Source organism: Hypanus sabinus, chromosome 21 (genome assembly GCF_030144855.1).
Source record: "Hypanus sabinus isolate sHypSab1 chromosome 21, sHypSab1.hap1, whole genome shotgun sequence".
Classification (NCBI taxonomy): Eukaryota; Metazoa; Chordata; class Chondrichthyes; order Myliobatiformes; family Dasyatidae; genus Hypanus; species Hypanus sabinus.
In genome coordinates, this window is record NC_082726.1 from 34,407,193 (window position 1) to 34,479,281 (window position 72,089).

Below are 72,089 nucleotides of genomic sequence, written 5' to 3' on the forward strand. Positions count from 1 at the left end.
AATTTGGCATACCCTCAGTTGTATTTAATTAAAAAAATAAAGAGATTTGCTCTTTAATAAAACTTACAAATGCTGAATCATGGAGCAGTGCAGCATTAAATCTCCACTGAAATGCATTGTATGTATTATCATGGAGCTTCAGTGTAAGTCTCATGAGCGCATGATCCAACAGCACAATAGCGTCCTACGCACAATCAGCAACAAAAGACACCAATCGCGAATCTAACAGAAAATAATCAATTCTTGAATATTTATGATGTACATGTGAAAAAAAAGACAAGTCCTTATCTTTAGGATAAAGAAATCTCCAAATATCCACCAAACTGTATTCCAGTATAAAGGAATTAATACAGGATGCAGCCTTCTTAGGAGGCACAGACTGGTTGATGACCTATCAATCAAGGGATTGAGACAGCAGTTAAAGTTACCATCCATAATCAACTTGTATTCATTTAAATTTGGCAGTGCAGAAAATAACCTCTTAAAAATTCAGGGCTAGCTACATTAAGTGCAGACACACACACACACACACACACACACACACACACACCAAAGCCAAATTTTGACCACAGAACAAGCCAGTAATAATTAAGTATCTTCCAATTGAATAAGAGACAGTGTTAAAATGTATGAAAGAGACATTGAAATTAATAAAAATAGACACCCCTCTATTTTTAGTTACTAATTAAGAGTGGAAATGGGAGCCCTTCCAAAATTAAAATAATGGTTTTCATCTTCCCTATGGATGTGGGTCTCTTGCACAAAACTAAAATTGGCTTGAAGTGTTTTAAATTTCTTAAAGATCTTTCTATGCTTAATAGGTTGGTTCAAGCCATTCAGGTTCTAGGAAATTATATTAATTTTATTAACATCCAGACTGAGACTTTAAGGTTTTATAAAGTAAATAAGTGTGCCGACACAAACCAAACCCACACGGAAGAACAAATTAAGGATTCGATCAGAAAGAAAAACTCAACAAAATTGACAGGAAAACCTCTCAGGCCTGCCCGGTCAAAAAAAAAACTAAAATAATAGACCCACACCTCTCCCCCCAAAGCCAGAATAAAAACATCCAATCGGCAGACAGCATGCTAAACTAAACACCTTAAACCTTTTGTCTCTAATAGGCAGACTCTTTTTAAAAAAAAAGTTATATACTGACACCACCGACTAAAGACACAATATCAGGTATGTAAACAAAATCAAGAAATTCCAAATATTATATTATGTCTAACAGAGGTTAGAACGTAGTTAACGGTAGGCATCTTAAATTCATTTAATAAAGTTGTTCATATATTCAAAAAAGAAATATCCAACCAAATAATATGTTACGACTGATATTAAACTCTTACAGATCCTAAAAAAAGAAGAAAAAAATAAAATAGCCCGAACAATGTCTGGACTGACAAAGAACATAAATTGAACTTTCAATGATTCAGCTGCAAACGCCTCTCAGCTAAAGATTAAATTTAATATTATGTCTAGTAGATGTCAGACTTAACCACGATGGCAGGAAGTTGATCTGGTATTGAATTGAGAAGTGGCAAGAATTTTCCCAAAATGGAACAAATGGAACAAATAAAGAAGTCGGAGGAACCTGTTACTTCAGCAGTAATATTCTCTTCAATACAAGATATGAAATTTGAATTTGGTTCGCTTAACACTAAGATTGATAAACTGACGGATGCTAACAGGGAGCTTGAAAAATCCATCTTTACTGTTCAAGAACCTCTGAAGAATTTGGACTTTCAATTTCAGATGCTCAAACAGACTACCTATCGAATCGAGAGGGAACAGGAACTATCAGGCAAACTATCAATGAACAAGAATTGAAGATGTCATTTATGGTAAAGAAAATTAATGAAGTTACCTTAAAATTATCAAGAACAAGGAAAAAAATTATTGATTTAGACAGCAAAGTGCGCTGGAGGAATTTACATATATTGGGTTTGCCTGAAAATACTGAAACTGGTGACCTGTTAAAGTTCTTCTCTGATATGCTGTATTCACTTTTTAGTGAGATCCTTGAAGCGAACCCTATGCTTGACAGAGCACATAGAATTCTGAGATCTCAGCGTTCATCAGAACTATGTTCACGACTCATACTTTGCTTCCATTATTATACAACCAAAGAAGCCATACTCCAAGAGGCTAGAAAATGAAAGAAACTAATCTACAATTCAACTGAAATTCGTATTGTGGAAGATTTTCCTCTTGAAATTTTTGCCGAAAGAAGGAAATACCGGGAAGTTACGATTGAATTGTATAAAATAAATTGCCGTCCATCGCTCCGCTACCCGGCCCGTCTGATAATTTTTCCTCCTGATTCTCAGCCACAAAGGGTTCTTTCTCCAAATGAACGGTGGGAGTTCATTAAAAATTTTAAAATTATGCCGATTGTAACCTGAACAGGTAATTTTGAGCTGGGAGATTTTTATAGATACTTTGAGGAAAGTATATTCTATGCTTTATGGATGTCCATGCAGGACTTGGTTGATTTAATCCTTTTCTTTATTTGTTAATAATTAGTATATTTGCATAGTTGCTTTGAAGAAAACCTATTTTACATTTTATGGATGTCTACACAGGACCTGGACTGATTTAATTTTTTTCCCTCTCTTTTTCACTTGTTTTAACATAAATATAGCTCTGGGTTTGGTATATATATTTATATATATATATATTCACTTTTTTTGTATGACTTGTAAGTTCTCTTAAAAAAAAACTTCAGTTGTAATATATTATTTGCTTGGATTTACTCTTTTCTGAATACATGATTCATATACTTCAGATGAATTTAAAATGGCCAACACTAGTTACATTTTAATTATTGTTAGACATAACATTACAGCATTTGAAATTTTTTCATCTCTTATTATGTCTGGAATTGGTGGGGTAAACATACTTTATTAATATAGCTGCAAAATGGAGGATGGGGTTAAGGATTTAGCTTGTGACCTGCTATTGGGTCTCTATTATTCAGGCTTTGTGGGGTGGGGCTATTAGATAAGTTTTTTTTCTCGATTGAGCAATTCTAAGAGGTTACATTTTCTATCAATCATGACGTCACTTCCAGTCAAGTCAGTGTGTTTTTTTCCTTCCGGATCTAGTGTGCGCTTGTGCAATAGTTTTCTTTATAAAATTTAAATTAAATCTTAAACATGGATACTAATAAAATCAATATAATTTCTTGGAATTTGAATGGCATGAATCATCCTATTAAGTATAAAAATATTTTTAAGAAATTAAAAACACTTCATGTGGATATTATTTTTGCGCAGGAGACTCATGTATGGAGACAGGATGAAGATCGCTTTTTAAAATTTTGGAAGGAACCTTTATATCATTCCTTATCAACAAATAAAGTTAGAGAGGTATCTATTTTTGGTAATTCTAAAATCCCTTTTGTACACTTTAATACTGTTACTGATTCGATTGGAAGATACTTAATTGTTACTGGTTTATTATGCGGTCAAAAGGTAGCCTTGGTGTATGTTTACGCACCTAATTCAGACAGCCCTGAATTTTTTAAGAAGATTTTCTCTGAGCTACTGAATCTAAATGAATGTAAGTTGATCATGGATGGTGACTTTAACTGTTGCCTTAATCCGGCGATTGACAGGTCATCAACCTATCTGTCGCTTCCTAATAAAACAGCGACCTGTATTAATTATTTTCTTTTAGAATATGGCCTGGTCAATATCTGGAGAGATAAACACCCTAATGACAAAGATCTTTCTTTTTTTCTGACACGGTCATCATAAATATTCAAGAATTGATTATTTTTTTCTAGATACACGGTTGTTATATTCTGTTGCCGTGTGCGTATGATGTCATTGCGCTATCGAATCACGTGCTTGTGAAATTAACCCTGTAGCTCTCTGATAAGTTTTTGAAAATGTCACGGTGGAGATTGAATCCCATATTGTTACAGGATCCAGCTTTTGTTAGTTTTATCAAGGAGCAAATTCCTATTTTTTTTAGCAATACAACTGAAGGTATGTCAAATTTGGTTATATGGGATATGATGAAATCCTTTATCAGGGGACAACTAATTTCAAATTCAGCAGGTTTAAGAACGAAAACCAAAGTGTAACTTTTAGTGATTACTAATAAAATTAGAGAGATAGATAAAGCATACTCAGTAAGACCTAGTGAAGACCTATATAAGGAAAGGGTTGAACTCCAAACACAATATGACTTGCTTTTGACCTTCCCCATTGAGCAGCAAATTGTTAAATCTAAGAGTCAATTTTATGTACATGGTGATAAATCAGGTAAACAGTTGGATGGTCAGTTAAAGGCAAATATGGTCAGAAGACACATTTTGAAAATATGTAGATCAGATAGAACTGAAACATTAGACCCTTATGAAATTAATAAGATATTTATGGATTTCTATTCTAATTTTTATAAATCTGAATTCCCTGATAATACTATTATTATGAATAGATTTTTACTAAAATTAAATATACCTAAAATTTGTACTCAAGATATTAATGCACTAGATGCACCTATTAAACAAGAGGAAATAGCTAAGGCTATATCCTCTATGCAATTAGGGAAAGCACTGGGGCCAGGTGGATATACAATGGAATTTTATAAGACCTTTAATGAAATGCTTACATCACATCTTTGTCAAACTTTCATTGATCCTGTATCTTCTGGGAATCTTCCAAAAACTTTTTATGAGGCATCAAATTCTTTGATTCCTAAAAAAGGAGATCTATCTGAATGTGCCTCCTATAGACCAATTTCCCTATTGAATGTGGATTTTAAAATTCTCTCTAAGATTTTAACTAATAGACTTGAAAAATTTTTGCTTACTGTTATCTCAAATGATAAAATGGGATTTATTAAAAGTAGTTATTCACATTTTAATCTTCAAAGATTATTTAATAGTTTTTTATTCTCCCTTAGTCAAAGACTCTGAATGTGTTGTTTCTCTTGATACAGAGAAAGCTTTTGACAGGGTGGAATGGCCTTATTTGTTTCAGGTTTTGGAGAGGTTTAACTTTGGCCCAGGATTTACTTCCTGGATCAAACTGATTTATCAAGCCTCGATGCCTGCGGTTATAACTAACAATCAAAAATCTCCTTATTTTAGATTATACAGAGGAACTCAGGGTTGTCCTCTTAACCCTTTATTATTTAATTTGGGTTTAGAACCACTTGCTATTGCTCTTAGGGATTCTAACTCTGTTCAGGGTATTAAGATACGGGATAAATTACATAAGGTTTCATTATATTTATTAGTTTAGACCCAGGAAATCTATTCCCTCTATGATATCCATATTTACTGAATTGAGTATTTTCTCTGGATATAAAATAAATTTACATAAAAGTGAATTATTTACTATTAATAATTATTATTCTGATTATTATGATCAAATACCTTTTAATATTTCTAAAATTATTTTACCTATCTTGGTATTAAAATTATTAAAAATTTTAAAGATTTATACAAGTATAATTTTCTTCCTCTAATTAAATATACAAAACAAATGCTTTCCAAATGGTCACCTATGACAATGTCATTAATTGGTTGAATAAATGCTTCAAAAATGGTAATTTTACCAAAATTTCTATATGTGTTTCAAGCTGTTCCATCCTTTGTCCTGAAAACATTATTTGATAGAATAGATTCTATGATCCTGTCATATATCTGTAATAATAAGAGTTCTGGATTGAGTAAACTTTTATTGCAAAAATAAAAAAAGATGGAGGATTGGCATTACCAAACTTTAGATTTTACTTTTGGGCAATTAATATTCGTTATATTACTTTTTGGATTTACGGTATAGATAATCAGGATTGTCCTTCATGGTTGGACTTGGAGGAGAGCTCAGAAAGAGGGTTTTCTTTGGCTTCCTTACTGGGAGCTCCTCTTCCTTTTTTGTTTTCTAGGATTGGTAGACAGGATTTCAGTCCCATTGTTAGACATACATTAAAATTTTGGTTTCAGTTTCACAGATTTTTTGATTTGAATAACTTTGTTCTCCCTAGTAATATCCATCTTAACTATTTTTTATACCATCAATTCTGGATAAGGCCTTTTTAACATGGAAAAAGTAAGGGAATAAAAACTTTTTTAGATTTGTTTTTAGAGAATTGTTTAATGTCTTTTTCACAGCTAGTGGATAAATATGAAATATCTAATGCACAACTTTTTAGATATTTACAAGTTAGGAATTTTCTAAAAGATTTATTACCAAATTATTCATTTGCTCATTTACCAAATATGACAGATGTTATTTTTCAGCTTAAACCATTTCTAAAAGGATTGATAGCCACTATATATAAACAGCTCATGAATGATGTCTAATGATAAGGTTAAATGTGCTTAGGAATTGGAACTTCAGGAGTCACTTTCAGATGATAAATGGTAGTGAACAATTCATCCTTCTGCACCCATCTCTCCTTGATTCAGTTCAAGGTAGTGCACAGGGTGCATATGTCAAAAGGTAAATTAGCGCATATTTTTTCTACTATAAATCCCACCTGTGATAGATGTAATGCTGAGCTGGCTACCTTAACTCATATGTTTTGGTCCTGTACAAAGTTAAATAATTTTTGGAGAGATGTTTTTAGAACATTATCCAAAGTCATAGGTTTGAACCTACAACCTAATTCACTTACAGCAATCTTTGGGATCACTCCAAAGGAAGCAGGAAATGTTTCTGCATCCACTCAATGTATTATAGCTTTTTCAACTTTATTGGCTAGGAGAGCTATTTTGTTGAATTGGAAAGATCCTAATCCACTTACTGTTTTTTTTTTGGCTTTCCTCCGTTAATTCGTTTTTAAGTTTGGAGGAAGTTAGAAGTCAGATGTTTGATGCATCTTTTGAATTTGAGCAAACCTGGCAACCTTTCATTCAATATTTTCATATGATTTAAATTTTCTTCTTTTTTACTTTTTTAGGCTATCTTTTCTCTTCTTCTCCGTGATGTTTCAGATTTGGCCGGAAGGATTTCCCCCCTTTTTTTGTAATTATATCCTCAAATGGAATGCTCAGTCTTTTTTTTTGTTTGTTTTTGGTTAGTTTAGTGGGTTTTTTCCTTCTCAATAATAGAAATTTTGAGTCTTTTTCTCACAAATTGTTAAGTTGTGGTTTCTTTTATATATTAGCTCAATATTGTACTATATATGATTTTGACAGTGTACACTCCTTTTTCTGTTTGTACTATTATTGAAATATGTATTTGATATAACTTCTCTGATTTGTATTTGTCCTTATATATTTTTTAAGTCAATAAAAAAAGATTGAAAATGAGGAATTGATACAGGACGCAGCCTTATTAGGAGGCACAGATTGGTTGATGACCTATCAATCGAGGGATTGAGGCAGCATTTAAAGTCTCCACCCATAATCAACTTATATTCATTTAAATTTGGCAGTGTAGAAAATAACCTCTTAAAAAATTCAGGGCTATCTAAATTAGACACACACACACACACACACACACACACACACACACACACACACGCCAAATTTTGACCACAGAACAAGCTACTAATAATTAAGTATCTTCCAATTGAATCAGAGACAGTGTTAAAATGTATGAAAGAGACTTTGAAATTAATAAAAATAGACACCCCTCTATTTGCAGTTACTAATGAAGAGTGAAACTGAGAGCCCTTCCAAAATTAAAAAAAAAAACTGTTTTCATCTTCCCTACAGATGTGGGTCTTTTGAGCAAAAATAATATCAGCTTGAAGTGTTTTAAATTTCTTAAAGATCTTTCTATGCTTAATAGGTTGGTTCAAGCCATTCAGGTTCTAGGAAATTATATTAATTTTATTAACATCCAGACTGAGACTTTAAGGTTTTATAAAATAAATAAGTGCGCCGACACAAACCAAACCTGCAGGGAAGAACAAATTAAGGACTCGATCAGAAAGAAAAAAATCAACATAATTGACAGGAAAACCTCTCAGGCCTGCCCTGTGGAAAAAAAACTAAAATAATAGTTTCCTCTCCCCCCAAAGCCAGAAAAAAAACATCCCAATAGATGGACAGCATGCTAAACTAAACACCCTAAACCCTTTGTCTCTTATAGGTGTTATGAATTCCCATAACTGAATCACTTACCAGTAAAGATAGAGAGGTCCGTTGAAGTCTGATGGTACTATTTTTAAAAGTATTTATTGATAAAGGGCACAAAAATAAGATTAATGCAAACATACAGATAATATACATCATCAATACTAAATCTTAGTGCTGGTATAATAATAACCAATAAGAAATAGCTCTATCGTTGTCTAGGGGTTAATGTATTGTCCGATGGAAAGATAACAGTCAGTATCAGTTCATCCAAGCAGCAGCGTTGTTGGGTTTAAAAGTGATGCGGTTTAAACTTGCCCCAGGTCTTTTAAGATGCCGATCCGTTGAGTAAGGGGAGCAGGCTTCCCCGTTGTTAGCCAAAAGCTGTTTTCCTGTGGTTCCAGCCACCAATTCCACCACGGAATCGAACGCACATGGCTTCCTTCAGATGACTTCCTGCTGTTACGTGGTCGCTTAGCGTTTCTTCTGGTGCATCTGAAGGGGTTGTTCCCAGAGCCTCTTTTATACTTCCTCACGCACACTATTATGGAGTTCTTTTCTGGCTTCTTTATAATCCTCACATGCTCCATTTGATCATAACTTCCAAAGCTTTACATACTTTTCCCTTTTCTTCTTGACTAAATTCATCACCTCTCTGGACATCTCTCCATTGAATTGAAACTCTTTTTCTTCTTGTTTTATGGCTGTTAGCACCCAGCTTAATAGTGCACTAGCACCACCTTCTGCTCTGGAGGGTGGATCAGACAATAGACTTACATTCTGAATCCCTACACACACACACACACACACACACACACACACACCCTAATCAACACAGAATTACATATTCTACTGACTCCTCTTCCTGACATTCCTCACACAGTCCTGTCTGGTGTTTCCCTATCATTTTCAATGTTTGGTTTAGTGCACAGTGCCCCAGCCTTAACCTAGTCCACACAGTTTCCTCTCTTCTGTATCCACTGCCTACCCTAGTACCTGTAACACTTTTTTGTATTTGATATAAATGCCTCCCTTTCCCCTCTCTGTCCCATCTTTCTTGCCATATTTGGGTGATTTTTTTCCCCAGATTACACACTTTTAGCCTCTGCTTTACTGATACTAATGTGCATTTCTATATTTTCTTTCTTTAACACCCTCTTTGCCAACTCATCCACCCTCTCATTCCCCTTCACCCCTATATGAGCTGGAACCCATAGAAATTTAACCTGACCTCCCTGATTTGCAACTCTTGTGACTGACTGAAGGACTTCATGAAGTACATCTTGCCGGCTGTTTGAGTGAAAAGACCTTAAGCTTGCTAGAACTGAGGATGAATCTGAGCATATCAACACTTTGACTAGTCTAGCTTTTTCCACCCATTGCAATGCAACCAACACTGCCAACATCTCCACTGTATACACCCCCAACTTATCAGATGTTCTTCTGCTGATTGCAATTGCTTTTGCTGGTATAGCCACCCCAAACCCTGTCACTCCTGTTTCAGGTTCCTTAGCACCATCCATATAAATCTGAGTATAATCACTATACTTTTCTATCACATGATAGTTAAATGCACTTACCAAATCAGTTTTATATTTTTCTTTCCTTTTTACCTCTAACAAATGCCAGTCTGCGTCAGGCCATACAATCTTCCATGGAGCTACAACCAGATAAACTACTGAAGGACTTATCCTTAGATCAAACACTCCACATTCTTTAACAATATCATTCCTTACCTGGCTAAAGTTATCCCTCTGAAACCTCCCATTCTCCTAGCACTCCTGCAACGCTCCTTTTGCAGGGTGAGAATCATTGAGCCCCTGCAAATTAGCCCAGTAGTTTGCCATCAATTGCATCCTCCTTAGTTCCAAAGGCATTATTCCCATTTCTACCTGCAGGGCTGATACTGGTGATGTTTTGAAAGTCCCACTGCACACTCTCAAAACCTGAGCCTGAATCACATCCAGTTTCCTAGCTGCTGATCCATATGCTACACTCCCACAGTCCAACACAGATCTTACTAAAGCCACATACATTCTCTTCAACACTGAACAACTTGCTCACATTCCCTACCAGTCAAACATCTCATCACATTTATTACTTTTTTACATTTCTCTTCAACTTTCCTGATATGGTCTGCCCATGTTAACCATGAATCAAATATAACTCTCAGAAATTTAAATGATCCAACCCTTTCTAATTCTATCCCATACATCCTTAACTTCTTCCCTACCTCATTTCTTTTCCTGGTGAAACATACAGTTTGTTTTTTCTACTGAAAGTCTGTAACCCCAATCATAACCCCACTCCAACACCTCATCAATTGCTCCTTGTAGTTTCCTGATTATATGCTCCATGTTCCTACCTCTTTTCCACAAGGCCCCATCATCCACAAACAGTGACCTACCTATATCCACTGGTACCTTTGTGAAGACATCATTGATCATAATTATGAAAAGTAACAGGCTAATCACTTTACCTTGAGGTGTGCCATTTCCCACTGTGTACTGATTTGACAATTCTGACCCAATCCAAACTTGAATTTTCCTTCCAAACAAAAAATCTTTTATCCAATTAAAAACTCTCCCACCAACCTCCATCTTGTGCAGTTTAATTAACAATCCTTCCTTCCACATCATGTCATAGGCTTTTTTCTATGTCAAAAAACACTGCAACTACCAAGTCTCCTGAATACACACTACATCCAGTTTTACAACCATTTCTTTAATTCCATTGCAAAAGGATCACCATAATTAGTATTAACCAACCCATGACACTTCCTGGTTTGACTGATTAGTGAGGTTGTCCCTCACTTCTTCCCATGTCAATCCTACTCTTAAGTGGTTCATTGCTGCTTTGACAACCAGCTGAATTTTTTCACTTTTTGACTTTACTTCAGCCATACTATTAATTACTCCTGTAATTACTGTTACTAGAGCCTTTTGTCTACATTAATCCTGTCATTTGTTCTTTGTCGCATCTCTCACATCCATCTTGCTCTCTGGTCATTAGGAGCATTATTCTGTTCTCTTGACATTCTTACAGCTTCTGCATAAGTGAGCTTTCTTTTCATTCTTATTTCTTGAATTTTGTTCTCCCATCTGATAACCTCACATCCACTATATGCCATATTATGAGCTCCTCCACAATTACAGCATTTTGGTTCCACACTTTCCATATTCATGATCACCCCCACATCTAGCACATCTCCTCTGCCTTTTACAGTTTTTAGCTATGTGTCCAAACCTTTGACAATTATAGCACCTCAATGGCTTTTACACATACACTTTTACTGGGAAACTCATGAAACCCAGGAACACCTTCCCTGGCACTTTATGTTCTTCAAATTCAATCAATACTGTTTCACTTTCCTTTTTCACTCCCTCCTTTATTGTTTTCAGTCTTTGAACATTCATTACTTTTCCTCCTTTGATATTCCTCTTTAACTCCTCCATATTTATACTCATTGGTTCCCCCATGATCACTCCTTTACATCCACCATCATTTTGTGCTCCCACCCTCCCTGTGTATTCCACTTTACATTTTCCTATCTCGCTTAATTTGAGTGCTTTCTCAAGCTGTTCCTCATTCGCACATCTTACCAATAGGTTGCCATCATTAAAGTATTTGGCAAATATTATTTCCCCTATCTTAATTGCCAGTGTTGTTTTTAGCACAAACAGGTCAATTTTCTTCATGTTTCCTTGAGCCTTCTCATTAAACCTTATTATGACAACACCACCTCTCTGAACTTGTTCATCTTCCTCACTTTCAGAGCGCTCTCCACTATCATTTCTTATCCTTTTATTCCCTTTGTCTCAGTTTTCATTCATCCATCCCCTCACTAAATGTGACAAAAAGGTTGGACTGCTGCCTAGAGTTTGGAGAATTCTGCACCGAGGAGCTAATTATACTAAATGTACCAACACTAGGGAGCCTAGTAGCACAACATTGTGGGCCGAAGGGCCTGTAACGTTCAACGGATCATCGATCTTGAAGCTCGATCATGTCGGAACAATATTTCAATTGCTGGATTAAAAGAGAAATCAGAATCGGCCGACACACTGGATTATTTCGCAAAACTGTTTCAGTCTTTATTTCCAGAGGTTTGTTTACAGCCTTCAGATATTGAAATGGCTCATAGAATCGTCACTTTAAAATTTTTGGATCAAGGTAAAAACAGACATATTGTGGTGCGCTTTCTCCATTTCAGAGACAAAGACCGTATTATTAAACTTGCGAGAAAAAAAAGACTTTCAATATCAGAATTCAGACATTTAGAAATGTTTTAAAAGTGTGCTGGATTTACAAATGCAATGAAATCAGCATATGAAAAAAAGCTCTTTCCATTGCTCCAATATCCAGCGAAACTGAGGCTCTTCATTAAAAATCTGGTTTTCATTTCTTTGATGATCCACTTAATGCATTGAGTTTTATTAATTCTTTATCCGACGCATCCAATGACGAATCTGAAGCTTGAATGATTTATAATGGTTTGATTGTCTTGCGGTGCAAGGAGTGATGTGATTGAAAGATTTGATGGTTACTGATGTCTTTACTTTAAAATACATTTTTATCTCTGAAAAGGACTGGTTTGGATAGCTTCAATTTCAGAAGACATAGGGGAGAACTGTTGATAGTCTGTATTAAGTTTGAACCATTTAGAATTTTTTTTCTGCAGCATTTAAATGAATTAATTTTTTTGTTTCTTATGCTTTTGTAAAGATTTTTTAAAGTAATTATTTGGATTTCTTTATTTTTTAAAGATAGACAGGACAATTTAAAGATAGCGATTGTTTTTCTTCTGTGCAAATATTTTAAGAATTGTTTCAGATGTGTTTTTCTTCCCTTATCTAATGTTATGAAGGCTAGTTTCAATTGAAGGTTGTTTTGTTATACAAGAAAAACACTTTCCTTCCAAGTTAATTATATTGAGATCTATGTCAACTGTAATGAGTTTTATGTTTGGTAGAGAGAGACAGAGATTTTTTTTCTCTCTCTTTTTTTAACTGAGGTAGGTGGAGTTTGTATTTGCATTCGCGTCTATGCTTTTCTTGGGGCTTGCTTCGATTGATATCGACTTGTTTCTGGGCTTTGTAGTTTGGGTGGGGTTTTTTTCTTTTTTTCCCCATTATGGAATCCTGGAGCATACGCCAATTATTTTTATTGTTGTTCATCTCTGCCATTTTCGACTATCATACCCTGACATGCGTCTAACTATTGCTTTTAGACACAAAGTTCCATGATGATATCTAAAGAGCTAAATGTTTTAACTTGGAATGTTCGCGGCTGGAATCATCCTACTAAGTGTAAGAAAACTTTTAAAGTTATTAACCGATTCCAGCCTGATATAACTTTTGCTCAAGGGACGCATATCAGGTTATGTGATAAAAATCAATTTTTTAAATTTTGGCAGGGTCCTCAGATTCATGCAAATTCCCAGAGTAAAACTAGAGGTGTTTCTCTTTTTATTGATTCCAATACTCTTTTTAATCAGGAGGATATTATAACTGATATTAATGGTAGATTTCTGATTGTTAAAGGAACAATTTGTAATAGAAAAATGGCTTTGGTTAATATTTATGGACCAAATGTTGACGATCCCTCATTTTTAAAACTGTTTTTGCGTTATTACCTGATTTAAATGAATATATGTTATTAATGGGTGGTGATCTTAATATTTGTCCAAATCCTTTAATGAATAAGTCATCATCCAAATATCAACTCCCTAATTGTTCTGCATCACTTATTAATTCCTTTTTAATTGATTATGGTTTAATTTTGATCTGGAGGCATATGCACCCTAGTGATAGACAATATTCTTTTTTCTCACATGCTCATAATAAATATTCGAAAATCGACTATTTTATAGTTGACCCTCATCTTTTATTCAATGTTCAGAAATGTATGATGTGATTGCTATTTCTGATCATGCTCCTTTAAACTTAATATTTGAACAGAAAGGTGTTGTTTCTACCAGATATTTTGGTGTTTTCCAGAACATTTGCTACAAAGTTCAGAATTTGTTGAATTTATCGAAGCTCAGATAAAAGAGTTTTTTCTCTTTAATAATATAGGAAATGTCTCTAAGTTAGTAATTTGGGATACATTAAAAGCTTATTTACATGGTCAAATTATTTCGTATGTAGCTAAACTGAAGAAACAAACAAGAATGGAATTAGATAAAATCTCTAAACAAATTAAAGAATTAGATAACATTAATGCAATCTTTCCAAATGCTATTTCATTTCAAAGAAGAGTAGAACTACAATCACAGTATAACTTATTACTAACATATCCTATTGAAGGATATTTGCTTAAATTGAAAAGTCTATTTTATATCTTTGGGGATAAAATAATAAGCTCTTAGCTTCTCAATTAAGAGCAGATAGAGCTAAAAGACAAATCTTAGAGATTCGTAAAAATAATAGTAAGTAACCATGAGGACATTAATAATACTTTTCAAGATTTTTAATCTGATTTTAAAGATCTCAATTTCCTGCAGATTCCTCTAAAATGAAGGCTTTTTACATAAAATTGAATTTCCACAAATTTCTTTTGAAGATCAACAGATGCTTGATGTTCCAATTACTGAGCAAGAAATTCAGAAAGCTATTTTATCAATGCAATTAGGTAAAGCTCCTGGACTTGATAGTTATTCAGTGGGATTTTACAAAAAATTTGAAAGATTACTTTCTCCGTATCTTTTGGAAATATTTCATGAATCCTTTGACAAGGGTAATTTACCTTCTTTTTATGAAGCATCTATTTCCTTAATTCTTAAAAAAGATAAAGATCCTGTTGAATGTTCATCATATAGACCTATTTCACTATTAAATGTGGATACAAAAATTCTCTCTAAAATATTGGCCAATCGCTTGGAAAATGTTTTAACTAAATTATTTCTATGGATCAAACGGGCTTTATTAAAAGCCGTTATTCTTTCTCTAACATTCAGAGATTGATGAACATTATATATTCATCATTATCTAAGCAACCTCAATGTGTTATCTCTCTCAATGCAGAAAAGGCATTTGATAGAGTTGAGTGGCCATATTTGTTTAAAGTATTAGAAAAATTTGGTTTTGGTTATAATTCCAATAAATGGATTCAAATGATTTATAAGAATCCTATTGTCATGATCATTACTAATAACTGCCGGTCTTCTTTTTTCTCACTTTCTAGTGGCACTAGACAGGGATGTCCATTAAGTCCTTTATTATTTAATCTTGTATTGAAGCCTTTAGCTATAACATGATGTGAAGCTAAAAATATCCATGATATCTCTATGAATGGTACCATACATAAGATTTCTCATTATGCAGATGATCTTTTGGTTTTTATTTCAAATCTTGAGGAATCAATTCCTAATCTTTTGGAAACACTTAAAGATTTTGGTAAATTTTGAGGATATAAACTTAACTTGAATAATAGTGAATTGTTTCCATTAAATGTTCATGTTAGTACATATAATAAGATTCCTTTTAGAATTGTTAATACATTTAGATATTTAGACATTATAATTACTAAAAAATATAAAGATCTCTATAAGGCGACTATATTTCCTTTAATGGACTCCATGAAACAGTTATTTTATAGATGGAATCCACTTACTTTCTCTTTAATAGGTCATATTCATGCTGTGAAAATGATGATTTTACCTAGATTTTTATATGTTTTCCAAAATATACCTATCTTTTTAACTAAAGAATTTTCTGATCAAATTGACTCTCTTATTTCTTCTTTTATTTGGAACAATAAGAGACCTAGAATTAATAAGTATCATTTACAAAAATTTTTAAAAGATGGTGGACTTGCACTTCCTAATTTAAGACTGTGTTATTGGGCTGTAAATATTAGACAATTATGTTTTTGGTTATATTGGCTTGGTAAGAGCCAAAAACCATTATGGGTTAATTTGGAATTAAATGCTGTTAAACACTTTCATTTAACTTCAATTTTAGGTGCTCCATTACCTTTACAGCTCTCTAAAATTCCAAATTTAAATAATCTCTATGGATTTGGGTTCAGTTCCATAATTCTTTTAATCTTAAACAATTTAAGTTATCTAATTTTTATATTGAATTTTTTTACTTGAACCTTCAACAATTGACCCCACTTTTCTTCTATGGAAAAATAAAGGAAATCATTCCTTTACAGATTTATTTTGTGATGGTCGATTGATGACTTTTGAGGAGTTAATTAATAAATTTTCTCTCGCTTATACACACTTTTGCAATATTTTCAGGTTAGACATTTTTTACAACAATATTTACCCAAGTTTCCATATTTACAAGAATCTGATTTGTTGGATACCATTTTGAAATTGAATCCCTTAGTGAAAGGTTCCATTAGTAGAATTTACAATTTACTTTTGTTACAAAAAGAGAACCTATCACTAAAGATTAAACAAGATTGGGAGAGAAAACTTAATATGACCTTTGTTAATGAAGATTGGCTTCAAGTTTTGAAAAACATAAATTTTTCTTCTGTATTTGCCAACCATTTTTTAATTCAATTTGAAATTGTACACCGTTATTACTTAACAAAGGAGAGACTATCCTAAATATTTCCTAGTATAGATAACTATTGTGATAGATGTAAAACGGAAGTAGCTACTTTGTCACATATGTTCTGCTCATGCTCTTCTGTAAAATCATTTTGGAAATCTTTATTTTCTACAATTTCTAAAGCTTTGAAAATTAATTTACAACCTAACAGATTGACTGTTCTATTTGGAACAGTTCCGCATCATATTCAGGGCATCTCCTCTTCAGATCAACACGTAATTACATTTGCTACACTGCTGGCAAGAAGGGCTATTTTATTCAAATGGAAAGATATTTCCTTCCCTACATTAATTGAATGGTTTTCTCAAGTGATGTTATGTCTTAGTTTGGAAAAAATCAAAAGTAGAACTTTTGATCCTCAATTTGATTTTGAGAGAAGATGGGGTTCTTTTGCCAAATATTATCATTTAATTTGAATTAAGTTATATGGTTTCCTTCCAATTTTATTTTTTTTTATAAATATGAAATGACAGTTGATGGCTTTTTTTAAAACCTATTTAGATGATGGTCAAACGTATTGCTCTGGGAGGTTGATTCCTAATGTTTTTTTATATAGTTAGTGGGTTTTTTTCTTAGTTAGATAGGGTTCTTCTTTTTTTCCCTTCTTTTTTTCTATGTATATATATTTTTAAAAATTTCCATTTTTATATTTCAAGATCAGTTTTTTCCCTTCAGTTTTATTAATTGTATGCATATTAATATGTTAAAGTTTTGTATCATTTTATAGCTGTTGATGATTATATATCAATAACAAGATTCTAAAAATGAAAATGAAAAATATAAATTTTCCATCTTTTTGTCCTTGTATGTTCTTGTAAGTTTGGTGTTGTCTGGTGACTTTGATGGCTTATGATGTTGATTTGATCAACATATTTCAAGATAATTGCTTTCTGATTTTTTAGCTTTGTATCTTCTAAAGAAGGAGTCCCCAACCATTTCTTATGCCATGAACTCTTAAATTAAACAGGGGGTCTGCGGACCCCAAGTAGGGAATTCCTGTTCTAAATAAACTACTTGAGCAAAATTAAGATCTGATAGTGATGGATTTTCATTGCATTTTTGTTTTTAATTTTTTTTTCTACTTCACTGTATTTTTATAGATTCTGTTTGATTATTAAGATGTCAATCTCTATAATTTGAATTAACTCATACAAATCAACTTTTCAGGATGATAGTTAATTGCTTTGGAGAAATACAATGAAATTGCTGTCATTCTGCCAAAGTTCTTTAAACAAGTCTCTTAAACACTCGAACATCCAGGTATAAAGGGAAAATGACATTCTAAAAGTGAGAGTGAATGGAAGACTAGCTTTTCCAGCCTGTGGGATGTGAACCAGAGTACCAGTTCAGAAGGTGAAAGGGTGGAGAGCAGGGTAGATGTCAGAGCCAGGCAGTAGAAAAATAATGGATATGGTGATATGAATAGTTTGAAATGTGTGTAACTTAATGCTGGGAGTATTATGGATTAAGGTGATGAACTTAGAACATGGATCAGTATGTGGAACTATGATGCTCTGACGATTACAGATTCTTGGTTTTAGAGGGACAAGAATGGGTGCTTAAGACTAGCTTTTCCAGCCTGTGGGATGGGATGGAATGGGGGAGACTGATCAGAGGTTGGGATTCTGTGCAGGAGCACAAACTGAAGGCCAGACAGTCATGAGGTAAATGTGACAAAAAGATTGGACTGCTGCATAGAGTTTGGAGAATTCTGCACCGAGGAGCTAATTATACTTCATCATTCATGTACCAACACTAGGGAGCCTATTCTGGTTGGCTGCCAGTAACTAGTGGTGTTACACAGTGTTCTGTATTGGGACCGCTCCTTTCCCATGATTAGGTTAATGATTAGGATAACGGAATTGATGGTTTTGAGGTCACATTTGCAGATGATACAAAGATAGGAAGCAAAGCCTTGAGGAAGGAGAGAGTCTGCAGAAGAATTTGGACAGATTGGGAAAATGGGCAAAGAGGTGGCAGATGGAATATAGTGTAGGGAAGATATGGTAATGCACTTTGGTAGAAGGAATAAAGGAGAAAAGTCAAAATTCAGAAGTGCAAAGGGACTTGGGATTCCTTTTATGGGATATGCTAAAAGTAGATTTGCAGGTTGGGTCAGTAGCAAGGAAGCTATATGCAATGTTGGCATTCATTTCAAGAGGACTAGAATATGAGAGCAAGAATGTGATGCTGAGACTTTATAAGGCTTTGGTCAAACCACATCTGGGGTATTGTGAGCAGTTTTGGGCACCTTTTCTACAAAAAAAATGTGCTGCTATTGGAGAGGGTCCAGGGGATTTCCACAAAAATGATTGCAGGAACGAAAGTGTTCATATATGAAGAGCATTTTAATGCTCTGGGCCTGTATTTGCAGGAGTTTCGAAGAATGGGGGTGGGATATCTTTGAAACCTATTGAATATTGAAAGGCCGAGATAGAGCAGATGTGGAAAGGATGTTTTCTAAAGTGGGGGAGTCTAGGACCAGAGGGTGCAATTTCAGAATAGAGAGACTGCCATTTAGAACAGAGTTGAGAAGGAATTTCTTTAACCAGAGGGTGGAGAATCTGTGGTATTCATTGTCACAGATTGCTGTGGAGGTATCCTTAAAGCAGAAGTCAACAGGTTCTTAATTAGTCAGGGTGTTCAAGGTTAAGGGGAGAAGGCAAGAGAAAGAGGTTGAGATGGATAATAAGTCAGCCATGATGGAATGGAGGAGCAGACTCAATGGGCTGAGTGGCCTAATTCTGGTCCTCTGTCTTATTGTCTTGTGCAACAAGTTAACCATGTGTTGTAAATCCAGATTATTCATAGTTAGAGAGGTGGGCAGGACATTCATTGGCCATGTAAGGAACACCAGGATGGTGTGTTGCCTCCCAGGTGCTAGGATGCAGAGGATTCCCTATTGTGAGGGTAAACTGCCAGAACTCATTGTAAACACTGGTACCAATGACAAAGGTAGAGAGGAGAAGAGGTCCTGTGCAGTGACTATAGGGAGCTACGAATGAGGCTGAGGAGCAGGACCTCTAAGGTAATAATCTCTGGATTACTTCCAGTGGAATATGTTAGTCAGGACAGGAACAGGATAATACCGTAGATAAATGAGTTGCTGAGGAACTGGTACACGGAACAGAATTTCATGTTCTTGAATAATTGGAACCATTTCTGGGGCAAGGGGTGACCTGTACAAGAGTGATGGATTCCACCTAAACTGGAGAGAAACCAATATCCTGGCCGGGAGACTCGCTAGTGCTCCTCAGGAGGGGATGTGAACCAGAGTACCAGTTCAGAAGGTGAAAGGGTGGAGAGCAGGGTAGATGTCAGAGCCAGACAGAAGAAAAATAATGGATGTGATGATATGAATAGTTTGAAATGTGTGTAACTTAATGCTGGGAGTATTATGGATTAAGGTGATGAACTTAGAACATGGATCAGTATGTGGAACTATGATGCTCTGACAATTACAGATTCTTGGTTTTAGAGGGACAAGAATGGGTGCTTAATATCTCAGGGTTTCAATGTTTAAAAAAATTGAGAGGGAGGTAAAAGAGTTGGGGGAGTTGCACTACTTAGCAGGGACAATATCACAGCTGCACTCAGAGAGGACATAGTGGTTGGCTCGTCCGCCGAGTTTACATGTGTAGAAATCAAAAATAGGAAAATAGGAAGGTTTCAATCATTCTGTTGGGATTCTACTACTGATCCCACCCCCAATAGCCACCAGGTCATTATGGAACAGATTTACAGGTAGATTAAGGAAAGGTGTAAAAACATTGATGCTGTTGTCAGGGGGGACCCCAACTTTCCTAATATAAACTGGGTCCTTCTGCATACAAGGTTTAGTTGGGGCAGATTTGTTAGGTGTTTCTCAAATCAATATGTAGTTAATCCAACAAGAGGAAGAGCTGTACTGGACCTGGTGTTGCACAATGAACCAGGCGAGGTCACTGATCTTTTAGTGGGTGAACAGTTGGAATGACAGTGACCACAACTCCTTAAGTTTAAGATAGCTATAGATAAGGATAGGTATGGACCTTGTGAGAGGGTATTTAATTGGAGCAGTGCAAATTGTTGGAGCATTGGGCAGGAACTAGGTAGAGTTAATTGTGAATAGCTGTTTGTGGACAAGTCCACACATGGTATGTTGAGGGTGTTTAAAGACCAACTGGACAGAGTACAGGACAGGTACATTCCAGTAAGAAGAAGGACAAGGATGGCAAAGTAAGAGAACCTTGGATGTTGAGAAAGTGATGAATTAAGACAAGAAGAAAAAGGAAAAGCATGAAAAGCATAGGAAGCTAGAATCAAACTGAGCCTTGAGGGTTATAAATAAGCCAGAAAAGAACTCAAGAATGGAATTAACTAAGTCAGGAGAGTCCATGAAAAGTCCAGGATTAAAGAGAATCCCAAGGCATTTTATACATACATCAAGAGCAAGAGGATAACTACAGAGAGGGTAGGATCACTCAAGGATGAGGGAAGGGAGTGCATTTAGGGGGAACATTTGCTTGGATGTAAACAATATTGATGAGCTCCTTTATGAGTACTTTAAATTGGTATTATATTAAGGAGGAGGACATGGAGGATAGGGAGATCAGTGCTGTGCATATTGATATGCTAGGGCATTTCATGGATGAGGAGGAGGTAGTGCTAGGTCTCTTAAAGAGCATTAAGGTGGATTAGTCCCCAGGTCTGATGGGATATATCCCAGACTATTGAGAGAGGCAAGGGAAGAGATTGCTAGGGCCTTGACTAATATTTTTGTGTCCTCTCTAGCCAAAGGCAAGGTCTTAGACGATTGGTGAGTAGCTAATGGTGTTCCATTATTCAAGAAGAATAATCTTGGAAACTATACACTGCTGAGTCTCACATCAGAGGCAGGGAAGTCACTGGAGGGAATTATTAGGGATATGATTTATGAACATTTGGAAAACTATGGTCTAGTTATGGAGAGCCAGCTTGGCTTTGTACAGGGCAAATCATGTTTTACTAACATGCTTGAGTTTTTTGATGAGGTGATGAGGGCAATTGAGCAGGTAGAATTTTGGATGTTGTATATATGGATCTTTGTAAGGCATTTGACAAGGTCCCTCATGGGAGGCTCATCCGGATGATAAAGATACATGGGATTCATGGTGAATTGGCCGTTTGGATTCAGAACTGGCTTGCACATAGAAGACAGGATAGTGGTTGAATGGAGTTATTCTAGCTGGAGGTTTGTCACTATTAGTGTACCACAGGGAGCTGCTGTTTGTCATGTATATAAGTGATCCAGATGAAAATTTGGATGGTGGGTTAGTAAGTTTACAGATATAATGAAGATTGGTGGTGTTGTTGATCGTGTGGAAGACTGACAAATAATCCGACAGTGTATAGATCTGTTGAAGAGAAATGGCAGAAGGAGTTTAACCTGCCCAGATGAGAAGTTCCTCTCCTTGGTAAAGTCAAATGCAATGAGATAACACACAGTTAAGAGCAAGAGCTTTCATAGTGTTGCTGAGCAGAGGGATCTTGGGGTCCATTTTCATAGTTCCCTTAAAGTGGCTTCACAGGTTGAATTGGGTGGTTAAGAAGGTATATGGCATGCTTGCCTTCATTAGCTGAGGCGCTGTCAGGAAGGTATGTTGCAGCTTTATAAAACTCTAGTTGTGCTACAGCGGAGGTTGAGGGGAGATCAGATAAAGGTTCATGAGATTCTGAGAGGCATAGGTAGAGTAGGCAGACAATATCTTTTTCCAAAAGTTGAACTCAGGCATGCATTTAAGGTGAGGGGGGGGGTCCTTTCAAAGGAGACGTAAAGGACAAGGTTTTATACAGGGTGGCAGATGCCCGGAATGCACTGCTTGGGGTGGTGGTAAAGGTAGAAATTAGAGACTTTAAGGGACATTTAGATGGACACATGAATGTGAGAAAAATGGAAGGACATGTATACTGTGTCGGCAGAAGAAAATAGTTTAGTTAGCCATTTCATTCTAATTTAATTGGTTCAGCATAGCATTGTCAGTCAAAGGGCCTGTTCCATGTTCTATATCTTTTGTCCATTATTCTACAATGTAGTCCAGGGTATGGAAAGGGAAAACGAGATCAAGTGGGGAATTCAGGGAGACCACTTTTCCCAGGAGGTTGTGTGGATGTGGGTGGAGGAGCTCAGCAGGTCATGCAGCTGGGTGGGAGGTGAGAAAGATTGTTGACGTTTCAGGTCAGAAACCACACAGACACTGCCCAACCCGATAAGTTCCTGTAGCTCAATGTTCATTACAGTATGTTCAATCGCTTGTGTCTCAGTGTAGACGCAAAGCTCACTCTTATTGAGAGCAGCTGAGGCAATGGGGCAGTTATGTGAAGGGGGAGAATGATGCACACCCTATTTCCTGAGAGCAAATCCTCAAATCCTGGAGTCTATGAGCAGGGGGTGTGGGGAATTATGGTTTTATAAATAGATCACATCATAATTACATTGCAATAAATTTTATTTCTCGTATCCAATTTTTTGTAACAGCGATTTCCATATCCTGATTAGTCATAACCAAGACCCCATTGTTACAGCCTTTGATGCAAAGGAGTAACGCAAGAGATAGGAGAGCTGTCTTGATGGTTGTCATAGGAGACGGGGAGCAGGCAGAAGGGGTAAATGAGGAAGGAGGGTTTAAGTAAAGAGGGGTGGGAGAGGAGAGTGATGTAGAGATTGGAGAAGCCATGAGAAAGAGGAACGTGGAAAGAAGGGTGGTCAATAGAAAGGGAGGAAGGGGCATGGAGAGCGGGCTACAGGGGAAAATACAGTGAGGGAGGTACTGGTAGTAGGAATGGTACATGAGATTAAATGTTGATGTTGGCATAACCACACAGATTACCGCCTGTAACCTAATTGCCTGCGTGCTCACCGATAATCTGGCTACGCGATGCGGGACGGGAATGACGTAAACACGTCCCCAATCAAACGTAAACACCATTTCACGTGACCAGCTCCGCCGCCCGTTGTCGTTCAGGAAGCCGCTTAATTGCGGCGCATGCGCAGGGACTGCAGGCGAATGTTCCGGAAAGGCTAAGTGAGTGGTGGCGCAGTTCTGGGGGAGGTGAGTGCAGGGCATGCGGGGTGGGGGGGAGGAAATAGTCGAAGTACAGCGCTTGTACCTCGTGGGTAGTGTCGGGGTACCCTGGGAGTGGGTTGGAGGACTGGGAAGGGGAATGGAGACCGGTGTGGCAGTTCCCGGTTTGTGGCCGTGTCTCCCGGTAGACGGCCGCTCGACCCACACCCTTGCTAAACCTGTGCCTGTTTGCTGATCCCACCTGCTCCGCTCCTCCCTTGCCCTGGGACGGAGCAGTCTGGCCCCATCGCTCCTTTATCTTCGGCGGGGCTCATCGCGCATATGTTAACGGAGCTCTGGTGTAAAACCCGGGGATGTCTCTCACTGAAGGTTTTGTGAAGCTGGCGTGTGAATTTATATGCTTCTTTAAAGGCTTCTGTGTTTCGGTCGCTGTTGGATTGTGAATTACCCTCGGGTTATGACACAAGATTGCATCATGTGCTTCCTCCCTTCAGTCCTCGGCCTAAATGTTGCTCAGTAGGATCATACTGTAAGGGTCAAACGTGTGGTCCAGCACTGGTCCCAAGGTATACTACTAGTCACAGGCCTCCAGTCGAAGAATCGACCTTCAACCATCGTCAAACCATTTCTGAATCCAGCTCCTTAGCTCCCCAAAGCCCGTGCAACCTAACCTTCCAGATCACCTGCTATGCCTGACCTTGTCCAAAGCCTTACTGAAATCCACGTAGACAACATCCATTGCTCCTTCGTTATCTCTTCAGAACACTCAAAGATTAATGATAAATGACCTTCCACACACAACCATGCTGAATGTTCCCGATTAGTCCTTGAGTGTCTTATCATTTGTAGATACTGTCCTTCAAATTTCCTCCAGTGACTTCCTAACAACTGAAGTTAGGCTCACCAGCCAGTAGTTTCCTGGCCTGTTCTTGCTACCTTTCTAGAACAGTGGAACAACAGTAGCCACCTTTAAATCTTCTGGAACTTTGCCTGTAGCTAATGGCAAAGCTAATTTCTCAGAAAGCCTCTGATATCTTTGGTCTCCCATAACATCCGGGTATACTTAGTCAAGCCCTGGTGATTTGCAGCCTTGAAGCACATCTAGCAAATTACCATCTTCCTCAAATGAATATGATCCAAAACCTCACTACGTATTATCCTCACTTGTCTTCCATGATATTCTCCTTAGTAAATGTGGAGAAGAAAGACATTTAAAGTCTCAGCCATCTCCTATTGCTCTACACATAGTTGGCCCTGTCATAGTCATAGAAAAATACAGTGCAGAATCAGGCACTTTGGCCCATTTAGACTTTGCCAGACCATTTTACTTGCCTCGTCCCATTGACATGCACCTGGACCATACCCCTACTATGCATGTACTTACCAAACTTTACTTGTACATTGAAATCAAGCTCAAGTGCACCACTTGCACTGGCATCTCATTCCACATTAACAGCCCTCTGAGTGAAGAAGATTCCCCTTAATCTTTTCACCTTTCACCTTTAACCCATGAGCTCTAGTTGCAATTCCACCTAACCTCAGTTGTTGGTCTAATCTCTCCTTAGTCAATTCTTTTTACTGTTAATATAGGCTCCCTCTTGTCCCTACCTACCACCACATCAGTCTCTGCATCCAACACATACTCCATAACTTCTGCCATCTCCAAAGGAATCCTACAACCTTCACCATCCCCACCCCACTTTTCACAGGGATTACTCCCTCGGCAACTTCCTTGTCCATATGTCCCTCCCCTTTAATTTCCTTCCAAGAACATCGATGTAAAGCAGACCTGGCGATACACTACCTCCCAAATCTCCATTCAAGGCCACAAACAGCAAATCTGCTGGTGTCGTTTGTTGTGTCCAGTGCTCCCAATGCAGCCTCCTCAAGACTGGTGACGCCGATTGTAAATTTAGGGTACAGCTTTGTCAAACACCCCTGCACCATCCACCACAAGTGAGATTTCCTGCTAGCCAAACATTTTAATTCCCTTTCTGACATGTCGATCCATGACCTCTTGTTTCAAGATGAGGCCATCCTCAGGGTTGAGGAGTAACCATCGATTTCTCCTTCTGGTGAACAAATTTCTCCCCCCACCCCGACCATTTCCCACTCTGACCTTTCACTTGTCACCTGCCTATTATTTCCTCAGGGTCCCCTTCTTCCCTTTCTCCTGTTCTCCACTGCTCTCAGATTCTTTCTTCTCCAGCCCTTGACCTTTCCTACAGACCTGTCTTCTCCTATCACCTTCCAGCTAGCCTCTTTCCCCTATCCCCTCCCCCCATCCTCCTCAATCCTGAAGAAGGGTCTTGGCCAGAAATGTTGATGGTTTACTCTTTCATATAGATGCTGCCTTACCTGCTGAGTTCCTCCAGCATTTTCTGTATGTTTCTTTAATAACTGGGAGACTGGTCACGAAGGTTCAGTCATGTGGCAATGGAGGTTTGTGATGCAGGGATCTGTGCTGACTGGGTCTGGTGTTTGTCATCTGTGTAAATGATTTGGATGATAATACGGTAAAGTGGATCAGCAGTTTTGCAGATGACACCAAGACTGAGGATGTAATGGACAGTGAGGACGGCTATTAAAGCTTGCAGTAAGAATGGAAAAATGGGCTTAATAATGACAGATGAAATTTAGTACAGACAAGTGTGAGGTGTTGCACTTCGGTAACACTTGCACAGTGGGGCACTGAGAACAAAGGGATCTGGTGATATAGATCCATAATGCCTTGAAAGTGGTGTTACAGGAAGATAGAGTTGTTAAGAGAGCTTTTGGCACATTAGCCTTTTTAAGTCAGTATTGAGTACAATATGTAATGTGACACCACTCAGCAAGATTTTCAGTCTCCCTTCTAGACGCTGATTTGTCCAACAACAATGATGTTCGCCATCTTAAATACGGCATTGGAGCCATGCTTAGCTTCATAGTCATTGTATAAAGCAGGGGACTAAGCACACAGCCTTGTGCACTTGTGCTGATGGAGATTGTGGAGGAGATGTTGTTCCCAATTAAAATTGATTGAGGTCTTCAAGTGAAGAAATCAAGGATCCAATTGCACAAGGAGGTATTGAGACTAAGGCCTTAAAACTTATGAATTTTGAGGGAATGATAGTATTGAATGCCAAGCTGTAGACAATGAAGAACATCCTGATGTGTGCATCTTTGCTGTTCAGATGTTCCAAGGTTGAGTGAAGAGCCAATGAAATGCCATTTGCTATGGACCAGTTGTGATTGTAGGCAAATTAGAGTGGATCCAAGTTGCTTCCCAAGCTGAAGTTGATGTTTCATCACCGATGTTTCAAAGCACTTAATCACAGTGGATGTGTGTGCCAGTGGGCAATGGTCATTGAGGCAGGTTACCATATTCTTCTTCGGCACTGGTATAATTGGAGCCTGCTTGAAGCAGATGGGTACCTGAGACTGTTTAAACGAGAGATTAAAGATATTGGTGAGCTCTCCAGTCAGTTAATCTGCACAGGTCTTCAGTACTCAGCCAGGTACTCCATCTGGGCTGGATGAACTCTGTGGGTTTACCCTCCTGAAGGATGCTCTAATGTCAGCCTCAGACTGAAATCACAGGGTCATTGAGGCTGTGGAAGTTCATGAAGGTTCCTCCATGTTTTGATGGCAAAGTGAGCATAGAAGGCATTGAGCTCATCTGGTAGCGAAGCCTTGTTGTCACTTACGTCACTTGATTTCACTTTGTAAGAGGTAATAGCATTCAAGCCCTGCCACTGCTGTCGAGTATTGCTCAGTGGTTCAAGTTTGGTCCAGAATTGCCACTTCACACGTGAGATGGCTTTCTGGAGATTGTACATGGACCTTTTGCATCTTGCTCACCGGACATGAATACCACTGATCTGGTCTTTGGCAGATTGCAGATTTCATGATTCATCCAGGGCTTCTGGTTGACGAAGACTTTAAATGATTTTGGTGGGGGCACACTAATCCCTATAAAATCCGTGACAACCATGGTATTGTAGCGGTGTGCTACATGCAGCGCTAAAATTACAACACGGAGTCGGTAACTGCAGTCGAAGGAAAAAACTTTATTCGAAATCTTCAGCCTCACTTTTAAGCCTCCCTCAACCTGCCCCCCATGGCGCAGAGGCTCCAAAGCTCTGTGCTCGCAAACCCCCTTAGGCTATCTAATTGTGAGTCAGTTCGGATGTGCCAGGAAATGGGTCGCCACATAACCCCCCCCCCCCCAGAACCGGCGATACACCCCCCAATGTCCACAGTCTGGGCCAGAACCTGCTTGGGAGGTCGGCCTCTGCGCCGAGGTGCCGGAAACTCGGCCGGTTGCGCCAGGTCCACATGGGCCGGTTTGAGGCGGTCCACCGTGAAAACCTCCTCTTTCCCCCCAACGTCCAGCACGAACGTGGACCTGTTGTTCCGGAGCACCGTAAACGGCCCCTCGTATGGCCGCTGCAGCGGTGGCCGATGCCCGCCCCTTCGTACAAACACAAACTTACAGTTCTGTAGGTCTTTGGGTATGCAGGTCGGGTGCCGCCCGTGCTGTGAAGTGGGTATGGGGGCCAGGTTACCGAGCTTCTCGCGTAGTCTGCCCAGGACTGCTGCGGGATCTTCCTCTTGCCCCCTTGGGGCTGGTAGGAACTCCCCGGGGACAACCAGGGGCGCGCCGTATACCAACTCGGCCGACGAGGCGTGCAGGTCGTCCTTGGGCGCTGTGCGAATGCCGAGTAGGACCCAGGGAAGCTCGTCCGCCCAGTTGGCTCCTCGCAGGCGGGCCATGAGGGCCGACTTCAAGTGACGGTGGAAACGCTCCACTCGCCCGTTCGACTGTGGGTGGTAGGCAGTGGTGTGGTGCAGCTGAGTCCCCAAAAGGCTGGCCATAGCTGACCACAGGCTGGAGGTGAACTGGGCGCCTCTGTCGGAGGTAATGTGGGCTGGTACACCAAAGCGAGATATCCAGGTGGCGATCAGGGCTCGGGCGCAAGATTCGGAGGTGGTGTCAGTGAGCGGGACCGCCTCTGGCCATCTTGTGAACCGGTCCACAATAGTCAGGAGGTGCCGTGCTCCACGCGACACTGGCAGGGGGCCCACGATATCCACATGAATGTGGTTGAAACGCCAGTGGGCGGGATGGAACTGCTGCGGTGGGGCTTTGGTGTGCCGCTGCACCTTGGCCGTCTGGCAGTGCATGCACGTTTTGGCCCATTCAATGACCTGTTTGCGGAGTCCGTGCCAAACGAACCTGCTGGAAACCATCCAGACAGTTGTCCGGATGGAGGGATGCGCCAAGTTATGAATGGAGTCGAAAACGCGGCGCTGTCGGGATGACGGGACGGGGCTGGCCGGTGGCGACGTCACAGAGTAGGGTCCTCTCACCCGGGCCCATGGGGAGGTCCTGGAGCTGCAAACCGGAGACTGCGGTTCTGTAACTCGGAATCTCCTCATCCGCCTGCTGCGCCTCTGCCAGTGCCTCAAAGTCTACCCCTTGGGAAAGGGCATGAACGGTAGGGCGAGAGAGCGCATCCGCCACGACATTGTCCTTACCCGAGACGTGCCGGACATCCGTCGTGTATTCAGAGATGTAGGACAGGTGGCATTGCTGGCGGGACGACCAGGGGTCGGATGCTTTCGTAAACGCAAAGGTAAGCGGTTTGTGGTCCGTGAACGCGGTGAAGGGCCGACCTTCTAGGAAGTACCTAAAATGCCGGATTGCCAGGTAGAGCGCCAACAGTTCCCGGTCGAAAGCACTGTATTTGAGCTCGGGTGATCGCAGGTTTTTGCTGAAAAACGCCAGGGGTTGCCAGCGACCTGCGATGAGTTGCTCCAGCACCCCACCGACTGCCGTGTTTGATGCGTCCACTGTGAGGGCGGTAGGGGCGTCCATTCTGGGATGTACTAGCATTGCGGCGTCCGCCAAAGCTTCCTTCGTTTGAACGAAAGCGGCGGCGGACTCCTCGTCCCAGGTAATGTCCTTGCTCGGACCCGACATCAGGGCAGCTGAAGGGAGGAAGCGGCGGTAGAAATCGACCATACCTACGAATTCCTGAAGGCCTTTGATCGTGGTGAACGTGGAATTGGGCTTTGGCTTGCTGGAACCATAGGTTCGGGCGCTGTGTCCAGAAACCCGGCAGTTTCAACGAAACCGCATGAACAGAGGCGGCGTCGGTCATTTCTGGTCCAAAAATCATTTGGACCATCGGGGTCACCAATTGTAGTGGTGTGCTACACGCAGCGCTAAAATTACGACACGGAGTCGGTAACTGCAGTCGAAGGAAAAAACTTTATTCAAAATCTTCAGCCTCACTTTTAAGCCTCCCTCAACCTGCCCCCCATGGCGCAGAGGCTCCAAAGCTCTGTGCTCACAAACCCCCGTAGGCTATCTAATTGTGAGTCGGTTCGGATGTGCCAGGAAATGGGTCGCCACAGTATATTAATTCAGATCCTCTGAGATCTTGAATATGCCCCAGTCCACTGACTTAAAGCAATCCCGTAGCCACTTCTCTGCCTTCTGCAACCACCTCATTGTTGTCCTTATCTCTTTAGCCTCTACTGTATTCAGGTAGGAGAAATTTGGAGTATCATGTACAGTTCTGGTCACATACTTGTAGGAAAGATATCAATAAGATTGAAAGAGTACAGAAAAAAAATTACAAAGATGATGCCCAGATTTAAGGACTTGAGGTTGAATAAGTCAGAACTTTATTCCCTGGGGCATAGGAAGGTAAGATATTAAATTGGGGCATACAAAATTGTGATGGGTATAGAAGGGTAAATGCAAACAGGTTTATTTCCACTGAGTTTGGGTGAGACTAGAAGTGATAGGTTAAAGGTGAAAGGTGAAATATTTAAGGAAAACCTGAGGGAGAGCAACTTCAGTCAGACAGTGGGGCAAGTGTGGAATGAGCTGCCAGCGAAAGTGATGGATGCAGGTTTGATTGAAACATTTAAGAGAATTTTGGATAAGTACGTGGATGGGAAGGGCATAGAGGGTTATGGTCGAGATGTGGGTTGATGGATCTAGGCAGAATAACAGTTGGGCACTTAATGCACGAAAGGGCCTACTTTAGTGCTCCATGACTCTGAGCATTCTTGGGATCACCTTTACCCTGCCTGCCAAATCCATCTCGCGCTTTCTGCCCTCCAATTACTCTTGTAAGCCTGGTGTTAAAAGTTTTATATTCATTAATGAACTCATTTGTAGCTTACTGCCAAAACATGATGTATAATTCCTCCTTTATCCTTTCCCGAAGCCTTTTGTCACCCACGGTTCCCCGAACTTGGCTTGTCTGTTGTTCACCCTAATAGGTCCACAATGCCCATGAACTCTTGATAAAATCCTTTTAGAAATCTCCCACTTGCCAACTGTTCCTTTGCCTTTAAGTGGAGTCACCCAGTTAACCTCAGCTCTATCCTGCCTAATGTCCTCACAGTTGGCTTGCTTCAGTTTAGTTTTTAAACCTATGGACCTATGCTATATTTCCCATAACTTTTAAAACTAAAAGAATTGTGTTCATTGAATCCAAAAAACACTGCAACTTCAGTTACTTGTCTTCACACAAAAGCCTCAGTTCCCCACGGTCAAAATACCCACTTAGCTTGACCAAACTTTTTATTGGTTGCTATTAGTCGATTAGCCAAACAACTATTAATTAACTATTTTCAAATGTGCTTCTTAGGGTAATACAAGTTCTGAAGAGGTGTCTTGGCCTGATGCTGTCAGACCTGCTGAGTCCCCCCAGCAGTTTGTATGTGTTACTCTGGATTTCCAGCATCTGCAGAATCACTTTTTTTTTAATGTGCCTCTTTTAGAATCTGTTTAGTGACACTCACCAGCTAGTCCCAATACTTACCTCTGTTAATCATTCGTGCCTCTTTCTCCAAGTCACAGCTTCTGTTAACTCACCTTTTCAATAATTCAGCAGCAAGTAGGGGAATTCAGCAATCTATCTGAATGCCATCAACTTGTGTCCAAAAAAATTCACTTTTGATTGAAAGATGACATCCACATTTCAAGTGGCCTTGTTCAGTTTGGGCAGTTGCCAGGGAATGGTTGAAGTTGGAGACTCGAGAGACTACAGGTGATAGATTCCAAAGCCAAAAAAACTCCTGGAGGAACGCAGTAGGTTGAGCTACTTGGGGTGTGTGGGCGAATTGTCAATGTCTCAGCCTGAATTCCCCAACTTCCTGCTAACTATTGGGAGGCCTATAGTATAACCCCAGCATAGTGATTGCCCTTATTAATTCTAGACATCACACCTAATTGGATGATCCCCCATATATTTTCTAATGTTATCTTCTCCCTAATCAGCTCTAGGCTCCCTCTTTTTTGATTTCCCCCCTGTCGTGACAGAAATTTCTACACCCCAGAACATTAAGATGCCAGTCTTGCCCTTAACCCAAGAACAATTCTGTATTTAAAATAACAACATAATTCTAAGTGTTGATCCATGTTCTAACTCGGCTAACTTGCCTGTGAGACTTTGCAATAAAGTGGATGCAGTTGAGCCTCCCAAGCTGTTACATGCTTCCTAACCTACTTCTGTCTGCTCTGCCCACTAGCTTGTGTTTTTCTTCCCACTTACAGCAAGTGGGACTTTCCACATCCCCCTACGCTGCCAAATTTGTGTATTTGATGGGTCAACAATGACCTGTTTTTTTTAACCTTCTAACAGGAAGGTCCTGTTTTTTTAAAACCATCTGCCTAATCCATTAAACTGACTTCCCTATTTCTACCTTTGTAATTGCCAATGTTTAGTAGACTTTGGCTGGGGTCTGTCTGCTCCTCCAGAATGTCTGTACCTGATCAGAGAAATCCCTGACCAGGAAAACAACCTGCCATTCCATAATCTCACTCTCAGCAGTTTTTTGAGGAGGAATTAGTACAGAGGATTCCTATGATGTTGCCTGCACTTGCTGCCCTTCCTGATGGTCACACATCTTTCTGTACCTGAAGTGTGACCAAACCTACAATCTATGACAGTTTTCCACATCCCAGATGCTCCATAACAAATCCATCTGGATGTTTTCTCTAGTCTCTAATGTTGAGCACTGGTTTAAGGAAGATTCCCCAGGCTGCTCCATGAGGCAAGGGAAAAGATTGCTGAACCTCTGGCTAGGATCTTTATGTCCTCGTTGTCCACAGGAATGGTACCAGAGGATTGGAGGGAGGTGAATGTTGTCCCCTTGTTCAAAAAAGGTAGTAGGGATAGTCCAGGTAATTATAGACCAGTGAGCCTTACGTCTGTGGTGGGAAAGCTGTTGGAAAAGATTCTTAGAGATAGGATGTGTGGGCATTTAGAGAATCATGATCTGATCAGGGACAGTCAGCATGGCTTTGTGAAGGGCAGATCGTGCCTAACAAGCCTGATAGAGTTCTTTGAGGAGGTGACCAGGCATGTAGATGAGGGTAGTGCAGTGGATGTGATCTGCATAGATTTTAGTAAGGCATTTGACAAGGTTCCACAAAGTAGGCTTATTCAGAAAGTCAGAAGATATGGGATCCAAGGAAGTTTGGCCAGGTGGATTCAGAATTGGCTTGCCTGCAGAAGGCAGAGGATCGTGGTGAAGGGAGTACATTCACATTGGAGGGTTGTGACTAGTGGTGTCCCACAAGGATCTGTTCTGGGACCTCTTCTTGTTGTGATTTTTATTAACGACCTGGATGTGGGGGTAGAATGGTGGGTTGGCAAGTTTCCAGTCGACACAAAGGTTGGTGGTGGTGTAGATAGTGTAGAGGATTGTCGAAGGTTGCAAGGAGACATTGATAGGATGCAGAAGTGGGCTGAGAAGTGGCAGATGGAGTTCAACCCGGAGAAGTGTGAGATGGTACACTTTAGAAGGACAAACTCCAAGGCAGAGTACAGAGTACAAAGTAAATGGCAGGGTACCTGGTAGTGTGGAGGAGCAGAGGGATCTGGGGGTACATGTCCACAGATCCCTGAAAGTTACCTCACGGGTAAATAGAGTAGTTAAGAAAGCTTATGGGGTGTTAGCTTTCATAAATCGAGAGATAGCATTTAAGAGACGAGATGTAATGATGCAGCTCTATAAAACTCTGGTTAGGCCAGACTTGGAGTACTGTGTCCAGTTCTGGTCGCCTCAGTATAGGAAGGATGTGGAAGCATTAGAAAGGGTACAGAGGAGATTTACCAGGATGCTGCCTGGTTTAGGGAGTATGGATTATGATTGGAGATTAAGGGAGCTAGGGCTTTACTCTTTGGAGAGAAGGAGGATGAGAGGAGACATGATAGAGGTGTACAAGATATTAAGAGGAATAGACAGTGGACAGCCAGTGCCTCTTCCCCAGGGCACCACTGCTCAGTACAAGAGGACATGGCTTTAAAGTAAGGGGAGGGAAGTTCAAAGGGGATATTAGAGGAAGGTTTTTCACTCAGAGTGGTTGGTGCGTGGAATGCACTGCCTGAGTCAGTGGTGGAGGCAGATACACTAGTGAAGTTTAAGAGACTACTAGACAGGTATATGGAGGAATTTAAGGTGGGGGGGTTATATGGGAGGCAGGGTTTGAGGGTCGTCACAACATTGTGGGCCAAAGGGCCTGTAATGTGCTGTACTATTCTATGTTCTATTAAGAGGTGGACACCTAAAGTTGGTGCCCTGTAGTCCTAAATGGTCACCCACACAACCTGGTCTAAGACATGTCATCTAGGGTATACTTGGCCACACTAATGCTTTATAGCATGTCAGAGTTTAAAATAAATTTTATTATCAAAGTATGTATATTACCAGATACTATCCTGTGAGTCATGTCTTGGAGACATTCACAGTAAAACAAAATACAATAGAATCAGTGAAAAACTACACAAAAAGACCTACAGTGCAAATGCAAAAGGAAACAAGTAATAATAAGTAAATAAAACCGAGAACAGGAGTTGTAAAGTTAGTCCAAAAGTTATGTTCAATTATCAGTGTTGTGAATGAAGTTATCCATGCTGATTCAGGGGCCTTATAGTTGAAGGGTAATAACTTCCTGCCCCTAGTGGTATGGGACCCAAGGCTCCTTTACCTTCTTCCCGATGGTAGCAACGTGAAGAGATCGTGGCCTGGATGGTGAAGGTTCCTGATGTAGATGCTTCTTTCTTGTGCAGCGCTCGTTGTAGATGTCCTCAGTGGCGAGGAGGACACTTCCTATGATGAACTAGACTGGATCCACCACTTTTTATAGGCTTTTCTGTTCTTGGGCACTGGTGTTTCCACACCGGATCATGATACAACTGTTTTAACTGTTCTCAGACAAATAGCTTTTTTTTAAAAGTTGTGTCCTTGATTGTATATTTGTAATTTGTTTTTAAAATTTCCCAGTTTAAGATGGGGAAGAGAATTACACTGAATGAGTATCATAACTGTTTTATTACTGTACAGTTTTTCCAGACTTGTGGTCATCCCGTCTATGAGAATAGAATGCCAAGTGGGTAGAAAGTGGTGAGGATACTGCTGTCCTCGTGTTGCCTGGTACAAGACTTGATTATCTTCTAGTCAGCTGAGAGCAGCATCAGCTCAAAATGACTTCTGAATTAATTGTGGGCAAAGTACACTATTGCTGAATAAGCATTTAACTTTTATATGTAACTTGAACTTGTTACTGAAGTCATTAGCAACTTTTGGTCTGGTGAATGGCAGCCAATGTTTCTCACATCTGGATGTTGGACGACACAATCCTGAGTGTAGTTATCTATTTCAACCTATAAATTTTCTGGATTAATGAACTATAACCAAACCAGGCAACTGATAATTTACTTAAAATATTATGTTGGCAGTGTGTCAAGCAAAATCTTTCACTGGAAACATTTTCTCAGTTAGTGTGGGTGATATTCTAATGATCAATATTGGAATAAACACAGCTTGCTTTAAGTGAAAAAATTCACCATTTATTTAAAGTAGCATCATCTTGTGTAGTTTTTTAGATTACTAGAAAAGATTATAGATCAGCATTGCTCTCTTAAATCCATAACTACAGTGTTTACATTCTCTTCCTGCAGATCACATTTCCTAGGCAGTTACTGATCAGACTTAAGTGTAGTAACAATGTTGGTGGCAAGATTTGCCTGTCTGAAGAATTTACCAGCATTGAGCCTACGGCCTGCCCTCGCTCTGAAAAATATCACTTGGAGGAATCATAATCTAAAGACTAGTCAGTGGCTTTTGCTACCCAAACAGGTGAGTTAAAGCATTTTCTAAAACGTTCATATAATGAGGATGAATATGTTTTATTCACTTGAGCCTTTGCTGAAAATTCTTTTCCCCCATCAATGTTACTAATCTCCCCCTGACCACTGTCAGACTGCAGCCTTTTACACTGCATTTTCTTTTGAGCTCAGTTTTCTCTCTAATTAATACTTTCTTCAGTAACTTTGCCCACCTCCACCCCAGTCTTGATTTACATAGCTAATAAAGGATTCTGTCACACTAGACTGATAACTCCAGTACTCTCCTTCCACCTCTTCATTTCTCACCTATGTATACTTGTGCTTATCTAAGTTCCACTTTCTGCATCCTAAGACTCATTCCTCTTGGGGGTTATACAATGGTACCATTATTAAGCTGTTAGTCTGATAAACTAAATGTCTGCATGTATTATGCAGAGACATGAGTTTAAATCACCTGAAGGCAGCTGTGTGTAATTTAAGTTGATTAAGTGATTAGAGCATCAATGGTTTTGAACTCTGCTGGCTCTCTAATCTTCAGTGAGATTGATGAAAATTAGGTCTTATAATTTGTATGCAGACAACAGAATTTTGAATACTTGTTATTTTTTTAATAGTGTGGAGCCTTGAGTGGTGGAAAGAAGGGCTGTGGAATTAATTCTGCAGGAGACAGGGAGCACTAATGAGATATAGTTGGGTTGAAACATGGAAATGGTATTGTTGGATGGATCCAATTAATGAATTTCTTATGGTTTGATACTTGGCTCATGTCAAATAAACGCCAAGTTCTTATAGCATTCAAATCTGCACCAGTGTTTAGAACAATGCAGTGAGTCCAATGAGATTAGGAGTGGGAATAGGTTTCTTGACCTCTTCAGTCTTCACTGCCATTTAATGCGGCCATAGCTGATCCGAATAACCACATTTCTTTCTGTGCACAGTAATTTTTTTTTGTTCATGATTCATCTAAAATGTAAGCTATGAAGGACAGAACTTGTGTATGTTTGGGCATAATGCTACATTCTGGATTTGATGGTGAATTTTTCAATTTGTATTTGAACTGGGCCCTTCTGCCTTGTATCATCCATCAATTGACTCAATTTTTCTTTCTCATGATATGACCTGCTTGGCATTCCTTAGAACCCTGTATTTCACAGATTTTGTACTTTCTGTTGCTGCCTTTATCTCATGACTTGTAAATTTTGCTATATTAAAGTAATGTAAGCAAAGTTTAAAGGTAAGAACATGTTTGGCACAGCTTTGTGGGCCGAAGGGTCTGTATTGTTTTGTAGGTTTTCTATGTTTATATTATTTCACTGTAACTGGTCTCAGTGATCACCACCCAGTTTACTATTAAGCAGCTTTTTCACACAGCAGCCTATATCTGAGTCTATCAGAGAGGTTCCCTCTTCCCCCACCCAAGTCTCTGCTTTTTCAAACAATCATGTTTTCTTCCTTTTCCAGTTTTGACAACAATCGTATTTTTCTTTCCATTGATGTTGCTGAATGTTCTGAGCATTTTTCGTTCCTAAAAATTGAGTAAAGCTTTGAGCCACTAAAGCATTAACATTCTTCCCTAAGTAAGGAGACAAATATTGTACAGTGCATTCCAGATGTGATTGCATAAACACCCTATGTACTGGAATTATAACCACTTTTGTTCAGTTTCCATTTTAACAAACTGGTTTCCCAATTTTTTTCTACATGCATACTGTATTTTACAAATCTATTAATTAGACACCTAGACCCTTCTGCAGTGTTTCACCATTTATGTAATACGCTGCCATGTCTTTGCTCACTGACTTAATCTATATCCCTTTGTAACATCTATGGCAGTTTACTTTCCTTCCTATGGTGATAGTGGAAGCAAATATAATTGTGACATTCAAGGATTCTCTATTTTCTGATCTAAAGGAAAATTCCTGAATCGAAGGAATGTTGAAAATTTGAAGTCCATGTATTGTATTTAATATTGTCTTTAATTTTTCTTGATAATCACAAATGCTATCCTTCTCCTGAAAGTTGTCATAAGTACAAAAATACTTATTTTGTATAAACTGGAAGACCACTTTAAATGTTCCAATCCCGTAACCTAATTTGGCAGTTCATTTTAAATCCATTTTCATGTCCTTATAATTGCCTTGAATTAAGTTTAATACTAGTCTTGTAACTGTTCTTTTCTTCCTCAAGACAAATGTAAACTTCCATTTAAAATTATGGTTGCTACTACCTTGAAGTGCCTTCATGATGTGTAAAATATGAGAAATTCTGTAGATGCTGGAAATCCAAAGCAACGCAAAGTGCTAGAGGAACTCAGCAGGTTAGGCAGCATCTAAGGAAATTAGTAAACAGTCAATGTTTCGGGCCAAAATCTTCCATCAGGACTACTTCAGGGATTGGTGCTTGCCCTAGTGCCCTGAAGAAGGGTCTTGCCCTGAAACGTCTGGATTTTTTTTCAGTATGTAGATTAAATTTGATCCCTCTTAACCCCTGAATTATTACCTTATCTCTCTGTCATGCTTCTGTTAATATTTTCCTTATGCTGCTGCCTATAGCCACTGTACACTGCTACCACCAGTGGCTTCTTGCCTCTGTTATTTCATATCAACAGCCAAACTGTCTCTACATCTGGTTTTCCTGCTGAGTCATCCCTTTATATTATACTATCATTAATTACTGAGCCACTCCTCTACCTTTTTCATGCTTACTAAATATCTAGTACTGTTCGATAGTGTTCAGTAGTGGATAGTGGAATATTTGAGTTGCAGTCTGTCATATTTAAGCCATTTCTCATCCTTCTATTTGCACTCAAACCAATTGTTTCATTCCAAAGGCCAAGTGTGTCCACCTTCTCATTTATTAACCAAACGGACTGAAAGATCCTCACTGACTTGGACAGTTGCAAAGGTTAACCCTCATACAGTTGTATTCCCCTGTACCCAACCAATCAGTGAATACCCATCTCGTGATATTCACACCTCATTCAATACAAAGCATACATGTATTTCTCCCCTCCATGAAGTACGGAGTGTTCATAGCTAAGCCCTCCAGCTCCAACTTGATACTAAAGCTCCTCAATCTGCTGATGTTTTCCTTGTGTTAACTAATGAATTCATTGTAACTGTCATTTTCCTTTTTATATTTTAATATTTACTGGCAATTCTATATTATTTTTAACCTTGGCCTACCAGATACCATCACCGACTTTTTTTCTCCAAGTAATGGCATTCTGAAAGGCTGGACACACCTTAACTGCTTGATAAGCTAAAAGAAACTCACAAGCTTCTCACATATCAGCCACTGAACTTGCATCAATATAAACCAGTGGTAATTGTGCACACATTCTGGTCCTAATTTCCTCTGTACACCATTCAGTGTTGCATCATCCTGAGAGGCACTGATGTAATGTTTGGCTCTCTTGATAGGGCACCTCTTCCAGGTTTCTTGAATGCCGGTTTCTCCTTACCACTTGACTCTAAAATGACATGAGTCATAATGTACTGCTATTCCCAACAGCAGCACATTGGTCCATGTGTTGTTAAAGCGCGGTGGTGAAAGGGGGCAATTCTTATCAGGCATGCCTTCGATGTCAAGTCAGTATGCGCAGAGAATTATTACTTATAATGTAAGGCTCTGCTGTTGGTTATTTCTTGCACAATGAAGGGAGAGAGAAATTTCATAGTGTGATCTTGGAAGAGAAATACTACTTCTTAGGCTTTTGTTTTATTTGCCACATCACCCTTTAAACCTTAGGGATTCTTTAAGTAATGGGTTGAAGAGAGGCTTTAATTTGCATTTTTCCCCTCTGTTCCTTCTGTACATCTGCCCTATATAACATGCAATGCACTTCTAGGGGTAATATTTCAGGTACTAAATTTTATTTTGTATTTTGTTGTGCATATATACGGAACAGTGTCAGAAAAAGACCAGTAGCATCATGAAGGATCCCACCCATTCTGCTTATGGACTGTACGTTCCTCTCCCAACAGGAAGTGTATTATCCACACCAGGACCATCTGACTCAAAAATGGTTACTTTCCCCAAGCCACCCCCCCCCCCCCCCCCCCCCCGGCACACCACCACTACTTAATCATTTCCTGTTAGTCATCTTGTGTACAGACACTTCTTGGACATAACTTTTTGGATGGACATAAATCTATGTATATAGGCTATCTTGCATATTGTATTTCTTATGATTGTGTTTATTTTGGTGCTGCAACTGATCCAGAGTTAAAATTATTTTGTTTTCCTTTATACTTGTGTTCTGGAAATGACATTAAACATCTTGACATCAAGAAAGACAAACAAAAGAAAATCTGTAGATGCTGGAAATCTGAGCAACATGCACAAAATGCTGGAGGAACTCAGCAGGTTAGGCAGCACCTATGGAAAAGAATATAGTCAACATTTCAGGCAGGAAGAGTTTTGGCCCAACCCGAAACATCCACTATACTCTTTTTCCATAAATACTGCCTGGCCTGCTGTTCCTCCAGCATTTTGTGTGTGATGCTTGACATTAGGGATCAGTGCTGCAAGGTTTAATGAAGGGCTGGTGTCCATCTAATATTAGTTTTTTTAACTAATAATTACATCCACCTTGGTACTATTGTTTAGACTGCCATGATTTCATAGATAAGGTGCCATTCTCCAAAATTGAAGACACAATATGCAGTGGATTCTAGTTAATTCAGACATATCAGGACTATACATTATGGCCTAATTATGCAGCTGCCCCAGTTAGCTGAAGTTTCATGGAAATAGTTAAAGATATGAAAAAAAGACAAAGTGCTATTTAACTGAATAACAAACTATTTGCCTGTGTTATTGAAATACAGAATAAATTAGAGTACCAATACTACTACAGTGCTATAAAACTGGGTGTCAGTTCCTAATAGTTATAGATGGAGGAATTCATCTAGTGTAAGCTGCAGTGTTGTTTCGACTAAATGAACAAAATCAGCACAGACACCTTGTGGCATCTCGGCAGAGATGTGAAATTTTTAAAAATCAAAATAAAAAAAACAAAATTGTCAAAAATCACTGCCTTTTCAGTGTCAATTAGCCTAAATGGGTAATGTAGCACAAACTGACTCTATTTAAAAACTGTTTGCAACAGTCTCCTATTCCAATTAAGTGGCATAGTGATTCAAATAAATCCCAGCCTTTTTCGCAATCAGTTTTTGTTCTTTAATAGTTGTCCCAAATAAGCGGCTGCCCTGATTAACCGATGGCCCAATTAACTGGAATCCACTATACTACTGAACTCTAATTGTAAGCATAAAGCTCTGTGACCTTGATAAAGACGAAATGATCTGGCAGGAAGTGTGACATTTATATCTGCTGGCGAATGGTATGTTCCTAGCCAAAAAGTTATAGATTGAAGACAGTGTATCATGATGGCATTATATAGAAAACATTTAAATCAAGTGTTACCATAGTGTAGTATTCATTGTGAAGTTTGTCAGCAGTTCATTACCAGTGTTTTTAAAGAGGAAGTTGTATGAAACTGCTCATTTGGTTCTCTTCCAGTGATGATTGAGTTAAGAAAGTTAATAGTTAACTAAAGTAATTTGCTGAATGGCAGTACATACCATGTGGTAGTAGTAGTTCACTACGTTTGTGCGAGTTATAACTGCTAATTTTGGTTTTAAGATGGCATTGTTGAAACACTGCAACACCTTACTAGCAGCAAATAAAATTACTAATTATTCCATTAATCTCACTTTTTCTGAAAAACGATCACAGCAATCAATAGCCTGTAACAACACTTTCGGAGTTGAGCTTCTGAACTATCTATATGACCTGGCATTTTTTGTAGCGTGAAGTCTCAAATGTGCAGGGCGGTTGTGGCATGGCGTGTATGGGCCGAATGGAGGTAGTGTGGCCCGGGCCCGAGAGCAAGGAATGAGCCAAAGTTTTACCATTGCTGCAGTGGACTGGGAGCCAATTTGAAGCGTCAGATCCAATGTGAGTTGTGCCAGGCAAGGCAGAGTTGAGACAGCGGAGTTCAATCCTGACAGCTGGAAATGAGCCAGTGTTTGACATTTTAAGCGCTGGGCCAAATAGAAAGTCAAGGTGTCGGGGCCAGAGGCAAGCAGTGATTTTCAGGTCACTGCCTGGCGAGGTTTGCTTGATTGTGGCTGCAGCCTGCAATAACAGACTCCTGGATCAGCTGCAGTGATGACTGGCTTTGTGGCTATGAACTTTAGTTCTGTATGCTATTAACTTGTTGCTTGCACAATTTTTTTTGGCACATCGGATATTTGATGGTCCTTTTTACTGGATTCTATTATGCTTGATTGTTTTGTGGCTGCCAGTAAGGAGACAAATCTCAAGGCTTATATATATAGTATACATTGATCATAAGTGTACTTTAAACTTTAGTTATTAGAAAATCAACTGAAAAGGCAGCTTAAAGTATTGGTATACATATTGTCATGTATTTGGGTGGTGTCTGTTTCCACATTCTCATTGCATGTGCAGATGCGTTTCTTCCTTAAATATATTTTTCTGAACCTGAATGTTCACCTTTACCAGAATTATGCCACCAAGTCACGTGTTGCTGTACGGCGAGCAAAAACAATGCGAGAGAAGATGAAGGAAGCAATGTTCAGCCCATCACTGGAGACTGCAGCCAAATGTAAGGTCCAGATTCAGTGAAACATCCTTCTGTAAAACATTCATGGGCTTTTACTGGGGTAGTTTTATTGTTTAGAGATTATATTGTTAAAAAATGGGTCCACAAACTTGACATTCCGATGCTTATAAGGCATCTCCATAGGAGAAAATTGAGTACATTTTGTGTAGTTGCTCTTGTATATCAGAATCAGACTTTAATCGCCAAGTACCTGTGCACATACAAGGAATTTACTTCCGGCAGATGTTGTTTCTCTGCTCATAACAATAATAATGATAAATATAAATGAAAATATAGATTATACATACAAGTAGTGCAATCCAAGTAATAGTTAGCCGACAGTTAACGGCAGTTAACTGTTCAGCAAAGTGACCGCAGTAGGGAAAAAACTTCTCCAGTGCCTATTAGTATTAGTCTGGAGGGATCTGAAGCGCCTACCAGGCGGAAGCAGTTCAAACAGTCTGTGCGCAGGATGGAAGGAGTCCTTTATGATGTTCCTCGCCCTCTTCTTCAACCTGGAAGAGTACAGGTCCACAATAGAGGGCAGGGAGGCTCCAATGATGAGCTCGGCAGTCCTCACTGTGCGCTGTAGTCTGGTTCTATCCTACTTGGTGGCAGCTCCAAACCACACAGAGATGGATGTGATCAATTTAAACATTTCCCAACTTTCGATCATCTCTCCTAAGCCATTCATTTTTCTTTTCCAAGTTCTGTTTGTTCCAACAGGACTGCTGCACCTCTTTAGTTTTCTGTTCCTTTAGTTGTGAATTTGTTTCTGCACAATCATCCTTTCTTCTATATTGCCATATATTTAAATCCTTGATGAACTACAACTTGAGCATTTAATTCATTATTTATGCTCCTCAATTCTTACAATGAATAATGTGTTAACATTGTGAAAAGGCAGTTTAGGCTCAGCATGGGTTTTATTCACAATTAAATTTTGGCTGCTGTACAAGCATTGTCAGATTAGAAATAAGGCAGAACTTTATTTATACCACTCCCTTAATTTGCATTAACTTGCCATTTGGAAACCCTTCAGTAAGTTTTCCCATTAAACAAGAATTATGGATGATGAATTGGATTGCCTGAAACTTAATATGTGTGAAAGTATCTTGGCTGTCTCTACAACATGCTCTGAAAGCTGAATTGTTGAATTTCAGTTGATAACACTGGAAGATTGTTCATTGCTGGAGGAGCAGCTCTTGGTATCGGGGCACTTTGTTACTATGGACTGGGAATGTCCAATGAGATTGGAGCTATTGAAAAAGCTATGTAAGTATATAGCTCTTGGCAAGTAGCTATGTTGAGTAATAACACAATTGATTTGTAAGAAACTTAATTTCAACTTCTCAGTGTTGATAATTTTAAACAAATAAGTTCTCAATCTTGTGCTGTTCAGACAGTGTTCTACACAATTTGGTCAGAAACACTACCTCTCTTTATGATATTAGGTTCTTGATTAGTCAGGGCATCAAAGGTTACAGGGAGAAGGCAGGAGAATAGGGTTGAAAGGGATAATAAATCAGCCATAGTGGCATGGCAGAGCAGACTCATTAGACTGAATGGCCTAATTCTGCTCTTGTGTTTTATTGTCCTCACTTAAATGTTAACTTAATAATCAGATATTTTTTGAATATTTGATCACTGGATGAGAGAGAAGTCACATCATGTACTGGTTCTGGTCTGGCTGTAGCAGTCATTGGATGGTGATCAGCAATGAGAATACTAGCTTTCACAGCCCTGTTCTTCTCTATTCAATCTAAAGGTTAACTATAGATCCACTGTGAAACCAGCTGTGATTCACATGCAGGTCAAAATTGATACCTTCTAGAGCATATTGTTGCAGTGCATGCAGACCATTTAGAGGCTTGCATTTTGGTTTCCATATATTTTTAAAATCATGTTGCTGTTACTGCACCTGTAACCCTTTCACTGTGGCTCGTAACAAATTAGGCTTGTTAGCTATTTCTGACTAACAGCCACATGATTCAGCAATGTATGGGTAATAGTGAGATGGCTATTTTCAGTAAACGACGCACACCTAGGACTAGGTTCAATGCAAACAGAAAAGTTGGTATGTTCTATTAAGGGAGCGAAAATTATGGTGAATGCTGTATAAATACAGTCCTATGCAAAAGTTATCATTCACCAGGAAATAATGGAACTTACACCAATATCAACAGTGTAAGTATATTTACAAATATTTCAGCTTTAACAAACGTTCAACAGAAAAGGCATCCATTACAGTTAAACCAGTCTATTATGTGCACATAAACATTCATTGATGTGTAGTCATGTGCTTCACTTTAATTACTCACAGCACTGAACTCATATTCTGCTTGAAAGGCACCAGACATGATTCGAGCTTTTCTCAAAGCCTGTTACGAACTGATACAATATTGTTATGCTAATCAAATGATGCGTTATATTAACAGAAGCAAAATACTGGACTGTAAAATTTGAGTAACAGAACTACAAAAAATCTGCAGAAAATAAAATATCCAACAGCATAACTGTAGTAATAAAATAAAATATGTTCTTAACCAAGGTATTAGGAAATTTTAATTCAACTCATTTAACAGATCATTATGGGCTGAAGTAACAAATAAGAAAAACTAATCTCAAAGATAAATTTTAAAAGTTGTTTATTGTTTTCCTATGTCATTATTTCTGGCTATTTCCCAAGGTTACTTGTTAGGTTCTCGTCTGATAACTGGGTTTATAGGCAGGTAAGTTTAGCTATTAAATCAAGTATCAAGAACAATACTGAGTTATGCAAGTTAATTTATCAGAGAAAATGTAGTGGTAATCTTGCAAAATCCTGTTGGAAGAATTTCACTGTGGTAGTTATGTCCGTATCTTACCCTCCCAAGACACCTGATTCATTGAACAAAAAATGATGCTGAAAAATAGAATGGTGAACAAATTTCGATCTAGAATCCAATCTGCTTAAAAAGTTACTAACTAAAATTGTCTTGCAGCATCTGGCCACAGTATGTAAAAGAGAGGATTCATTCCACATACATGTATTTTTCGGGAAGTGTGGGGTTAACAGCACTCTCAGCTGTGGCAATCAGTAGGTCACCAGCGATCATGAATCTGATGATGAGGAGTTCATTTTTGGTAAGTGGCTGAAAATAATGATAATTCTATTGATGTTTGCTGTGCAGAAGCTTTTTACTGTTACCCTAATAATTATTTTCAATATCCCCTTAAAGGAATGTCATGTGTAGTTTTTTTTAACCCAAAATATTTTCTGGCTTATTTTTTTGTTGGCTTCTTCAATAAATGTTAGTTTGAGAATGACTTGCTGTTTCGGCCACAGCCATTTTACAAATATTGTTGCCAGCTAGTTAGGCTTCTTCTGCATTTAACATCTGAGAATATGTTTAAATATGACAATAGTGTTATAAATGTGGTCCTTCAACATTTACTGTGGGCTACTTGGCATTTGTTTAAGTATGGGGAAGGAAAACCCTGTCATGGTAGCAGTCGCTGTACTCCTCAGTTAATGAACCATTGCTCATCAATGTTTCAATTATTTAACAGAAGAATGTCGAAGAATGTCATGTTGTGTAGCCCTACCACCACACTATGTGCAGTACCCTACCTGCAAACTGAGAGTTGATGTGAGGAATTAATAATGAAAGGAGATGTCAAGTGAAGCAAAAAAAGTATTCCACATCACTTTTAATTCCCCAGCTATAAATCAGGAAATGGGAGGGAGGAATTTAGGAATATTACAATCACCAAGGAAGGATACTGAACAGCTTGTGGGCTATGAGCTGACAAGTCTTTCGTTCCTAATGAATTTTATCCAAAGTCTTAAATGACTGCTGAAACAGTTCTGGTGTATTCTATGGAGAAAGTAATATATTTCAGAATTGGAGAATGGCTATTTCCTTTGTTGGTTAGTTTGCAGCATTCTACAGGTTTGTGTATGCTTATTAGTTTCCTGATACCCATTTCCCCTCTCTTATTGTTAAAAGGCAATAGGAGCAACTTTTGCAGCAATGATCGGAGCAGGAATGTTGGTGAGATCTCTACCTTATGAGAAAGGACTGAATGCTAAGCACCTAGCCTGGATGTTACATGCCGGTGAGGAATCTGTCAGACTTTGGTTTAAAATAAACTAGCCAGCAGCAATTATTTTTAGACCATAAGCTATAAGAGCAGAATTAGGCCATTTGGTCTACAGAGTGCTCTGACATTTCATCAAGGCTGATCCATTTTCACTCTTAGCTACAATCTCCTTCCTTCTCCATGTGTCTCTTCATGCCCTGACCAATCAAGAATCCCTCAAGCTCTGCCTTAAAAATATGTAAAGACTTGGCCTCCACAGCTGCTTGTGGCAACAGATTCCATAGATTCACCACTCACTACCTAAAGAAATTGCTTATTCTAAAAGGATCCCTCTCTATTCTGAAGTTGTCTGCTCCCACCATCCTTCCCAAATCCACTCTGTCAAAGCCTTTCAACATTTGATAGGTTTCAATTAGGTCACCCCTCGTTTTTTTAAATTCCAGTTAATCCAGAGCCATTAAATGCTCTTCATATGACAAGATGTTTAATCCTGAAATCATATTTGTGAACCTCCTTTTGAACCCTCTCCAATGTCAGCACATCCACTCTAAGATAAGGGGCCCAAAACTGCTCAAGTGAGGCCTCATCAGTACTTTATAAAGTTTCAACATTACATCTTTGCCCTTGTATTCTAGTCCTCTTGAAATGAATACTAACAGCACATTTACATTCCTCACCATTGACTCAACCTGCAAATTAACCTTGAGAAAATCCTGCACAAGGATTCCCAGTCTCCTTATACCTCAGATTTTTGGACTTTCTCTCCATTCAGAAAGTAGACTTGCCCTTTTATTTCTTCTGCCAAAGTACATGATTTTGCACTTCACTGTATTCCATCTGCCACTTCTTTGCCCATTCCCCTAATCCAAGTCCTTTTGTAGCCTCTCTACTTCCTCAGAACTACCTGCCCCTCCACCTATCTTCATAACCTCCGCAAACTTTGCAACAAAGCAATCAATTCTGTCATCCAAGTCATTGACATATAATGATATATTATATGACATATTATAGTCTCAACTCAGACCCTATGGAACACCACTAGTCACTGCCAGCCAACCAGAAAAGGCTCCCTTTATTCTCACTTTACCTCCTGCAAATCAACCACTGCTTTATCCATGCTAGAACCTTTCCTGTAATAATACCATGGACTCATAGCTTGGTAAGCATCCTCATGTGTGGCAGCTTGTCAAAGGCCTTCTGAAAATCCAAGTACACAGCATCCACCAATTCTCCTTTGTCTATCCTGTTTGTTGTTTCTTCAAAATATTCCAACAGATTATTAAGGCAAGATTTCCCCTTGAGAAAACCAGGCTGACTATTTTATCATGTGCCTCCAAGTATCCCAAAACCAGATCCTTAACAATCGACACCAACATCTTCCCAATCAGAGGTTAAACTAACTGGCCTATAATATCCTTTCTTTTGTACTTTCTCCTCTCTTGAGTGGAGTGACATTTGCAATCTTTCAGTCTTCCAGAACCATTCCAGAATCTAGTGATTCTTGAAAGATCATTACTAATAGCTCCATAATTTCTCCAGCCACCTCTTTCAGATCCCCGGGGAGTGCACCATCTGAGCCAGGTGACTGAATCTATTATCCACTCTCACCTCTTTTACGCTTTATGTATCTGAAAAAAATATTTGCTATCCACTTTAATATTAGTGGCTAGTTTACGTTCACATTCCATCTTTTCCTTAATGCATATATGTCAAACTCAAGGCCCGCGGGCCAAATCCGGCCTGTGGTGGAATTATCTTTGGCCCGCGAGATAATGTCTAATTACTATTAAAGCTGGCCCCAGTAATCGAAGCGCCTATGGCGTACGATATGGCTAATGCTGAGTTTATTCAGGTACCAGGTTTTCAGGGTTTTTAGTGTTTATTCGGTTTCCCTGGTTTATTTCCTGAATATCATTAATGAATAAATTTTTTTTCTATTAGAGCTGGCCCGCCGGTATATTGCATGCACCACTAATACTACAAATCCCACAATGCATTGCCAGTGCATTGCTCGCACTTGCCTTATGTCTACATTTGTGTTTGCTAATGCTTGATTTCAAACGGTTTATTAATGGAAAAGGTATGGCTCCCAAAACAATCTTAGCCGAAATAGCATCGTTTCTTTCTTATTGCCTACTTTCTTGTAATCTACGTCTGTAAGTTAATACCAATCATAAAAAGAATGCTTGCTAGGCAATCTGCTTCATAAAAAACGAAATTCTTAAAGTGAAACAATTTTAGATATAGCAGAGGCTGAGACACATGAGAGCAGGTTGAAAAAATGAAGGCAACGAAAGCTGTGGGAGCACGCGCACAACTGATCCGGCCCACACGAAGTCGCATTTTTCTCAATCTGGCCCGTGACCTAAAATGAGTTTGACACCCCTGCTTTAATGACTTTCTCAGTTGCCATTTGTTGCTTTTTAAGAGTTTCTGAACCCTCTACTTTCCCAATAATTTTTGCTCTATTATATGCCCTCTCTTTGGCTTTTTGTTTCCTTGTGTCATCTTGCCTTTAGAATACTACTCCCTCTTCAGGATATATTCTGCACCTTCCAAATTTCTTTCAGAAATTCCAGCCATTGTTTCTCTGCCATTATCCTTGCCAATATTCTTTTCCAGTCAACTATAACCTCCTTTCAGCCATCATTCAGTGATGTCCACAACATCATACATGCCATTCTGTAACTGTGCTACAATTACATCTAATCCATAATACTGTGTGCATTCATATATAACACCTTTAGTCCTGTATTCACCCTTTTCAATTTTATCCGCCTTTTACAATACAAGGAGATGTCTTCTTGACTTCAATTTTGCCCTATCATCAGCTTCTTGATGAGAGTCTTTATACACATTACCTCTGCTTGTAAACCAGCTACCTCATCCTCAGCATTATCACTCTGGTTTCCATCCCCCTACCAAATTAGTTTAAACCCTCTTACGCATCTCTAGCAAACTCTTCCCTAAGGTTATTGGTCCCCTTCGGGTTCAGTGGTAACCCATCCGTTTTGTACTTCCCCAGAAGTGATCCCAGTGATTCATAAATCTGAACTCCACCCCAGTTCCTCAGTCACTCGTTCATCTGCCAAATCATTCTTACCCTCACTGGTGCATAGCACAACCAGCAATACAGAGTTTACTACCCTGGAGGTGCTGTTTATCAGTTTTTTACCTAGCTCCCTAAAATCTCTTCAGGACCTTCTCACCTTATCTATTTATGTCATTGGTGCCAGTATTTACCAAGACTTCTGGCTGCTGCTCCTCTCCCCAGGGAATGCCATGGACCTGATCCAAGATATTCCTGACTGTGGCACTTGGGAGAAAATATGTCATCCAGGTGTTTCTATTGTGCCCAAGGAATCTTATCTGTGTTCCTCTGACTATGGAATCTTCTATCATCATTGTAGTCTTCGTCACCTCTGAACCACAGTAACAGACTCAGATACTCAGTCACTCTGGCTCTCCCTGATAAGTTGTCCCCCCAATATGATCTGAAGTTGTATACTTACTAAGGGAGTGGTCACAGTAACTGCACTGGCTATGCATTTCCCTTCCTTCTGACAGTCACCCAGTTACTGCCTCCTGTAGCTCCTATTTATCACCTTGTCATTTCTCCCACATGAGTTGAAGGTAATCAATCTGCAGTTCCAGTTCCATAATACATTTTCTCAGGAGCTGCAGTTTGGTGCAGATGTATTTATTCGGGAGACTGGAGGTCTCAAGACTTAATTTAGCACATAAATTTCTATTATAGGCTTTTGCTTCTTCGTTGGCCATCCTGAAAGTTTATTTGCTCCCCCACTAGTGTATTGTGATACATGCCATCAGTAAAATCCACGGAAGTTATTTACTTGTCATACTGACAGCTCTTCCCAAAGCTGCAAACTTGCAAACTCTACCACTGATGAGGGTAACTGGCACATAGAAATACCACCACTTTAAGGTTCTCCATGGTAAACACATTTCATTGAAAGTCAAAAAAAAATGCAGATGTCATAAATATGCAGCAAGTTAGTCTGTGTCTATGGGGGGGGGGAGGAAATTGTGTTATGGACCCTTCATCTGAACTGTGAAGGAGGCAGAAGCTTGTTTATCTCCAGGCCTGGTGGGAAATGGGATGGCACCACAGAGCCATTTTCACTAGACAGACTTTTGGCAGGTCATGAATGTGTCTTGTGTCCACTTTCATAAGAACTGTTAAAGATGTGCATGAATTCTGGCCTTGAGCCACACCTAATTCCCAAAAATATTTAAGCAATACACTTCCAAGGAGTTTTTGTTTCAATATTCTGCAGTTCCAAAGTTAGTTTAAAGGAAATCTTTAAATATGTGTTCTTCAGAAACTGATTATTTTTTAATATGTATTTTGATTAGGAGTGATGGGAGCAGTGGTTGCTCCTGTGACCCTTCTTGGTGGACCTCTACTGATCAGAGCAGCCTGGTACACAGCAGGTATTGTGGGAGGTCTCTCCACTGTTGCTATGTGTGCCCCAAGTGAGAAGTTCCTGAACATGGGTGGACCATTGGCTGTTGGACTGGGTTTGGTTTTTGCTTCCTCTTTAGGTAAGTGACTCATGAAAGGTGGCTGCAGCTATTTAAATAAGGTCTTAATCCATTTGTGGCTTATCTGTTGCCTGTACGTTCTTGTACCTTCAGGCTCCATGTTCCTGCCTCCCACCTCTGTATTTGGTGCTGGTTTATATTCTGTAGCTGTCTATGGAGGGCTAGTGCTTTTTGGAATGTTCCTGCTGTACGATACCCAGAAGGTGATCAAACGAGCAGAGATGTACCCAGCTTATGGTGTTCAGAAATTTGATCCCATCAATGCGTAAGTATAAAGTTAACTTGCATATAAGAAATAAAAGGAAAAGTCTTTGCATCCTCAGCACCCCAAAGATCTCAGCTCATGAAAGACTGCCAGAGTGAATTTGGTGCACAGATCCCGTAGGCCATTTGCCTCCAGAGTAAGTTACATTAGCTGGGTCCCATTTCCAATCCTGCATAACCTAGCACTATTTACAATTGTAACCTAATTGCATCTCAACCTCACTTCTGCGTTTATTTGTCTCCATTGATCTGTAGTCCAATTTTCAAATTGATATTCCTCATATTCTGATCCTCCCACCACCCCCCCCCCCCAACAATTTGCCAAGAATTCTGCTTTTCTTCAATTTTGCTGACTTTTTGTATCATCTTCCATTTTTCCACTGGTATCTTTGCAACATTGGTTTAGTGATACTCCTTGAAACCTTTCTACTCCACTCTGTGAAATCCATCTAGAACAAAATTTTCAGTTGTTTGGCTAATTTCATTCCTCTGACTTTACAGCAGCCTTCAGTGATGAGGACATTTTATGGGGATTGTATAAATGCATTGTGTTCACCTAAATTCATTTTAATCTCTAGACCATGAGGTTGATAAAGGCCACAGCACTTGGTTATACTCATTTTTACAAATTCTTTTTAAAGTCTGCAAGTTTTTCAACTAGAAGACAATCCTGTCTTTTAGATTCTTTGTATCTTTAAATGTTTCCTACTGCAGTTGATTAGCATTTGGAATAGCATGTTTTTGTTAGGGTTTGCAATGAGGATGTTGTGTTGGTAATAGGTGTCATCTAATGATTATTCAGTCTAAGCTTTCTCACTCATTATTTTGGCCCAATTATGTTCCTAGCTACTTGATAACTACCAGAAGGCTGAGATCTAGCAGTGTGGCTAGGATTCCTTTCTTGATAGAATCATAAAATACTACAGCATTCTATGAATCATATCTCAACCATAAATAACTTATGCTTATTTGGTCAGTAAGGTCTCACTTTTGAAATTCTGGTCCATCAAAAGTTCCTGTTCCTCTTCACGCTGGGCTACCAAAGATGAACTGTGGGTATTTGTTTAATCCCCACCACCACTTTCAGTTCTTACTGCTTTTTCTGAGGAGTGTTGGACCATAACATATCAGTAGAATGAGGCTATTCGGCTTATCAAGACTTTTCTGCCATTCCATCATGGCTGATTTATTACCTTGTCAACCCCATTCTCCTACATTCTGCCATAACCTTTGATGCCCCGACTAATGAAGAGCCAGTCAACCTCCACTTTAAATACACCCAATGACCACCAGAACTGCCTGTGGCACTGAATTCCACAGATTCATTACACCTAGCTAAAGGAATTCCCCCTCATCTCTGTTCTAAATGGACATCCTTCAATACTGAAAATGTGCCCTCTGGTCCTAGACTCCCCCATTATAGGAAACATCCACTCTATGTAGGTTTCCTCACCTACTACCCCACCAGCCTCTGTGTCCAACATATAATTCTCCGTAACTTCCGCCATCTCCAATGGGTTCCCACCGCCAAGCACATCCCCCCCCCCCCACTTTATGCTTTCCACAGGAATCGCTCCCTACGCGACTCCCTTGTCCATTCATTTTCTTCCCCCCCCCCCAAATCCCTTCCCACCGATCTCCCTCCTGGCACTTATCCTTGTAAGCAGAACAAGTGCTACACCTGCCCTTACACTTCCTCCCTCACCACCATTCAGGGCCCCAGACAGTCCTTCCAGATGAGGTGACACTTCACCTGTGAGTCTGTTGGTGTGATATACTGTGTCCAGTGCTCCCGGTGTGGCCTTCTATTTATTGGTGAGGCCCAACACCTCAGCTCATCCCACAGATTGCAATTTTGCCTCATCATCTACCTGTCCTTCCTCAGTCTCACTGCACACTCCATACTAGTATACTTACTTCCCTCTGCCCTATCACTTCAGTTCCCAACCCCCACTGCCAAATTAGTGTAAACCCTCCCTAATGGCTCTAGCAAACCTACTTGCAAGGATATTGGTCCTCTTTAGATGCAGGTGATTATGTGTAAAGGTAATTTTTTTTTCCCTGTAATAGTCAAACCTCTAAGCACCAAGAAAATCCAAAAGCTGCTGATGCTGAAAATACACCAAAGGTCAGGCAATATGTTTTGAAAGAAAGTTTTTCAGCTCAAAGAATATTCATCAGAACCATTAAGGCACAAAATCAAATTGGTTATTGGTTGCAGAGAAAGTGAGACCAAGGTGTCATTGAGATGACTACTGAGGGTGAAAATGACAAAAAGGACAGGGAAATCCTGCCAGAGACCAGAGGAGAACTTAAAGTTCTGCATTTTTGGGAGAGAATTCAACACAAATGAAAATGCAGATGTTAGAAATCTAGAATTAAAATCAATGTTTGAAATACTTTGAGTCAGGTAGCATCTGTGGAAAGAAAAACAGTTACCATTTCAGGTTGAAGACCATTGAAATGGGGAAGAGTAAAAACAAAATGAATATCTTGGGTAAGTATAAGATTATGGTTATTATGAGGGTATAGTGTTTATAGAGGGCACTGTTTGTGAGGATTTTCTTAATTGGACAATCAGTTGACTATGGAGGCAGCAACTATTCAGACCTGATTCAACTCTGAAACGAGGACTGTTGGTATAATAGCTGTAAACTAACACTGACCTTGTTTCTAACTGCATGGTTACCAAATAGACGTATCCTCTGATACATCTGAGAGGATCTTTGCGTTCAGGAAGATTGCTGATCACTGTATCCAAGAGGCCTGGTTCATAAGTAAGCCAGACATTGATTTAACAGGCTTCTTATACAGTAATCTTAAAGATTAGTTTGATTTGTCACATGTACATCAAAACATGCAGTGAAATCAACGACCAACACAGTCCAAGGATTGTGCTGAGGGTACCCCGCACTTCTGGCGCAAACGTAGTATGCCAATAACTTGCCAATCCTAACTACGCCTTTGGGATGTGAGAAGAAATCCAGGTAGTCAAGGTGAAAATGTACAAGATCCTTACAGACAGCAGCAGGAATTGATCCTTGATTTGTGATCACTGGTGCTCAGTCGTGGTACTGTTGGTGTGTTACTAGATATTGGGATGACCCAAGCAAATCCAACAAATATTGGACTTATAGAAGTGTATACTTTCAGGGGACCAGATGTTGGGTCCACAGCAACAAATCTAAGGGTGCATCCAGATATTTTTGGACACCCACGTGCTGACTTTACAGAAACCTAGCCAGATGACAGGACAACCCAAGCAGAGCTAACAGATGTTGAACAAATAGAAACCTATCCTGATCCCTTTATCCCTTCCTTGATTAGGCTATACTGACATTCTGATTTAAATCTGTTTTGTCTGTTGATGTTAACACTGCTTCTTTATTACAGATGCATGGGGATTTACATGGATACGTTAAACATCTTCATTCGAGTAGCGACTATACTGTCAAGTAGTGGCGCAAACAGAAGGAAGTAATGGGAAAGAAATTGGATGACTTCCTGTGAAATGTACTTGTTGTCCCATCACCATTGGAATAAACCTAATCTCTGCTGAGACATCTATTGTTTGTGGGGCATTAGGTTGACTTAGAACAGCTTTGCATCTCCTTTGTTTTCTTCAGCAAGTAAAATTGAAGTTATACTGGGAATATAAGGTGTGTCAAATTAAATTACCTTGTGCAATAGTTTATTAATATCTGTATATTACAGCAATTTAAAATATTCAGTGACTCTTCCATTGTAATAAAGTCTTGTTAACATCATTTCACCAGTGAATCATGAATGTAACTTCCCAAGTTGAAAGTGAGGTTTAACATGTTCCTCATTGACTTCCACATTTGGCCATTTGGTAAATCCTATGTGCCAAGTCCTTTGCACCAGCAAATTTTAAATTATTTGCCTGGGGTAACTTTTGGACAAATGATTCCTGAGCTTATTTGTTTTCTATGATGTGCATATAAATGTTTAATTTTTTTGCTTTCTTTTGACCACAGTGTCCGCTGTTTCAAAAGTGGGTTGGGAATCCTTGAAATGAGATAAAGGGTTACCTTCTCCATAAGACCATAAGATGTAGGAGCAGAGTTAGGCCATTCTGCCCATCGAGTCTGCTCTGCCATTCCATCATGGCTGATCCCTCTCAACCCCATTCATCTGCCCTCTTGCCATATCCTTTAATGCCCTGACTGATCAGGGACCTACCAACTTCCGCCTTAAGTATACCCACAGACTTTGCCTCCACCACAGTCTATGGCAGAGCATTCCACAGATTCACTACTCTGGCTTAAAAAGTTCCTCTGTTCTAAAAGGTCGCTCCTTAATTTTGAGGCTGTTCCCTCAAGTTCTGGATACCCCCACCATAGGAGACATCTTCTCCACATCCACCCTATCTAGTCCTTTCAACATTTAGTAGGTTTCAAAGTAATCCTCCCAAAGCTGCCAAATGCTTCTCATGTCTTAACTCCTTCATTCTCGGAATCATACTCACGAACCTCCTCTGGACTCTCTCCAATGATAGCACATCCTTTCCGAGAAAAGGGGCCCAAAATTATTGACAATACTCCCAAGTGGGGCCTAACTAGTCTCTTATAAAGGCTTTTCTATTCTATTCCCCTTGAAATAAATGCCAACATTGTATTTGCCACCTTTACCACAGACTCAACCAGTGAATTAACCTTCTGGGAGTCTTGCACAAGGACTCCTAAGTCCTTCTGCACCTCTGATGTTTGAACCTTTTTCCATTTAGATAATAGTCTTCACTATTGTTCCTTTCACCAAAATGCATTATTTTACATTTCCCAAACACTGTATTTCATCTGCCACTCTTTTGCCCATTCTTCCAATTTGTCTGTCCTGCTGCAATTGCATTGCTTCCTCAGCACTATCTACTCGTCCACCTATCTTATTGTCTGCAAACTTTTCCACAAAGCCAGCAATTCCATTATCCAGGTCATTGACAAACATGAAAAGCAGCAGTCCCAATACTGACCCCTGAGGAATACCACTAGTCACTGGCAGCTAACCAGCAAAGTCTCCCTTTATTCCCACTTGCTTCCTCTATCCATGCCAGTGTACTTCTTGTAATGCCATAAGATCTTGTTAAGGAGCCTCCTGTGTGGCACCTTATCAAATGCCTTCTGAAAATCCAAATTAATGACATCCACTGCCTCTACTTGTCCACCCTGCTTGTTACTTCCTTGGCAAACTCTTAACAGATTTGTAAGACAAGATTTCCCTTTACAGAAACCATGCTGGCTTTGACTTAAGTTATCATTAATCTCCAAGTACCCTGAAACCTCATCCTTAAATCTATTATCAGTTTCTCACCAGCATTCCTTAGATTTATGAATGCAGTGGTTGTGATAAAATGAAGTTGTTTCTCATTTGTATTCTCCAGGGACGTGGGGGCTGTTGAGTTATGGGTACATGGATATTCTGGAATTAATCTGTATTGGGAAGGGCAAAGTGATAGAGCGTATTAGGGTAGCTACATTCCCGGAGCTTGATAGGAACTATCTATGCTGAATGTTAATGAAAGCAAGAAAGATTGCTTGATGCTGTACAACCTCTCCTCAGGCCAGCTGAGAATGAAGGCGATGTGCTTGTATTTCTTCCAATTCCCTTCTAGTTATAAGAAAATTCGGTGTGTCAGCAATGTGGATTGGAATCATTAGTGCACATGTAATTGAATGTTAACAACTGCTTGGGTGCTACATGGATGGCACCATAATATGCATTTAACATTAGTCTGAAATCAACAAAAGTTACTTGCAACACACTGGAGGAACTCAGCAGGCTGGCAGCATCCGTGGAACAGTCAACGTTTCAGGCCAAGACCCTTCATCAGGACTGAAGAGGGAGGGGCAGGGGCCATATAAAGAAGGTGGGGGGGGAAGGTGACTGTTCTTTAACCCAAGTATTTTTCATCTTTAACATGGAAGGATCTTAGTTTCAATACATTTGTTATCCTATTTTTATTGGGAGCTCTGACATTTCACAGCAAATCTTACACATGAAGCTTAGTTCAGATGCATTTGTTAATTCTAGATGGTGCAGTACTGTGCATGCAGAAGTGGTCCTGATTGAAATAACTTGAGGATGATCCATCTGGTGTTAACAGCTGAAGATGTGATTTCAGGGCAATATTTTACTTTAATTACAGGTACAGTGTTTCTTGTGGGTTATTTTGATGATAGTGGCAAGTTTACAAAGATCTCCATTTAAATCGCCTAACTTCACTTGTTTCAAACCAAGTACTCCCATCAACCGTGGGCATCTTGAGCTTGTAATTAGTTCGATTGGCCTGGAGGTGGCGCTCTCTTCAAAGATGGGAATCAGAAGTGGTTTCCATGCTTTTAGTGTAATCACTTGCAGCCAGTATTTTGACGTTAAGACAAAGTGAGCTCAATGTTTCCCATACTACTTGAGACAAATTACAAGCCCCCACAATTGCCAGTGCAGTGACACAGTTAAGCTCTGCCTCATGACTCCAACCAGGTCTCATTCCTGATATCCAGGACCAACTAAGCAGACTTTGCACATTCTCCTTGTAACCACATCAGTTTCTCCTAACTGTTCTGGTTTCCTCTCAGGGCATGCATGTCGATAAATTAATTGGCTGTTATAAGTTTATCCTTGCATGTAACTAAGTTGTAGAATCTGGTATCATTTGACAGAATTAGGGTGAGAATTTTTACAAATCAGGAATTGAGTGGGTGGGTGATTGAAGATTGACATGGACTTATTTTGCTGAAAAGCCTATTCCTCTGCTTTACATTGCTGGAAAATTTGTGCTAGCCAACCATTGTTCTGAAATGCCCAATTCCTGCTTAACATTGCTGTTATTTCTATATTAGTCATTGTACTAATCTCTATCCATGGTTGATCTCTTTCTTTCTTTCAACACAGCTTCTTTCTCAATTCTTAACTTTCTTCCTGCATGTCTGGAGCTGATGTGATTTATGCCTGTGTCCATATCCATTAGTTGGAGGGAAACTGCACACAAACCCCAGGAGCAGTTCTAACCACCACTGGAGAAGAACCAGAATGATGACTACCTGAGGCAGAGAAGAGGGCAGCCTTTAGTTAATGCAGTTAGATTTGTCTTTTGTTGAAGAGGGTCACAATTATGGTATTTCGGAGATCCCTGGTGTGTCCTCTTAGATGTGCAAGCTGAAGACCTGACTTCTCCACAAGGCTTAGAACTTCTTCCAACAGAGATATTGACATAGGACTTTCAAACTTGTCATTCAGATAGATGTGAGGCTGAATTAGATTATTTGTTTTGGGGGTGCTCAAATGAGAGAGAACCTGTGCTCATTAGCAGCCACTGTTTTTGACAAATCAGAAACACTATATTCTTGACTCTCTATAGGGTTGGCTATTAAACTGTAGACTTTCCTGAAAGCACCAAAGAACCCATACATTGAAATTGTTAGTTGTTGAGCTTCCTATGCTCTTTCTACTTTAAACCTGTTGAGATCACAGCCTTTATTTTCAACCATTGCTTTAAAGTCACTGTAATACTATTTCTTTCCCTTGAAGCCTGGTGGAATTATCTTGGCCATTCTCATCAAGCCATTCTGATGATTTCTAGCAAAGAAGGCAAGAGTTTCCTCATAGGTGCTAATTTTGGTGGAACCAGGTTGATCCAATTGCTGTGGAATTGGTGCAGTTTCTGTAGGTTGATGGGGTCAATGTGTTGTCAATGACATGCTGACTGAGCTGAGCCATTTTCCGATGTCCTTGGGACCCTCAACATCGACTTCCTTGCAGTAGAGTCTCAATGCCAGTGCTGTTTCAGAGCTAGTTGAATGGAGGTGACAGAGCAAATTATGATGCAGTCATTCCCACTGTCATCAATATCTGGCAAGCCATGGGAAGATATGTGGACACACTTCTGAACTCACATTCAAATGAAGGACAGTTTGGACCAGCATTGTTACCCTGGGTTCTTTTGCCCATCTCTCTGACAAAATGGAGTTGGCTAGGGCTCTTCAGTTTTTGTTTTTGGTCAGGAGGAGAACTTCACTGAGCTAGACTTTGCTGATCACACCAAAATAGAGGGCTGCGTTCTCTGACTCTGGCACTGAAGAGACCCAAGAGAATGAGTTGTCTCCCTGTGGGAGGAAGGTTAGAATTACCTCAAGGATGGAGTAATGTACCCTTTAGCCTCATCTGTGTATGCGCTGCTGACTGTCTTGTATGGTTCTCTGAGCTGGACTCCTCATTCTTCACAGGGAGGAATAGTTGAAATACCAGACGAGTTCATTTTTGAGAGCAAAGCTCATCACATAATGGCAAAAATCCCTTCTGGATGAATGCTCCTACCATATAGTGTACCTACCAACTAATCCTTCTTGAGGTGACATCTCCCACCTGTCATGTCTTTCTCAGGGCTGCAAGGTCAAAGTATCTGAGTATGACAGGAATAAAGCTCAGGACTGTTGCTGTGAGGGTTGTCCATCCAGATCCTGACAATTTCAGGTCCCAAACTTCACACTATGGAATGAAAGGTGCACTATGTGACCTCATGACATATGGTGGCCATTGAACTTCAACAACCAACAAAGCATGCCTTTTGGTGAAGAATGTCAGGCACCTGGGGATTGGGCTCTGGAGCAATAATATGCTCTGTCTTGCGCTGTCATGAGCCCTGCTGGCTTTGCACCTGTATTTATTAATTGTTCTCTCAAATAGTTGTTAAGCCCTTGTGCTTTGTTTAAACTTTGTCAAGTTAATTGTGTCTGGTATGGGTGTTCTGTTTTCCATGATTATTTAAAGTAGACTGTCAGTTGGCACTCATTGCCACCTGACCACCCACCCTCTGGACTCAGATTCACCCTGTGTGACTTCACTAAAGTGAGTTTCCTCAGCTCAGAGTTCAAGCTGGTGCAAAACTCCCTCCTGCTACACTCACTACTTTCCTTCCTGGATCCTCTTCCACTTCCAGTCAGCTGTCTAACCCTCTCCATCTCCTCAGCTTCCCTCCACCTTCCAGTTCCAAGCCATCCAGCCTGAGGCCCAGTTTAAGCAGTACAGTACTACTTCTCAGCAAATACAGAAATACTAATGCCAGCCTAAGGCAGCTGAACAAGACAGACTGAAAACAGTCATCATAGGAAAGTTGACAGCTTTTGAGGTGATCCAGGGAGAGTCAGAGGAAAAGTTTTTGTTACTTCAGAAGCAATAGTCAGAAAAAAAAGTGTTCAAAGGTCTACTGAAAGCTCAGCTGGGAGCACAGATGCAAAGTGAAGTGAAGGAGATGCACAAAGATGTAGAAAGTATTCGAAGTAGAGATTGTTGTGACTGAGTTCATGGTATCCAATCATGTTACAACTACTGCCTTTAAATACAGCTGGTAACTGATAAAACGTATTGGCCCTGTGTTAAGACTTGTGTAAAAAATCTAGATGTATTGTGGCATTAGGAAGTTAGTCAAGACTTAGTAATGCAATGCACAGATGTGTAAGCAGCAATACTGAAAACCAATTATAGTTTCAATGGCATTAATGTGGTAAAATGGTCCAAGGTGTTTACACAATGGTTGGCACAATGCTTTACAGTATTAGTGACACAGGCTCAATTCCTGCTGCTGCCTGTATGGAGTTTGTATGTCCTTCCCATGGTCACATGGGTTTCCTCTTGGTACTCTGGGTTCCTCCCATAGTCTAAAGACATACCGATTAGTAGATTAATTGATCATTTTAAATTGGCCAGTGATTAGGCTAGGATTAAATCAGGGGATTGCTGGGTGGCTTTGCTCAAATGGCTGAATGGGCCTATTCAGTGCTGTATCTCAAGAAATAAGATAAATATCTGGTCCCTTGTATTTATTCCACCTTGAAACTGCTTCACATCAACATAAATACTTGAAATTATATCATAATCTGCAAGTTATTTTAATCTAATTGGTAACTGTTTTGATTGGTGAGTGTATTATTGCTTGCCATCCTGACAAATCATAAATATGACTGAGGTATTACAAGAGAAAAGCAATAACATAATGCAGTGTTTAGAGTTACAGATAAACTGTAACACAGATATAAAAAAGATACAAGGAATAAGACAGAAGGACCATGACAAGGTGGACTGAAAGGTAAAGAGTTTTTCTTAAACATGCAGGAGATCCGTTCAAGGATCAAGCAGCGGGGTAGAAGCTGATCTTGAGCCTACTAGTGCTTTTGTTCCTTCTGCCTGTTGGTGGTAGGGGTGGGAGCAGAGACTGACCGGGGTCTTTGATTACATTATCTGCTTTCCTGAGGCAGTGAGTGTAGAGAGGGACAATTGAGAAGAGACCGGTTTTTGTGATGTGTCCACAACTCTAGGGCAGAGCAGTTGCCATACCAAGCCACACTGCATCTGGGTGGAATGCTTTCTATTGTGCAACTGTAAAAATTGGTGAGAGCTATTGGATGCATACCAAACTCCCTGAGCTTTATGTGGAAGTAGAGGTACTGGTATGCTTTCCTGGTCATTGTGCCCACTCACTCTCAACAGGATTTGTCAATGAGAAAGCTGCAAACGTGATTGCTATTTTCTAGAAATTATTTTGATGTCAGGTGTGGGACTGTACTTGGACTGGCCTCAAGCAGGAGCGATGGCTTGAAACTTCATCCTCTCTGATTTCATCAAGGCTCAACTGTAGAGAAGCAATTTAGTAATACATCACTGTGGCTCAGTCGTTGATGACAGATGCACTTTTAAAACTACCGTGCTCAGCAGCAAGGAAGTTACTGATCAGCTGAAAGAAGTAGCATTCTATTGAAAATCTAGGTTTAATCTTGCCAAGGAGTGATATACTGTTGATGGCCATGAATTGAACTTTCAAATTCCCTCCGCAAGTCCCATCACCTCTCCACCATTAATGTTCCTGCTAGTATTTCAATCAAAATAAGGACAATTATATAAATACATAGTTACATTCTTGGAAGTTTCAGAAGTCAAAGTTGAGGATATTGTCATATGTGTAAGTGCACTGTAGTATCATGAAAGCAGCATTGACAAGAAAAACATAAATTATGCACCTTTTTTCAAAGTGAACACCATTTGAACTTTAGTGCAAAGTGGTCATAGTGTTGTTAAACTGCAGTGATTAAGATTTTGCCAGTTGGTTCAAGAACTGAATGGTTGAAAGGAAGTAGCTGCTCTTGAACCTGGTGGTGACATCGGTCAGATCAGATCACTACCAACAACACCATGCTTTCTTGCATCCTTTCTTTCCAAGTGTACGTTACCCTTCCCACAACTTCCCTACTACTGATGTTAGACTCAAGGGCTATAATTTCCACAACTATCCCTGCTGCCCCTTTTGAATAAAGCTGGCATTTCCTATCCTCCAGTCATCAGGCACCTCACCTGTGGCTAAAAGAGATTTAAAAATTATATCTAACTTTTGAGGAAAATAATAATTGTGATGCAGAAATAAAGGTACTGAACTAGATTTATCATTATCAATTATCATTAGACAAAGGTAGACGGAGAAGTTCATTAGAAGCTTAAGGAGGCTTGACATATCAACAAACATTCTTGCTTCTTCAATGACTAGTTGCTTCACAACTTGATATTTGCAGAAGTGCAAGAGTCTGCAGAGAACAGTGTTCAGCCCAGCCCATAACAGACACAACCCTCCTGACAGAATCTACAGGAGGCTCTGCCTCAGCAATTCATTAACTAAAATGAAGAAACCCATCATCTGGGTCAAGCCCTTTTCTCGATGTTGCCATCAGACAAGAGGTTCAGAAACCTGAAGTCACACTATCAGATTTAGGAAAGTATGTTTTCCTACCACGATCAGGTTCTTGAATCAACATGCACATCTCTAATCCTACCTCAGTGACAGAACACTACCTCCTGCACAATACATTGACTTGTTTTCAACTATGTCTGAGCACCACACACAAAATGATGGAGGAACCCAGCAGGCCTGGCAGTATCTAGGAAAAGAGTAAAACTGACGTCTCAGGCCAAAACCCTTCGGCAGGACCTGTTCAACTATGTGTGCTAGTTTTGCATGAAGGCCTTGCTTTGCACTATATTTCTTTTCACTGTATGATATTCATTTTATATATAAATGAGTCATGATATACTGTGTTGTTTGACGCTACCTTTCTGTGCTGTTGCTATAAACAAGTATTTCATTACACTGAACTTCATCACCATAGTTGTAATCATGGAGAGCCTCTGTACCTCCCTCTGCAGTTGGATCCTCAATTTCCTAACTGGAAGACCACAACCTGTATGGATTGGTGATAATATCTCCTCTTCATTGATAATCAACACTGATGCACCTCAAGAATGTGTGCTTAGCCCACTGCACTACTCTCTCTATACCCATGACTGTGTGGCTAGGCATAGCTCAAATGCCATCTATAAATTTGCTGATGATAAAACCATTGCTGGTAGAATCTCAGATTGAGACAAAAGGGCGTACAGGAGCGAGATATGCCAACTAGTGGAGTGGTGTCACAGCAGCAACCCTGCACTCATCGTCAGTAAGACGAAGAGCTATTTGTGGACTTCAAGAAGGGTAAGACAAAGGAACACGTACCAATCCTCATAGAGGGATCAGAAGAGAAAAAAGTGAGCAGTTTCAAGTTCCTGGATGTCAAGATCTCTAAAGACCTAATCTGGTCACAACATATCAATGCAGTTACAAAGAAGGCGAGACAGCGTCTATACTTTATAAGGTGTTTGAAGAGATTTGGTATGTCAACAAATACACTCAAAAACTTCTATAGATGTACTGTGGAGAGCATTTTTGCAGGCTGTATCACTGTCTGGTTTTGGGGGTGGTGGGTGAAGGGAGCTACTGCATATTTAATCGGCTCCATCTTGGGTACTAGCCTACAAAATACTCAGGACATCTCAAGGTGTGGTGTCTCAGAAAGGCAGTGTCCATTATTAAGGACCTCAAGCACCCAGGGCATGCCCTTTTCTCACTGTTACCATCAGGTAAGAGGTACAGAAGCCTGAAGGCACACACTCAGCAATTCAGGAACAGTTTCTACCCCTTTGCCATCTGATTCCTAAATGGACATTGAACCTTTGGACACTACCTCACTTTTTTAATATATATTTCTGCTTTTTTGCATGAGTTTAATCTATTCAATGCACATATACTGTAATTGATTTACTTATTTATTTATTTATTCATTTTCCCCTTCTTTTGTATTATGTATTGCATTGAACTGCTGCTGCTATGTTAACAAGTTACACGACACATGCCAGTGATAATACACCTGATTCTGATTCTGAACTTGACAAGACACAAGTTACTACATCCAACAGGTGATGCAGAACTCTCTTCCCTTGCCTACAAAACAGTCTGAGGTGCATCTCAACAGACCTGGGGGATCTTCTGACGTTAATACGCTCTAAGATAGCTAATGCATTCTCTTTTTAACATGCTGTAAAATATCCCCGTCCCTCTCTAAAATCTGCAAAGTTAATGTGTTTTTCTTTATAGGTTGTCTCTGATTCCTACTGAGCCCTATCCTTTCCTTAATTATCTTCTTGCTCTTAGTATACTTTCAAGAAATCCCTTGAGATTTTCCTTAAATCTGTCTGATGGTGATAATTTCTAGTCCCTCCTTGTCCTCCTATTTGTTTTATTCAGTGCCATACCATATATTGAATGTTCCAAAAGGGCTTCACCTACTTAAGAACCTGCAATATTCCTGCTTTATTTTAGACCATAAGATAAAAGGGCAGAATTAGGCCATTTGGTCCATGAATTCTGCTCCACCATTCAATCATGGGTGATTTATTTTCCCTCTCAACCCAATATTCATGTCTTAACCCCGTAACCTTTGATGTTCTTACTAATTAAGAACCTGCCGGCCTCTGCTTTAAATATACCCAGTGACTTGTCCTCCACAGCCATCTGTGGCTATGAATTCCACAGATTTACCACCCTTGGGCTAAAGAAATTCATATTCATCTTTGTTCTGAAGGGATGTTTTTGTATTCTGAGATTGTGCCGCCTGGTTCTGGACTCCCCAGCCAGTGAAAACATCCTTTCTATGTCCACTCTATCTAAGCTTCTCATTGGTTGGAATAAGATTTCCCCTCATTCCTTTAAACTTCAGGGAGTACATGCCCAGAGCAATTAGATGCTCCTCATACATTATCCCTTTCTTTCTTGGGATCATTCTCATGAACCTCCTTTGGACCCTCTCCAACGTCAGTGCATCCTTTCTCAGATAAGGGCCCCAGAACTGCTCACAATACTCAAGTGCTATCGGACCAATAGAAAGCATCTGGCTCAGATGTTGTACTTGAAGATCTGTGCTAATCAATTGGCTGGAGTGTTTACTGACATCTTTATTCTCTCACTGGCAGTCTGAGGTAGCCACCTGCTTCAAACAGGCTTCAACCACAATCTTCTTGATCAACTTCAATCTTCTTGATGCCCAAGAAGAACTTAGTAACCTGCCTCGATGACTGTTGTCCACGCACTTCCTTTCACTGTGATGAAGTGCTTTGTAAGTTTGGTCATGAAACGTACCAACTTCTGCCTTGTGAGTGACTTGGATCCACTCCAACTTGCCTACCGTCACAACAGGTCAACAGCAGATTCCACTTCATTGACGTTACTCAACCCTGGAACAACTGCACAGTGAAAATGCACATATCAGGATGCATTTCATTAACTATAGCTCACATTCAATACCATCATCACCTTGAAACTAATCAATAATGTCCAAGACCTGGGCCAGGATACCACCTTACACAATTGGATCCTCAATTTCCTCATTTACAGGACATAACCCCAGTCTGTTTGGATTGGCAACAACATCTCCACAATCACCATCAGCACAGGTATACCACAAGGTTGTGTGTTTAGCCTCCTGCTCTATTCACATTATACTTACAACTATGAGGCTAAGTACAGCTGGAATAGCACATTTACACTTACTGACAACACCACTGTTGTAGTCAAATCAAAGGTGGTGACGAACTGATGTTGAAGAGGGAGATTGAAAAACTGGCTGAATGGTGCCATAGCTACAACAACCTCTCACTCTGCATCAGTAAAACCAAAGAGCTGATTACACTGGACAACAATTTTTTTTTTCAAAACTGTTGTTTCCTCAGAAATTTTTGTTTGTTTATGATAGACTGCTTGAAGCTGAATACTGATATAACTTCAGACTACTTGTATCACATAGGATTTTGGAGAACAAGAAATTAACTTTTATTGAATTTAAAGCATTTAATTACATAATGATGCTGATGCTTTGCAATGGTTTAATGAAGCTAAAATGTTTTGTTGATGATTTTTATTAGTACTGAGATTTCTCACTTGCGTCCAACAATAATCAGCCAGCACTGATGGATTCCAGTTGCCCTTGAACTGTTCCTCTATGACTGCAATGTCCTAGTGAAACCTTTCACCATGATCAGCACTGACAGTGCCAAGATTTACAGGGAAAAATTCCAAATGGAAATACAGAAAATGAATCACTAGTGACATGTTGCACTTAATGGTTTTGTGTGCTTGAAGCATGTTGTCAACCAGCTGCACGTAGTTTGGTGCTCTGTAGTTGCCAAGAAAATTTTCACCAACATCCTTGAATACCTTCCATGTGACTTTTTCTGATCCCACTGGAAGTTCTTTGAATTGGCTATCATTGATTACCTGTTAAATTTGTGGACCAATAAAAATGCCTTTCTTAGTATTGGCTTCAATTATTCTGGCAAACATCTCTCTCAAATATCAAAATCCTTCATCTTAATTTATGTGGCTGATGATAGTAGATTCTTTCTATCCATGTAGTGTTGAACCCAATTATTGTGCTATTGCCTTTGACAAACCCCCGTCTCTGACCAGGTCATTTAACTCAGATTGGGTTATCAGATGAGGCTCACTCAACATACAATATCTGAATTGGTACAGTGTTGTTTTCCATTTCTAGCTCATGCATCTTGGCATCTTCATTTGCCTCCTCTGGACTCCATATCTCTGGTGGCTTTGGTACTGGAAGACTATCGTCATGTGACACAGGTCTCACGGCTGAAGGGAGATTGGGGTATTCAATAGATTTCTTGTTTTTAGCAGAGAATCCAGACACAATGGTCATACAGAAGTAGCATTCTGTCACATGCCTCTGTCATCAGGACAGCGAACGACATTGACTTCTGAGTACCTCTGAGCCAAGCTCCAAGATTGGCAGTGCATATTGCACAACAAATGTGAGGAGCCCAGGCTTTGTCTTGGTCACCAAGTTTACACCCAAAATCTTAATAAGAGAAGTCATGCTCCATGTTTGAGATTTAAGTGTAAGCTTAAGTCTATATAACAAATATAGATATATATAACAAAAAATATTGCTATCACAAATACTCCTGAAATTACAATACTTGATTATAATGAGTACACACAATACACTATGTACATAAAACATGCACATCAACATGATCACAAACCAATATGCATGTAACTGCAATGCATAAAACAACGTGTGTGATGCTTTTATAGCCTCTCTAAAACCTGTCTTGCCATGCAGCATCCACCCTGCCTAGGCATCCCCAAGCATGCCTGCACAGGATAGAAACCTTTTCAGCTTACATAGAAACATAGAAAATAGGTGCAGGAGTAGGCTATTCGGCCCTTCAAGCCTGTACCACCATTCAGTATGGTCATGGCTGATCATCCAACTCAGAACCCTGTACCTGCTTTCTCTCCATACCCCCTGATCCCTTTAGCCACAAGGGCCATATCTAACTTCCTCTTAAATATAGCCAATGAACCGGCCTCAACTGTTTACTGTGGCAGAGAATTCCACAGATTCACCACTCTCTGTATGAAGAAGTTTTTCCTCATCTCAGTCCTAAAAGTCTTCCCTGTTATCCTTAAACTGTGACCTCTCGTTCTGGACTTCCCCAACATCAGAAACTATCTTCCTGCATCTAGCCTGTCCTATCCCTTACATTGTGAGCTACTCTTTAATTGACTTGAATTATGAATTTAAATAACAACTATAAGCTGATTTCAAAAAATGGTGTGTGATAGGAAATTTCAAGGTGATTTTCATGATCAGCAACCCAAAATCCATAAGGTACACCTAAAAGTATTCAGAAAAAGCAAAATCTTTGTTGTCCAGTGCTTTTGAACACAAGAAGAAAATGGAGGTCCATTAGCCAGTACTCATTAGGGGACTGGAGGTAAACAGGGTCATTAATTTAAAATTCCTTGGCCTTATCGTTTCAGAGGATATGTCCTGGGACCAGACACAAGTGCCATTATAAAGAAGGCACAGAAGTGCTTCAACCTTTTTCGAAGTTTGCACAGATTTGGCATGTCGTCTAAAACTTTAACAAATTTCTACAAATGCACAGTGACGACTGCCGTGACTTGTTGCATCATGGTCTGGTACGGAGACACCAATGCCCAAGAACAAAAAAACACAAAAAGTGATGGTGCAGCCCAGCCCATCACTGGAAGTGTTGAGCACACCTATAAGGAATGCAGTCAGAAGAAAACAACATCCATCATCAAGAACCCTACCATCCACGCCAAGCTGTCTTCTCACTTCTGCCATCAGGAAGGAGGTACAGAAGCCTTATTTCCCACACCACCAGGTTCATTATCCCTCAACCAAAAGATTGTTGAACCAGCATGCATAACTTTACTTACCTGAACACTGAACTGATTTCACAACCTATGGACTCACTTTCAAGGGCTTTACAACTCATGTTCTCAGCACAATTTACACTTCATCTACTTCCCTAACTTCACTTCTTAAGAGCAATATCTAGAATTTATGAAGGTCTCCAACTCTTCTTTGCTTCTCTACAGACTAAAATGGTAGTGGATCATTTATGGGTAGAAATGGAGTGGTGACCATAATTTCTCTAGTCTGACACTAATGAGTACTTTGAGTGTATTTCCTTCTCTCTCTAGTGCTCTCTGTTTGTCTATCTATCTCTATCTCCCTATCAACACACACAAAATGCTGGTGGAACACAGCAGGCCAGGCAGCACCTATAGGAAGAAGCACAGTCGACGTTTCGGGCCGAGACCCTTTGTCAGGACTAACTGAAAGAAGAGATAGTAAGAGATTTGAAAGTGGGAGGGGAGGGGGAGACCTAGGGAAAAAGAAAGGGGGAGGGGAGCACCAGAGGGAGATGGAGAGCAGGCAAGGAGTGATTGTGAGAGGGACTGGGAGAAAAAGAAAAAGGGAGGGGGCAATAAATAGATAGATAGATGAAGGATGGGGTAAGAAGGGGAGGAGGGGCATTAACAGAAGTTAGAGAAATCAATGTTCATGCCATCAGGTTGGAGGTTACCCAGACGATATATAAGGTGTTGTTCCTCCAACCTGAGTGTGGCTTCAACTTGACAGTAGAGGAGGCCATGGATAGACGTATCAGAATGGGAATGGGACGTGGAATTAAAATGTGTGGCCACTGGGAGATCCTGCTTTCTCTGGCGGACCGAGCGTAGGTGTTCAGCGAAATGGTCTCCCAGTCTGCATCGGGTCTCACCAATATATAGAAGGCTGCACTGGGAGCACTGGACTCAGTATATCACACCAGCCGACTCACAGGTTAAGTGTCACCTCACCTGGAAGGACTGTCTGGGGCCCTGAATGGTGGTGAGGGAGGAAGTTTAAGGGCAGGTGTAGCACTTATTCTGCTTACAAGGATAAGTGCCGGGAGGGAGATCGGTGGGAAGGGATGGGGGGAATGAATGGACAAGGGAGTCGTGTAGGGAGCGATACCTGCAGAAAGCAGAAAGGTGTGCTTGGTAGTGGGATCCCATTGGAGGTGGAAGAAGTTACGGAGAATTACATGTTGGAACCTGAGGCTGGTGGGGTGGTCAGTGAGGACAAAGGGATCCCTATCCCTAGTGGGGTGGTGGGTGGATGGGGTGAGGGCAGATGTGTGTGAAATGGGAGAGATGCCTTTGAGAGCAGAATTGATGGTGGAAGAAGGGAAGCCCCTTTGTTTAAAAAAGGAAGACATCTCCTTCATCCTGGAATGAAAAGCCTCATCATGAGAGCAGATGCGGTGGAGAGGGAGGAATTGTGAGAAGGGGATAGCATTTTTGCAAGAGACAGGGCCGGAAGAGGAATAGTCCAGGTAGCTGTGAGAGTCTGTAGGCTTATAGTAAATATCAGTAGATAAGCCGTCTCCAGAGATGGAGACAGAAAGATCAAGAAAGGGGAGGGAGGTGTCAGAAATGGACCAGGTAAACTTGAGGGCAGAGTGAAAGTTGGAGGCAAAGTTAATGAAGTCAACGAGCTCAGCATGCGTGCAGGAAGCAGCGCCAATGCAGTCATCGATGTAGCGAAGGAAAAGTAGGGGACGAATACCAGTATAGGCTTGGAACATGGACTGTTCCACAAAGCCAACAAAATGACAAGCATGGCTGGGACCCATATAGGTGCTCATGGCTACTCCTTTAGTTTGGAGGAAGTGGGAGGAGCCAAAGGAAAAATTACTAAGAGTAAGAACTAATTCCACTAGATGGAGGAGAGTAGTGGTAGAGGGGAACTGGTTAGGTCTAGAACCCAAAAAGAAGCAGACAGCTTTGAGACCTTCCTGGTGGGGGACGGAGGTATATAGGGAATGGACATCCATGTTGAAAATAAGGCAGTGGGGGCCAAGGAACTTAAAATCACTGAAAAAATTCAAAGCGTGAGAAGTGTCACAAATATAGGTGAGAAGGGATTGAACAAGGAGAAATAAAACAGTGTTAAGGTATGCAGAAATGAGTTCAGTGGGGCAGGAGCAAGCTGAGACAATGGGTCTACCTGGACAGGAAGGTTTGTGGATCTTGGGAAATGTCGGCTGTGGGAACTATGAGGCTGGAGGCAGTGGATGGGAGATCCCCAGAGCTCATAAGGTTGGTGATGGTATAGGAGACAGTGGCCTGGTGCTCCTTAGTAGGGTCATGATTGAGGGGTAAATAAGAGGAGTTATCAGCGAGTTGTCGCTGTGCCTCGGCAAGGTAGAGGTCAGTACATCAGACTACAACAGCGACCTCCCTTATCAGCGGGTTTTATAGTGAGGTTGGGATTGCTGCGGAGAGCAGAGCGTTCGGAAGGAGTGAGTTTGGAATTGGAACAGGGTGTGGTGAAGTCGAGATGGTTGATGTCCCATTGGCAATTAGCAATAAAGAGATCCAGAGCAGGCAGAAGACCAGTGCAGGGTGTCCATGAAGAGGAGGAGGGTTGAAGACGGGAGAAGGGGTCATCGGTGGAGGTGGGAGAGTCCTTGCCGAAGAAGTAGGCTCGAAGATGGAGCTGGCAGAAGAGAAGTTCAGCGTCATGGCACATGTGGAACTTGCTGAAGTGTGGGCGCAGGGGGACAAAGGTGAGGCCCTTACCAAGGACAGAGCACTCTGCCTTAGAGAGTTGAAAGTCGGAGGGAATGATAAAGACCCGGCACGGATGAGAGCTGGGATCAGAGGGGGGTGGGATGCTGGTAGTGTCAGTGGAGAGGGAAGGATTGGGGTGGGAGGAAGATGGAGCCTTTGAGGGTCCAGGAGCTGATGATGGGATCTGAGAGCAACTGGGTTGCAGAGTGGTGGTGGGGGAAGGGGAGACGGGAGTCACAGTGGAGGCTGTGCAATTGCTTTGAAGGTGTCCATGGCCGTTGGAACCTGCATTGATGGTGCAGGAGTCCGGGTTTTGAATATGCTTTATCTCCCTATATACAGTAAATATACTGTGCACCCAGTGGCCATTTTATTAGATACTCCTGTTCATTAATACACATACCTAA

The 72,089-nt window shown here is 40.1% G+C and overlaps 1 protein-coding gene across 2 annotated transcripts; it reads left to right on the top strand.

Annotated features, from left to right (window-relative positions):
* The first annotated feature begins 23,558 nt into the window (after positions 1-23,558).
* Positions 23,559-55,120, top strand: ghitm (growth hormone inducible transmembrane protein). Of its 2 annotated transcripts, none has more exons than XM_059946285.1 (9): positions 23,559-23,687; positions 35,636-35,813; positions 42,338-42,440; positions 43,601-43,712; positions 45,422-45,563; positions 46,430-46,538; positions 50,901-51,089; positions 51,183-51,354; positions 54,747-55,120. In XM_059946285.1, the coding sequence occupies exons 2-9, from the start codon at positions 35,682-35,684 to the stop codon at positions 54,832-54,834; spliced, it is 1,047 nt and encodes a 348-aa protein (XP_059802268.1). In that variant the 5' UTR covers positions 23,559-23,687; positions 35,636-35,681; the 3' UTR covers positions 54,835-55,120. The 2 variants fall into 2 exon arrangements, with proteins under 2 accessions (XP_059802268.1, XP_059802269.1); XM_059946286.1 differs by having other exon boundaries at positions 23,639-23,660.
* Positions 55,121-72,089: the final 16,969 nt, after the last annotated feature.

Excerpts from the sequence above, each read along its gene's own strand:
- ghitm (XM_059946285.1), top strand. The coding sequence starts at position 35,682 with ATGTTGGTGGCAAGATTTGCCTGTCTGAAGAATTTACCAGCATTGAGC. Across the intron at positions 43,713-45,421 it reads GGAGCTATTGAAAAAGCTAT|CATCTGGCCACAGTATGTAA; the intron begins GTAAGTATATAG and ends ATTGTCTTGCAG. Across the intron at positions 45,564-46,429 it reads TGATGAGGAGTTCATTTTTG|GCAATAGGAGCAACTTTTGC; the intron begins GTAAGTGGCTGA and ends TATTGTTAAAAG.